This window comes from Hippopotamus amphibius, chromosome 6 (genome assembly GCF_030028045.1).
Source record: "Hippopotamus amphibius kiboko isolate mHipAmp2 chromosome 6, mHipAmp2.hap2, whole genome shotgun sequence".
Classification (NCBI taxonomy): domain Eukaryota; kingdom Metazoa; phylum Chordata; class Mammalia; order Artiodactyla; family Hippopotamidae; genus Hippopotamus; species Hippopotamus amphibius.
The window spans coordinates 105071272-105143360 of record NC_080191.1 but is presented as its reverse complement, the minus strand read 5'-3'; positions in this window follow the sequence as shown (position 1 = coordinate 105143360).

Sequence of the window (72089 nt, the reverse complement as noted above, 5' to 3'; positions counted from 1 at the left end):
TTCCTTCCTTCCTTCCTTCCTTCCTTCCTTCCTTTCTGCTTAAACAACAGAAATTTATTTTCTCTAAGTTCTAGAGGCTTGAAGGCCAAGATCAAGGTGTCAGTAGAGTTGGTTCCTTCTGAGGTCCCTCTCCTTGGCTGGTAAATGGTCTCGTCTCCCTGTGTTTTTATGAGGTCTTTCCTCTGTTTGTGTCTATGCCTTCATCTCTTCTGCAAAGGACACCTCTTTTGAACTGGATTACTTCTTTAAAAACACTTTGTCCAAACACAGTCACATTCTGATACACTGGGGGTTAGGACTTCAGCATATAAAATAACTTGTTCACGTCTTGGCTCCCTCATTAGGCTAGATTGTGACATCTGAGGGGCAGAAATGCTAGTTCTTTTTCCCATCTCCATCATTCAGCACAGCTTAGCTGCGTGGATGACTGAGAAGCACAGTGGAGATGCTGCCCATGCTCAGGAAGGTGTGGTCTGTGTGCCAAGACCCTCTCTCTCCAGAGAACCCAGAAGTTTCTCACAATCAACACTGCTGGGGAGCATGGTGAGAGAGCAAGCTTGACAGTTATACCTCTAGCTTCAGCTTTATTCTTTTAGTTTAAATTAAGGTCAAATTGGCATCTCACATTATATTAGTTTCAGGTGTACAACATAATATTTGATATTTGTATACACTACAAAGTGATCACCACAATAATTCTCTGACCATACATCACTATATCATTGAACCCCCTTCACACATTTTATCCATCCCCCCAAACCCTTCTTTTCTGGTAACCATCAATCTGTTCTCCATATCTGTGAGTTTGGTTTTGTTTCATTTGTTCATTTTTTATGTTTTTAAGATTCCACATATAAGTGAAATCATACAGTATTTGTCTTTCTCCGTCTGATTTATTGCACTTAGCATAATACCCTCAAGGTCCACCATGTTGTTGCAAATGGCAAGATTTCCTTCTTTTATAGGGCTCAGTAGTATTTCATTGTATACCAAAATATGACACATCTTTATCCATTCTACCATTGATGGACATTTTGTTTCCATATCTTGACTATTGTAAATAATTATGCAATGAACATAGGGGTGCTTATGTACTTTTGAATTAGGGTTTTCATTTTCTATAGATAAATACCCAGAGGTAGAATAGTTGAATCATGTGGTGGTTCTATTTTTAATTTTTTGAGGAAACTCCATACTGTTTTCCATAGTGGTTGCATGAATTTACATTCCCACCAACAGTTTGTGAAGATCCCCTTTTCTCTACATCTTCTCCAACATTTGTCTTTTTGATAATATTCATTCTGACAGGTATAAGGTGATATCATGGTTTTGATTTGCATTTCCGTGATAATTAGTGATATTGAACATCTTTTTATGTGCCTATTTGGCCATGTGTATATGTCTTCTTTGGAAAAATGTCTATCTAGATCCTCTGCCCATTTTTTAAAAATGTTTATTTATTTAGTTATTGGCAGTATTGGGTCTTCATTTCTGCACATGGGCTTTCTCTAGTTGTGGCTAGTGGGGGCTACTCTTCATTGTGGTATGCAGGCTTATCATTGCAGTGGCTTCTCTTGCACAGGCTCTAGGCATGTAGTTGCAGCACGTGGGCTCAATAGCTGTGGTTTGCAGGCTCTAGAGTGCAGGCTCAATGGTTGTGGCTCATGGGCTTTGTTGTTCTGTGGCATGTGGGATCTTCCTGGCCCAGGATCAAACCCGTGTCCCCTGCATTGGCAGGTGGATTCTTAACCACTGTGCTACTAGGGAAGCCCCCCCCCCACCAGCCCATTTTTTAATTTTGTTTTGTTTTGTTTTTTGTTTTTTGTTTTTTGTTTTGTTTTTTGCTTTTGAGTTGTTTGAATTCCTTATATGTTTTGGATATTAACCCCTAATCAGATATATGATTTACAAATATTTTCTTGCATTCAGTAAGTTGATTTTTCATTTTGTTAGTGGTTTCCTTTGCTGTGCAGAAGCTTTTTAGTTTGATATAGTCTCACTTGGTTATTTTTGCTTTTGTTGCCCTTTTCTTTGGATTCCAGTCCAAAAATTCAAAGGCAAAGACCAACAACAAGGAGACTACTGCCTATGTTTTCTTCTAGGAGTTTTATGATTTCAGGTCTTACATTCAAGTCTTTAATTCATTTTTAGTTAATTTTTGTGTATCATGTAAGATAGTAATCTAGTTTCATTCTTTTGCATGTGACTGTCCAGTTTTCCAAACACCATACATTTAAGACACTGTTCTTGGCTTCTTTGTGGCAAATTGATTGACTATATATATGGGTTTATTTCTGTGCTCTCTATTCTGTGCCATTGATCTGTGTATATATTTTTGTGTTCATACCATAATGTTTTGTTTACTATAGCTTTGAAGTATAGTTTGAAATAAGGGCATGTGATACCTGTAGCTTTATTCTTTCTCACAGTTGTTTTGGCTATTTGTGGTCTTTCATGGATCCATTTAAATTTTATAATTATTTTTCTAATTCTGTGGAAAATGCTATTGGAATTTTGATAAGGATTGCATTGAATCTGTAGATTTCTTTGGGTAGTATGACTATTTTAGCATTAATAATTCTTCCAATCCATGAACAGAAAATATCTTTTCATTTACATGTGTCTTCTTGAATTTCTTTCATCAATATCTTATAGTTTTCAGTGTATGGGTCTTTCACCTCCTTGGTTAAAATTAAATTTATTTCTAGTATTTTATTCTTTTGATGCAATTATAAATGGGATTGCTTTCCTAATTTTTTCTTTCTGACTGTTTGTTATTAGTGTATAGAAACACAACAGATTTCTGTATATTCATTTTGTATCCTGCAATTATACTGAGTTCATTTATTAGCATATATATATATTTGGTGGACCCTTTAGACTTTTCTACATATAGCAGCATGTGATCTGCAAATAGTGACAGTTTTTCTCCTTCCTTTCCAATTTGGGTATTTTTGTTTCTTTTTCTTGCCTAATCACTCTGGCTAGGACTTCCAATACTATATTGGATAAAAGTAGTGAGAATGGGCATCTCTGTCTTGTTCCTGATATTAGAAAGAAACATTTCAGCTTGTCATCATTGTGTATGATGCTAGCTGTGGGTTTGTTATATATGGCCTTTTTTACATTGAAGTATGTTCCCTCTATACCCACTTTGCTGAGTTATTTTTAATCATAAATAGATGTTGAATTTTATCAAATGTTTTTTCTACATTTATTAAGATGATCATAGATTTTTATCTTTCATTTTGTTAATGTGGGTATCACATTGATTGTTTTGTGGACCTTGCATCCTTGGAATAAATCCCACTTGGTCAATGTGTATGACCTTTTAATGCATTGTTGAATTTGGCTAGCTAATATTTTGTTGAGGATTTTTGCATCAATGTTCATCAGGGATACTTGCCTGTAATTTTCTTTTTCCGTGGTATCCCTGTCTGGTTTTGGTATCACAGTAATGCTGGCCTCATAAAATGAGTTTGAAAGTGGGAAAGAGGGAACTCCTCTTGAATTTTTTGAAATAATTTGAGAAGGATAGGTATTAAATCTTCTTTGAATATTTGGTAGAGTTCACCAGTGAAGCTGGCTGGTACAGGGCTTTTGTTTTGGGGGATGTCTGTTATTACTGATTCAATCTCCTCACTAGTAATCAGTCTACTCAGATTTTATATTTCTTCATGATTCATTGTTGGAGATTGTATGTCCCTAAGAATTTATCCATTTTTCTAGATTGTCCAATTTGTTGGCATATAATTATTCATTGTAGTCTCATAATCTTTTGTATTTCTGTGGTATCAGTTGTAACTTCTCTTTCATTTCTGCTTTTATTTATTTGAGCCCTCTCTCTTTCTTTCTTGGTGAGTCTACCTAGTCTTTCTAAAGGCCTATCCATTTTGCTTATTTTTTTCAAAGAATCATTTCTTAGTTTATTGATTTTTTTTTGTCTCTATTTAGTTATTTCCACTCTGATCTTTATTATTTCCTTCCTTCTACTAACTTTAGGCTTTGTTTGTTTTTGTTTCTCTAGTTCTTTTAGGTGTAAAGTTAGATTTCTTATTGGGGAGTTTTCTTGTTTCACGAGGTAGGCCTGAATTGCTATCCCTCTTAGAACTGGTTTTACAGTATCTCGTAGATTTTGGAATGTTGTATTTCCATTTTGGTTTGTCTCCAGGTATTTTTTGATTTCCCCTTTGATTTCTTCATTAGCATGTTGCTTAATCTTCACATATTTGTGATTTTCTGGTTTTCTTCTTGTAATTGAGGTGTCTCTGTGTGACAGTTGCAAAAATGGGAGCTCTAGATGAGTATATAAGCTCCTTTTTAAGGGGTACCAGTGAACTATGGCAAGACCAAGGGAGTGCACAAAGATGGTGTCTCCTGCCTATGTTCCCTAATAGCACCTCTGTAGCCTCTAGGTATGTGGCAAACCTGAAGCCTGTCCCTTAGATTGAAACCTCAGGACAAGAAAATGGGCCTTTCTCACAGGCAGACTGGGGGGGTGTTTCAATCTGCTGTTTGTGCAGTGCCCTAGGCTTGCTAGCCTGCCCAGAACTGTCTTTCTGATTGTTATAGTCCCATGGGGCCCAAGAAAACAAGCATCTGTGGCCACCAGGCCCAGGCAATTGAGGGTCATCCCTTGTGGGCTGTGCTCAGCTGCTGGCTTTAGCAAGACTGCAGGAGCACTGAGGGCAGGACACACTTTAGGGAAGCATGGGAGGAGCACTGGGGGGGCAGGGCACACCTGTGGCCTTAGCAAGGCTGGAAAAGAGTGCTGGGAGTGGGTGTGCCTATAACTATTGCGATGCAGAAGCAGATTGAGGGTGGGGCATGCCCATGGCTTTAGCAAGGAATAGTGTCGGGAGCAGAGCAAGCCTGCAGCTCTAGTGAGGCTGTGTCCACGCCTCTGTTTGCACAAGCAAGATATAGGAAGAATGCAGAAAAGGCACTCACCAGCACCTCCATCCCCAGGAAAATCTTAACTCATCCCTGTGCCCCCAGCAAATGCTTTAAAATTAGCAAATGAATCCCGTCCACATGTAGTCCAGGCACTTCTCCAACTGTCGCTTTTACGCTGGGTGTTGGGATGAGTGAGAATACTTGCAAGTCCCTCAAAAGGAGTACCTGGGATCCCCATAGCCCTTGGGTTCCCTGGACATAAACCCCTTTGGTTTCTAAAGCCAGAGGTTTCAGGGGCCTGTCTCTTCGGTGTAGGTCCTAAGGGTTGGAATGCCCAATGTGGGGAACAAATGCCTCGCTCCTCATGGAGTAGCATCAGACCCATGATGTCCCTCCCTACCGGGTGTCACTGTGCTGGGAGGGGGGTTTTTGGCAAGACCACATCTCTGCCTCTCCTGCACATCTTGATGTGGCCCTTTTATCCTGGAGGAGCTCTTCAGCTAGTTGTCAGTTCTTTCTTAGCAGTAATTATGCCATATGTAGATGTCGATTTGGTGTGTCCATGGGAGGAAGTAAATTCAGGATCTTCTTACACCACCGTCTTGGACCACCTCTGGTCCAAGAGGCATTCTTAAAGGATAGAGTGGGGGAAGAGGGTTGAAGAAGCAGCACAGGCTTTTGGTTAACTGCTTCTCATGCTAGAAATGATTTCTTGCAATCTTCTTCATCAACCTGGCAACAACAGTTATGAAGTGCAGATTAAAAAAAATACATGGCAAGCTGGCTGGTAGAAGATGCTAAAGATATACCATTAATGACATAAGGGCAAGTGAGTGTGTGTGTGTGTGTGTGTGTGTGTGTGTGTGTAATGTAATGTAATGGAGTTATCCTTCTCAGAAGTGTTTAATGAGAGAACAAAAAATCTAAGACATAAGGGATTTTCTCAGGTATCGAGCAGTTCAACCTACCAGCTGATGAAGAAACTACACATGATTTTTATGAAAGATGAAATTTTGCCATAAAATGTGAAAATGGGAACATTTTTTGATGCCATTAATAACTGAGTGAAATCATTCTGTGGAGCTGAATTTTATTTCCTGAGGGAGGAAGGGGAAATGTGGATTTCCAGAGCAGACTCATTGTTGCAGTCAGAAGTACAGCTGAATGAGGCAGCCCAAGATGACACTTCGAGTGAAAGGTTTTCTTCATTCCTTTCTAGTGTGCCCTTCACACACTCAGGGACTGTGACTCTGCAAGACAACCTAGCATGCATTTGAGCATAAAAGATGCACAGCATATCCAGATCCACTGTGGCATCAGTAGCTCCCAGTCATGGCTAAAGTCTTTTGCATAAAGGCTTCAAACTGACTGTCTACCAATCACCTTCCCTGTTATGTGGCTGCCCTTTATTTCCTAGCTGTTGAACCATAGCTAAATAAAATGAGACACTGCCTTCTACAGAGTTCTTGTTTACCTCTTCATTTTCGCATGAAAACAGAACTTCTTGCTCCAAACAATGCATTCTTTAAAATTCTGCTGAAAATTCCTCTCTTCTATAAACTCCATCTAGGTTCTTTTTTTTTAAATTAATTAATTAATTAGTTTGTTTATTTATTTATTTATCTATTTATTTATTTTATTGGCTGTGTTGGGTCTTTGTTCCTGCACATGGGCTTTCTCTAGTTGCGGCTAGTGGGGGCTACTCTTCATTGTGGTGTGTGGGTTTCTCATTGTGGTGGCCTCTCTTGTTGCAGAGCATGGGCTCTAGGTGTGTGGGCTTCAGTAGTTGTGGCACATGAGCTCAATAGTTGTGGCTCACAGGCTCTAGAGAGCAGGCTCAACAGTTGCAGCGCACAAGCTTAGTTGCTCTGTGGCATGTGGTATCTTCCCGGGGCAGGGATCAAACCCATGCCCCCTGCATTGGCAGGCAGATTCTTACCCACTGCACCACCTAGGAAGTCCTCCATCTAGGTTCTTTGCATGTATTGTACCATCCCTTCTGGATTCATTCATTTACAAAATGTTGTGGAGCACTTTCCACATACAAGGCAAAAAATAGGATTTGGGCCACAGAGACAGACAAGTTGCCTTCTCTAATCTTGAGAAGCAAACAACTCAGCTGGACAGAGGGACAATATACTGTGGTAAATGCACTGAACAGAGGAGTCCCCTGGGGGGTGGGGTGGCAGGGCGGGGGGAGCTGCCAGTGAAAAGCTAACATGGATATTTCCTGGAAGATATCATGTCTGGGATGAGTCTCATATGATCACTAGAAGTTTGCCAGTCTGGGCATCCAAGGCATGGAGGTCAGTGCCAAGGATGACAGGCACTTCACATTGTAGCTTCTTTGGTCACGTGTTCATGAGTCTTTCTCTCCTCCTTCAGACTGACTGTCCCTTCAGACCATAGGCAGACCATGGACATCCAAGGGAGGAGTTAAATGAGATAATGTACCTACCACAAAGTGGTAGAAGATGGCTTCTAGACTTCTTATTACCATTATTTAAACCTGGTTTACCATTTATTTTCCTGAAGGATCATTAAAGTGCTCTTTAAATGAATATTCAAATCTTGCTGTTTGCTACTTTACTCCTGTTGTCCCTCTGATAGCAAACGTGACCGAAGCTGAAATGAGGACTCTACGAAGAAGTGAGAGAGGGTCATGGAATAAAACCAGGGTCCCTAAACTTCCTGTTAGGAGCCCTCTGTCCGAGGTGCTGACAGTAACTTCCGGTGGGAAGCAGGCAGGGAAGAGGGCGCAGTGGGCACTGGAACAGCACAGCTGCTGCTTCATCACTTCCTCCCTAATACAGCATCTCTATAATCAAGCAGGAGGGGGAAGTTGGGGGTGGCTTTGGTAACTGGTTGGAACTCAGTAGGGCTTTGCAATCTCCTGAGAGATCGTGCTTTACTGAATTAAGAACTGAACAAAATCTCTTAACTTCTTTTCTAAGCATTATCAAAAGTAAAGATAGGCTTTGTTTTCTGATTAAAATGTGATTCCAGGGACACATGATATGATTTTTTAAGTAATATGCTCTCGAAGTCTTTATTTCCTTTTAAGCAACTGGATCATCACCAAAATTGCAACATTAACACGGGTGGTAAAATGTATGTATATCATTTTTCATATAAATCTCTGCCTCTCGATCAGTTTCCACATCGCCTGCACATTTATATCAGATCTCAGAAGCCCACTGAAAATTAGCAAGAGAAGAGGTGTGAAAATACAGAAATAGTACCCAATCCTTGCAGAATGTCTTATTTAGTAGAGTAGGGAAGCTGAGGAGAAGAAAGAATACTACTACTCTTTTTTCTGTGTAGCCCCATTACTTTTTCAAATTATTTCTCACCTTTCATTTAGTTGTGACCTCGCAGCTGTTTCTGACAGATTGAAAAACAGAGACAGGTAGCAGCCAATCAAGTGACACCCAAACCAGGCTCCGTAGCGCTGCCTCATCACAGGCGCAGTCCTTGCGATTCGCTGCCAAATCTTCCTGCTTTCTTCACAATGAACACAAGTCTCCCTTGGCATCTCAGAATAGCCGGCACATTCCTCACTCTGGCTTTGAGAACAGGAGCCCGGAAAATCTCCAGGCAGAAGTTCTGAATTCCATGGGCCCGCGGGGATATAGGGGGTGGTAAAGGGGACGGCGAGCAGGGTGAGGATGAGATGCAGAGATGGGAACCCAGGGGGGCGCACTGCTGAAGGACAGTGTCTGTTGGAGCCAACTTGCAGGTCCACGCGGGCCCATTGCACATGTCTCTTCCCAAATCCGCGGTCAGCATCCTCACCTTACTAGCTTGAAATCAACCATTTACACCCCGGAAACTAGCGAACACTACTACACAGCAGTGCTTTCACCCCCACCCCCACCCCTGGAGGGGGTTATTAAACGTTGACTAGCACACTCTTGCCTAAGAACATCAGATGTGATTTTTTTAAATTGAAATACAGTTGATTTATAATGTTGTGTTAGTTTCAGGTGTACAGCAAAGTGATTCAGTTATATATATCTATATATCTATATCTATTTCAGATTCTTTTCCCATTATAGGTTATTATAAGATACTGAGTATAGTTCTCTGTGCTATACAGTAGGACCTTATTGGTTATCTATTTATATATAGTAGTGTGTATCTGTTAATCCCAAATTTCTAATTTATCCCTCCCCCACTTCTTTCCCCTTTGGTAACCCTAACTTTGTTTTCTATGTTTGTGAGTCTATTTTTGTTTTGTAAATAAGTTCATTTGTATCATTGTTTTAGATTCCACAAATAAGTGACATCGTACGATATTTATCTTTCTCTTTCTGGCTTGCATCACTTAGTATGATAATCTCTAGGTCCGTCCATGTTGCTGCAAATAGCATTATTTCATTCTTTTTTAACATGCCATTATATTTATTTCACATCTTCTTTATCCACCCATCTGTCGGTGGACATTTAGGCTTCTCCCACGTCTTGGCTATTGTAAATAGTGCTATGAACATTGGGAAGCATGTATCTTTTTGAATTAGACTTTTCATCTTTTCCAGATATATGCCCAGGTGTGCAATTTCTGGATCATATGGTAACTCCATTTTTAATTTTTTGAGGAACCTCCATACTGTTCTCCATAGTGGCTACACCAATTTACACTCCCACCAACAGTGTAGGAGGGTTCCCTTTTCTCCATACCAAATTCAATTTTTATCAGTGGCAGATGAGTGAAATGAAACTCCTTGGCTCCTGTATCCAGCCCCAAGTTTAAGACCCCTGCTTCTTGGCACTGTGCCAGATTTTGATGCCTAGCTAGTTCCCTGCTTCTTTCTTTTTCTGTCTTCCTTCTCTCCCCTCCCTCACTCTCTGACTTCTGAGGAGGAGATCAATGAGGTGGACATACAAAATCATTACAAAGGAAGCAAGATAGAGGAGATGCTACAACTTGCCAACAGGTGTGTGAATAACTCCAGGCGCGGAGTTGCCTTCTCTCTGTTGAAACTCCTCAGCCCACCTCTCTTGTTAACACCTGTGAAATTGTTCAATAAAACAATCCCACAAGCCCCGTTCCGTCTCTCAAATGTGTAGTCTGTTATGTTTCTTGTCAACGAGGTAGCACATAATTCATTTCGAAGGCCATGTGAAATGTTCGTGAGTAACAAATGAAGATTTAGTTCAAACTCTCCTGATGGGGTCTTGGTGTGCTAAACAGGTTTATGGATCTCTTTCATGGGAATGCACTTTACAAACTTGCATTTGTGAGTTGTTTATTCAGTGAGTTTAGGCATCTATTATATTTTTGTCACTGTTGTAGACATGAATGGAAGGGAAGAAAGAAATTGCTGGGAAGAGCTATTTCAGATTTCTGCAAGTTGAAGTACTACGTTAAAAAATTGGAATAATATGTCCAGCACTAGACACTATGTTTGATCAAATCAAATAATCATAAGTATCACTGTTTCTTTTTCCTTTTCATAAAAGGATTTTCAGCCAACATTGGAAAATCTTGATAAATAAATCCTGTCCAAAAACAGGTTCTTAGACTGGGGTTCACAGATTCCAAGAGAGTCATGAGTAGAATGCAGGGTGGCTGTGAACTTGAACATGAAAATAATTATGACATTATCTTCACCCACTTCCAGCTGAAATTTAGCATATTCTTCAATTATGAAGATAGGCGATAACCTGTAGTACTATTAGCAGTACCTGTCTCTTCATCACCGAAAGAAATCACAGATATTTTCCTATCAAATTACAGTTGTTGCAGATATCTAAAAATGTTGTTTATACCCATCAATTCTTTAAAATTATAGTAATTATTAGATCTACTGCTAGATTTTTGTTTTTTAAAAGCACATATATTTTTACATTACACATTTGACTTTTACATATTTTGATAACTATAATTCCATATAATTGGTTTCCTTTGTAATCTCTATGCATCTTATTTTATGCATTTAAAAATATTAACCTGAGAAGGGATCCACAATCTTTACCAGATTGCCAAAGGGACAGGAAACATGGGAGCGAAAAAACTTAAGAAATCAGTCCTTCCTAAAATCAGTCCCATATTTCATTTTTTGTTCATTCAACAACCAACATTAAAGCACCTTTAATATGTCCTGGAATGTTCTAAGCACTAGGGCTATGAGAACAAACAAGACAAAATTCCTACTCACAAGAACCTTAAATTCTAGAGAGGCAACCTAAATTATTTTTCCAAATAGAGTAACTTCTTAGTCTCAAAGCAACAACATAAATTCATAAATAGCATGGATCCTTGCTACTCAGAGTCTGGTGTATGAAACAGCAACCTTGGCATCACCTGGGAATTTGTTAGAAACGCAGAATTTCAGGTCCCATCCCAGAATCTGCATTTTAATAACATCCCAGGGAATTATAAAGTTTGAGAAGAACTGGCTTAGCTTTTAGACCCCACACTACCATCCTTACTACTTCCTTCTTCCCATTTGGCCTGAACATCTGAAATAGTCATGAAAACCACAAGGCATCAGGAGGCCACTGAGAAAGTTAAGTCTAGATCAAGTTGATTTTTCCAAGGCTTGTGCAAGAAAGAGAGGGTGGCTCTTGAGAATTCTATTTCTAACCACACAGAAGAGGAAAAATTCAGGCTGGAAAAAAACATCATGACTGAAAATTTTCTCACATTTTCTCATGCTTAATTTGGCCATTCCTTTGTATGAAATAAAATAAGCTCCTCTTGTTTAGTGGTACCTCAATGGAGTGAAATTGGCTACACCGTTCTTTCACTCAAAGAACTATTCATAGATTTCTATTCTCAACCATGCTATTTATACTCTGCCTAAAAGTAGGTTTCACAGTTATTTAGAATCATGCAGCACCAACAGAGAACTTCTTTAATTTTGATCGAAGCGTGAAACACATTTGAATTTCCTAATATAATATCTGGGGAGAACCCCAACCTGTGAGGAATGAAAGGAGAAAAAAACGACATGTAAGAAAAGATATTAGAACCCATATCTAAAGTTTGCTTAAGAGCTGAAAATTGATTGAGTTCTATGTCTGGTGGAAGCTTCTGAAATTCTACGCAAATTGCAATAAAGTGGTTCGATAACTAATGTTACTAATGGTCCTGGGAGCAGTGTTCTCTGCTCGCTTCTGATTTTCTTCATCACAGATTTTTGGCATTCATTTTTATTTTTAAAAATATTGCATTAAAATATGATTCATCTTGATTAGTGAGTTTTGGGGCATCCCTTAAGTTGTGCACCCACGGTCCTAGTTCCAACCCTGCTGGACATATGTCAGAGGTGAGGAAATCATTAGAATAAATTTCAGAAATAAAAAGTGTTCATTTCCCCCAAGTCATTGTCTTTAATCTTTCAATATTATCAATCATATTAGAATAATTTTAAAAGTAATCATGATACTTGTGTCGTGTTGCATTCATACACCAAGTGTAATTAAGACCTGTTGTTTTCAGCACATGTTACAGTCAAGAAACTCTTCCATTTAATTAGTAAGTAAACTGAGGCTTGGATCATTAACTCATAGATTCGTGGTTTCTCTAAACTGCTCCGGAGTAAAATGTTTACCAAAAGATAACCTCACTGTAATGTAAGAAGCAGAATATTATGTTTGAACATCGTGTGAAATGTTATTGTCATCAAAGTTAATCACCAAGCAAGCTAGGGCTATTAAATGGCTGAGATGCATTGGAAAATTTGATCTTTACTTGGATTTAAATTAATGAAATTATACGGTATCAGAGATAGCCCCTCGCTAGGGCATTTAATGTTAACAACGTTCATAATAGTCTCAAAGGGCATTGTTAAGAGGAACTCTCTCAATTGCCAGATGAAAAATTGCATTGTACCAGTATTTTTGCAAACATAATGTAACATCAAATAGAAAGGGGTACATGATAGGAAGATAAAGCTAAACCCTATCATCCCATAAAACACAGCTAATCCCAAACATCTCTAATGGCACATGACTGAAGAAGAATAGTCTGGTGCCGTACCAAATAATTCCTTGACCACACGAAATAAGCAAAAAAACACTGTGACCAAACACTCTACTGGCTGTTGTAATCAGCTTCTTTTGAAGAGGCAGAGCCCAACTCAAGCTGGTTCAGGTTAAGGGAGGATTATTTTATGAATGAATAGGAAGCAGTGAGAAGGCTAGGATCCAAGAGAAATGTGACTAGTTCTAATTACCATGAGCTGTATGTGTGAAATACACATTGGATTTCAAAGAGTCAGTATAAAAAAAAGAATGTAAAGTATTTCATTGTTATATTGATGACATATTGATATAATATTTTAAATATATTGGCTTAAATAAAATATACTATTCAAATGAATTTCACCTATTTCTTCTAACTTTTCTTTTTTTATTCTTTTCTATTAAACATTGTAAAAGATTTCTTTTTTTATTGGGGTATAATTGCTTTACAATGTTGTGTTAGTTTCTGCTGTACAGCAAAGTGAATCAGTAATGTGTATACATATATCCCCCCATTTTTAGATTTCTTTCCCATTTAAGTCACCACAGAGTATTGAATAAAGTTGCAAATAAGTTCATCTGTACCATTTTTCTGGATTCCATATATAAGCGATGTTATACGATATTTGTTTTTCTCTTTCTGACTTACTTCTCTATAACAGTCTCTAGGTCTATCCATGTCTCTGGCATTATTTTGTTCCACTGTGTACATGTACCACATCTTCTTTATCCCTTTCTCTGCTGGTGGACATTTAGGTTGCTTCGATGTCCTGGCTATTGTAAATAGTGCTGCTATGAACATTGGCGTGCATGTGTCTTTTTGAATTATGGTTTTCTCCAGGTATATGCCCAGGAATGGGATTGCTGAATCATATGGTAGTTCTATTTTTAGTTTTTTTGAGGAACCTCCATACTTATTCTAACTTTTCTTACTGTGACTACTTGAAAATGTAAAATTATATACGGGGCTCCCATTTGTGCCTTGGGTTATATTTCTATGGGACAACACAGCTCTAGAGACACCAGTATTGAGATGTAGGTTTGAGAAAGGGATTGTACAAAACAAGAAGGCAGCAGGAGCTGAGAGCACAGGAGTTTCCTTTTGGAGGAGGATGAGCCTGACAAGATAAAATTTACTGCTGACTCACTGAAGAGTAAGAGAAACCAGGAAGGAAAGAGACCCTTTAGATACCGCAAGTCGAGACTGGAAGTCACCTCCTTTTTTTTCCTCCCTCAGTCTTCATCTCCCCTCCTCCCTGCATCTTCATCTCCATCTCCACCTCCATCTCCATCTCCACCTCCATCTCCATCTACATCTCCCTTCCTCCCTCAGTCTTCATCTCCCCTTCTCCCTCCACCTTCATCTCCATCTCCTTCTCCCTTCCTCCCATCCTCCCTCCTCTTGTGATCTTCTTTTCCTTCTCCTTTTTTTTTTCCTCCTTCCTTCTCCCTTTCCTATCTTTTTTCCTTTTTTAAGAAAACAAACCTTGATTATCCAGAATGGGTCAATTAAGAAAGCAAGCAATGATTAACCAATTATCGTATCATACTTTCCAGAAAAATCTACAAGTGAACAAACAATTTTCAAACTACACATTGATTAAGATAAAACCTGAAGAGGAATTCCTAATTGTCTCCTGGCAATGGCAATACCTTGCTTGCTCTGGAGTGCCTGTTGCCCGTGCCTTACCTAACTGTTACTGCCAATGAGCTCCACAGAGTTAGAGGTGATTCTTAAAGGTTTGTGGAAACCATCGTTTATGTCTATGTCAAACAGATTGCATTTGTAACATTTAATGCCCACAATAACAATCATAAAACACGCTGTTGTGTGCTCTCTGTGTAAACACTTTCTTCTGAAGATAGAGCCAGTGAAATGTTTTAGGAACTTTGACATTTATGGCTGTATTTATAATCTTTTCTGGATCATTTCCTCACAGAGTCACATGTTTGTATATTTTAAATTCTCTGGAGAAATAAAAATGTTTAAACATAATGTAATGATGTGATATGCATTTTATGAGCCCTTGCTCACCATCTAGGCATGAGAAAAGAGAATTGTATGGTGAATCCTAAGAAGGGTTTCTATAAATGTTGAATTTTCTAGAGATGTGCCACAAAGCTAAGGTGATTAGAAAGAGAAAGAGGAGGTATACTCAACTCCGACAGACTTTTTTTTCTTTTTTTTTTTTATTGCTGGAAACTAGACTACCCTAAAAGTTGGGGACTAGACATTTACCCAGTTGGGAATATGCATTGTGGAGAATTCTCTGGGCACAAACATGCACTTTCTGTACTTTCTAAGATGAAGACCCAGTAATTTTATTGCCACTCTCTACTCACACGTTATATGAATTTATCTACTGTTTATTTTTTGAAATTTCCTGAACAACAGCCCAAGGTATATCCATATGGCCATAGAAACAAACCCTTTTTTTTTAGCCAAAGCAATGCAGTTGAGTTTTACTAAACACTTAATTTGGTGTATACCAAGTATCTTACATGTGTTAATTTATTAAATAGCCATAACAAGTCTAAATAGCAAGTGACCAAGATGGTATTCAAACCCAGGGCATATCTCAGACCTAAAACTGTTCCTACTCCGATATGCTATCCTGGAAGGAGAGGACATAGAAATTTTTAAACATATCTTCAAATTTTTTGATACTCCTCCTAAAGAGAGTACCCCCCTAAAATCTGGACCAGCCTCAGAGGTTGGTTGACCAATAGAGGATGGCAGAGGAGACTCCTGGCTTCTGAGCTTAGGCCAAGGTTGAAGTCCATTCAGTGTCCACTCCATTAATTTGAGACGCTCGTCTCTGGGGTCCTGAAGTGCTATATGAGAAGCACAAGGCGGCCATGTTGTGAGGAAGCTCAGACTACGTTTTTTTTTTTTTCTTTTTCTTTTTTTTGGCTATGTTGGGTCTTCATTGTGGTGTGTGGGCTTCTCAATGTGGTGGCTTCTCTTGTTGCGGAGCACAGGCTCTACGTGTGCATGCTTCAGTAGTTGCAGCACTCAGGCTCAGTAGTTGTGGCACACGGACTTAGTTGCCCAGTGGCATGTGGGATCGTCCCGGACTAGGGCTCCAACCTGTGTCCCTTGCATTGGCAGGCAGATTCTTAACCACTGCACCACCAGGGAAGTCCCCTGGAGAGGTTCCTTACACAGCTAGAAGATAACATTTTAAGTTTAGCTGAGGGTTAGGGGTCTAATTTAATATGAAGCCTTATCTCTTATTGATGAATTTTTAAAAGACCAATTCTTATGCAGGCTCCATTTAAAAATTTTTATACACAAGTAATAGTTATGGATAATAGAATATGTTCTGACTTTGTTCTAAGGACTTTTATATGTATTGATGCACAAAATCTTCACATACTCATGAAGTAGATGTTGTAATTATCTCTAATTTTACATATAAAGAAACTGAGGCTGTTTGCCCAAGGTCAGCCAGCTATTAAATGGAAGAGACAGGATTTGAACTAGGGTCTTCTTGTTCCAGATTTTGTGTTTTTAACTACCTCTTTTACTGCCATGAACCAATTCTCAAATTAAAGAGATTACAATTTTTAAAAAAGATTAATAAGGGACTTCCCTGGTTGTCCAGTGGTTAGGACTCTGTACTTCCACTGAAGGGGGTGCGGGTTCAATCCCTGGTTGGGGAATTAAGATCCCACATGATGTGTGGCATGACCAAAAAATTAGAAAATAATAAAAATTAAAAAATAAAAAATGATTAATAAAAAGTACACATTTTCCCTCTCTGGTGATTCTTTACCACTTCTCCCATTGAGAGGTGGAGACTGCATCCCCTCCCCTTGAATTTGGGTGGATTTGTGAATGCTTCAACCAGTAGAGTACAGCAGAAGTGATGCTGGAAGCCTGCAAATCCTAGGTTATAAAAGGTCTTACACCTTCTACTTTGTTCATGGGAGTATTTGCTCTTGGAGCCCTAAGTCACCACGTAAGAAGTCCAGCTACCCTGAAGACACCATGCTGTGCAGGAGCCCCAGCCCATGCAGAAGTCACTGCAGTTGACAGTCCCAGATGAGCAGTCTTTGAGCCATCCTACCCTGGGCACAGACATGTGAGTGAGAAGTCTCCAGACATTCAGCCCCAGTCTTTCGAAATACCCTCAGCCCTTCGAGTCTGCCCAGCCGAGGCTTCAGATATCGTAGCTGAGACACAAGCTATCTCTGTTGTGTTCTGTTTAAATTCATGATCCTCAGAATCAGAGAGATTGATAAAAATGGCTTGTTTTAGGTCCCTGAATTTGAGTGGTTTGTTACACGGCAAAGGATAATTGAGATGCTTTCCTTCAACACAACTTCTGAACTTGACTCCTAGAAGTAAGCACTAAAAATGTTTGCTGTTACATTTTCAGTCCCTTTCTATACTTGTAAACATTGTTCATATTCAATTTTAAATATTAATAGTACTATTATATTTAAATTGTTCATATCCTTGCTTTTTTTCACACTGATTTTTTCAAGAGATTTTTAATTGAGAACCTATATGCCAAGCAAAGATGTTGATTCGAGACGAACAAAGTCCTAAAGCAGATGGAGTTTACGTTATGTAACAATGTTTTGCTTTATATATCCACATATACAAGTCTATATAATTCCTTTTCTCTTCCTACGTAGTATTCCTTTTTATCTGCCCACATAATGTAGTACTAGAAGTGATTCATATCACTGGATACATATGTTTCTAATATTTTGCTATTTTGAACAATGTGTAAGTGCACGTCTATATTTCCTCTTAATAGAAAGCCCAAGAAGTATAATTGGGGAGAATTGCATTTTTAATTCTAAGGCTGCCAAATTATCTCCACCAATTTACACTCCCAGCAGCAGCGTATGAAAATGCCTGTCCCCTGACCCTCACTGACATTCGAGTCGCTGTTCTGGGAGCAAAACTCTTATTTTAATTCACATTTTCCCCAATTGTTAATGAGGTTAAACATCTTTAGGAGCTAATTATAAGTCTTTTTCAGTGAATTGTTTATTCTTATCCTCTGCTCATTTTAAAAATCAGTTGTCTTCCTTAACTAAAGGTGTACCTACTTTGGTCTAATTATGAATCCTTTATCTATTAAATATAGAGCAAAAACAATTTGAGTCTAAACCTGCTTTTAAGCTTCATATTGCTTTTTATTATATGGAAGATTTTGATTTTTATGTGGGCAAATCTGTGCATCTGTTACTTCATGTCTTTTGGATTTTATATCTGGCTTATGAAGTCCTCCATGCCAAAGTTACATAAACATTATCTTTGGCCTCTATGTATAAAAATGTTTAACATCAGGTTTTTATTTTAATGTATATGGACTTTTCTCTTAGTGCCTGGGTGTGGTAGGCATCTAGGTTTCCTTTTCTTTTGGTGGACTGGTTGATTCTCAGTTCCCAACTAATATGTAGTTACTACAGAGTATAGTTTATTTTCTTGTTTGGCAGGGCAAATTACCCCTCTTGGTTCCTCTTCTTCAAAAATATCTTGGCTTTTCTTTTATTTTCTCTTCCAAAGTTTGGAAGTGTGGCTTATTGAGTTCGTTTCAAAAAAAAAATTCCTGTGGGATTTTTGATTAAGATTTAATTGAATTTATAGAGAAGTTACAGAGAACTGATATTTTTACAACCCAGAAACATGATCTCTTTGTCCTTTGTTCAAGTTTCCCATTAAGTCTTATAATATTTTTTCATCTATGTTTTGGTATATTTCTCTGTGTTTCATTCCCCAAAACTTAATTATTTTGTGACAATTGTGAGTGGGACAATTATCAAAGTTTATGTGGAATGTGGATGTGGAAAAGCCATAGATTTCTGCATTTGACCTTGAAGTCAATCTGTTTACTTACCAGCTGTCTCTTGATCCTCTTTGGGTGTCTGAGCAAAAAGTAATATCATCTACAAATAATAAATATTTTGTCTCTTTGTTCCCTCCTCAATTCATCATTCTTGTTTTTCTTGATCGATTCTTTAACTAAGACCTCCAGCGAAGTTTTGACAAGTCGAGGTGAGAGTAAGCACACTTTTCTGGCTCCTAAACGTTTTACTATCAAGTATGACACTTGCTGTATGTTTCTAGTAGAAAAGTTTAGCAAGATAAAAAAGCTCATTCTATTTCTATCTCAGCATTTGATGAAAAGCGGATCTGGAATTTTATCAAATGCTTTTTTCAAACATCTAATAAGATATTATGTAGATTTTCCCCTTTCATCTATTAACGTAGCAAAACAAAAGATGACATAAGGTTCATTCAGCCAACACGCATTTATTGAGCACCTATTATTTATATGCCAAGAACTACGATAAATGCCAGGAATATAAACAAGAACAAGACCTGCAAGTTTTCTGCCCTGAAGTTGAACAATCTGCATTCTTAGGACAAACCCTATTTGCTCTAGGTGTGTTACTCTTTCAATATGCTGCTGGACTTGATCTGACGTTGCTTTGCTTAGGATGTTCACGTCTACGTTCCTGAGTGGAACCAGATTCTGTTGCCCTGGGCCCCATTCAAAACTGACAGTTTTACAAGTTCTTGGTAAACAAACTGGAGCAAAGTATAGTGTTTCCACTTATTCAAGTCTTCTTTTAAACCCATCACAAAATTTGTAGTTTTCTTCCTGTGGGTCTTAAACATTTCTTATTAAATATATTCCTAGATAGTTTATTTCATTATGAGTGAGATGTTTAAATCAACTCCTCTAATTATTTATTGATTGTATATATAAAAATGATTGATTTTTGTATGTTTGGTGTATGATTGGTTGCTTAAGCAGAAATCTCTCAGTAAGGCTTTTTGTTTTCAACTGATTTATTTTTCCTGGTTTTGAGACTTTAGGATAGACCTTCATAATACAAGTAAATAATAATATTTTCTTCTTCCTCTTCAGTCACCAACCCTTTTCCCTCTCTGCCTGATCTTATTTCATGGGTTAGAAACTGCAGAATGATGTTGAGTAGTATTTACAATAAAGAACATCCTTGTATTTTTTTCTTCTTTTAAAGTCACTGTTCCTAGAGTTTTATTGTTAGATATCACATATTGAGATAAATAATCTGTACCAATTTGAGAAAGAAGATTTCATTTCTATTCTGGTCCTAGTTACCAGGTGCTTTTACTAAAAATGGATGTTGCATTTTTTGCAAAGTAGTTTTTGGCATATTTTGGGATAATCACTTTATTTTTCTTCTGTGACATATTGATATAAAAATTATATTAATTCATAATATTGAATTATCTTTGCATTCTTGAAAGAAAACCTGCTAGGGTTTGTTTTCATTATTTCATAAACAGCTGGGTAAATGTAGTATTGCATTTTAGATTTTGGCATCTAAATCTCAATATTTGTGAGGTGACTTTGTCATTTTCTCTTTTGTGTTAGTTTTATAAGTTTTCAGTGTTAGAGTTTTGCCAGTTCTTGACCTGGAATTTTTTTTTTCCCCACATATTTTAATGCCCTTGAAGAGTTAATAGGTCAGAAAATTATTTGTTCTTTAAAATTTGAAATAATTTTGCTTTAAATCCTCTGAATAGGTAGATATTTACTTTTGTTTTTCAGTTTCCTCTTAAGAATGTTTTCCTGCTTCTTCTGCAGTTAATATTCATGTTTGATAAGAATGAGAATGATTCATTATATCAAGATTTTCAAGTGTTTTCATGTCTGACACTTATCCCTAATTTTTTCCTTGTCTCTTATTTTGTGTTTGATTAAAATAGAGGTTTTGTGTATTTTATTCTTTTTGTTCTATTTATTATCTGCTTTTTTCTAAAGAACCACTAAGATTTATTTCTCTGTTCTATTCTTTTTTGTTTACTAAATTTTAATTTCTGCTTTCATCTGTAATAATTTTTTCTTTTTTTCCCCCTTAGTTGTGCTTTGTTTTGCTCTTAGCTTCTCAAGTTAATGGCTTAATTCATTTGTTTCTTTTATTATTTAAAAATAGTAAAATATGCTTTTTTTGCCCAATTATAGCTTTGACTAAATACCATAGATTTGAATACGCAGTGTGCTTATAATTATAATTTTTTAAGTATTTTTTAATTTTACTTTTAATCTCCTATTTGACCCAGAAGAATAGTTTCATCAAAAGCTTGGGAAATTTTTAAAAACCTATTCTTGTTCAACTATTAACTTTGTTTCATTTTGATCAAAGAATATGGCCTGCATGTATAGATCTGCTTTTTAGAAAATTCTGAGATTTTCTTTGGGATCAAATAGATATAAAACCTTAAGTGTTTCCAAATATTTAAAAAGAGACTATATCTACAATTTGAGGTTATTAAATTTCCGTGTGTATTTTCAAATTGACTCGATGATATTATCAGATACTCCATTCCTTTGTCTATTGCCTATTTTAACTCTTAAGAACAGCAAAGTGCTTCATTTTCTTACTGTGCAACTGTTACAGTCAATTCCTCTTTCTCATGCTAACAGTTTTTGTTTTATGTTTATTATATACTCTGTTGTTTGGCACATGGAAGTTAATTCTGGTACATTTCCATTTAGGATCTTCTTATTCACACTGGAAAAAAAGATTATCTATGAGACATTTAAATTTTTTTCCTTGATAATCTACTTCACTGTATATGATTATAATTCCAACTGTTAGTTGGGGAGAGTAGTTCTTTTACATTTTAATACAATCTTATACTTTCAATTTTCTTGTGTCTTTCTTAGGTATCTTTGGTAGACAAATATTGCTGATTATGACCTAATCTTTGCCATTTAATATGATTAAGTTGCTATATTTGTCATGAATTATATGTGTGTGTTTACTCAAATTGATTTACATTTTTTCTGGTTTCTTTGCTATTTCTTTTGATATTTATTTTTGACTCTATCATAAGAAGTTTTCTCTTTCCTCTCTTCTGATGTAAAAGTGTACATCCTACTTTTACTTCTACTCAAGATTACCTTTAAAACAATCAGCAACTCGATTTCTCTGTCCACGTCAAGGGGAAAGAATCAGTGTCTACCACTCTCCCTCCTTTGCACAATAAAGTCGGTAGCCTGCCATTTCTTCCTCACGGTCTCCTCCACTACCTGGGTATTTAGACCCAAATTCTTATTTGCTAAGTATTATTATTTACATGCAACATTTTCTCTTTCAAGGATTAAAGATGAAGTTTCCAATCTCTGCTGCAGCTACAGTCTATTTGCAACAATTTAGACCTGATCCCACATTAAAATATTTCATTACTTACTGTCAGTCCTTTAAATAAAGTACATCTTCCTTGTAACAGGATGCTTTTTCTTTAAGCTCTTTATTGGACTATAATTGCCTTACACTGTTGTGCCAGTTTTTGCTGTGCAACAAAGTGAATCAGCTCTGTTTGTACATATATCCCCACATCCCCTCCCTCCTGTGACTCTCTTCCACCCTCCCTATCCCAGCCCTCTAAGTCATCAACCATCATTGAGTTGATCTCCCTGTGTTATGCAGCAGCTTCCCACTAGCCATCTATTTTACATTTGGTAGTGTATATATGTCAATGCTACTCTCTTGCTTGGTCCCAGTTTCCCCTTCGTCCCCCCCACCCCCCCCCCCCTCCACCCCCAAGTCCTTTCTCTACATCTGTGCCTTTATTGTTGCCCTGTCACTGGGTTCATCAGTAACCTTTTTTTTTTTTTAATTCCATAAATATGAGTTAGCATTTGGTATTTGTTTTTCTCTTTCTGGCTTACTTCGCTTACTGGATGCTTTTAAAACTCGACTCATTTTATGACTGTCTGGAAAACTTTGATTTTTCTTTAATGAAGATAACTTGATTGATTTAGTTTTTGGCACTTGGTATCAGAGAATGCTTTTTTATTGACTTTACATGTGAATAATAACATGTCCAGATTTAGCATTCTTAGATCTTAGTAAATTGGGCCTCTGAAGATGTTGCTTTATTAACTTCTGGTCCTGATTATTTTCTTTTGTTTTTTTCCTGAAAAATTAAAATTTTAAACTTCCATAGACTGGTTTCTTTTTATTAATTTTGTCTACTATTCATCAAGCCCACTTGATGGATTTACTTATGTAAGTTCAGGAAGTTATTTTCTTTAACTTTAAATATATATATATATCTAAATAACATTGCTATTTTCCCATTTGTTTAGGTGTCTTCTTTGGCAGCAATAGTTTTCTTCAGGTTGGATTTCCACTCTGTGCCCTCTGAATCTATTATCTCTTTTCATAATTTTTAAAATCTCATTTTCATTTTATTTTAATTCTGGAAGAGTGCTTCAAATTTGTCCCTATATTACTGATTTCATTATAAGCATTGCCAATTAAGCACTTTATTGCTTCTAATGCATTTTCCATTTTGATATTTCATATTCACTTTTATAACATTTTTCCTTCTTTCATCTTGTTCTATATTCTAGTTTCTTAACCAGCTTCCTTCTCACCTCAATATATTTTCTTCTCTCATTTTTCATCTCCTGCTTCATGGGGTCCTTGAATGTTATTTAGATCACAAAGCATATGCTGTTTAAAATTTATTCCCATTTCCTGTAGTAAATCTTTTTCAAAAGTATGCTCTTCCTCTGCCTCTTGAGTGCTATATTTTCATTTCTTAAAGTTACAAAATTTTTCATATGCTTCATAATGAGGTTTTATTTTGCCTGTTTATTCATCCTTGAATGATGACTATTTTATCTGGCCTGTTATTTCTCTGCAAAACACTGAATAGATTTTTCTTAGATCCCATCATAGTTTACTCAGTTTTTGTTCGAATCCTCTTTTAGATCTTATGCTATATGACATTTTACCCATTCAGTGATTAACCATCCTGATGGGAGATTTACTCTGACACTATGTGAGCCGAGCTCATAACTTTCTCTGTGTAAGGCAAAGCCAGGAGCCAGATCGGAAAGGACCTGACCTTGTTCTTTTTGCTACCACAAAGTAGGCTGAAAAAGAACCTTTGACTTTGTGAAGAATCCTCCATCCCATAGCCCAACTTCTGGCCATGTGGTGCAGCCACAAGGGCCCGGCCCCAAGCAGTGGCTGCCCTCAGGTTCTTAGAACCTGCAAGGGAGAAGTTCCCTGCCAGTCCCAAGCCTGTCGTGCCTTCCAACAATAGACCCTATGTTTCAGGGTATTATTAAAATACCTTCAAGATCTCCTTCACCTTTTCCTCTCAAGGCTGTACCCCTTTCTCAATAAGTGAGTCCTCGGGTCTTTCATAGATAAGATCCCACTGGCAAAAACTTACTTGATATTTCTGTATGTGAAAAGGGTTCTTCTCTAGCTCCCAGCAGTGATGCAGGGGTCCTCAATTCTTGTGTTCCCTTTGCCACTTTAATTGGAATTTGTTCTTACATTGCCATCTTTACCTGGAAGTAAGTTGGGAATATCTACACAACAGGACGTGTCTCAGAGGCTGTGGCAATCTCGCAGCTGGGCTTAGATTTGGGTGCCAGTGCAGATCTATTTTCCACAGGACCAGCCATGGGCTTCCACGTGGCTTTCAGAAGTGTTTTGCTGCTAATCCCAGCCAGTCTCCTGGATTACGGCTAAACTCCAATGATTCTTTCTGCTGTTTCCAAGTTGGCCTTGGAAACATGTATCTCAGTGTCTATACATACATCTCAATGTCTACCTTGGTTCTCACTTTTTTTTTTTTAGCCCAATTATATATGAGTACCTATGAAGTGCCAGACACTTTACAGGTATGATTTCATTTAATCTACGCAAAGTGGTTTAACATAGATACTATTATAATCCCCAATTTACAGATGAAAGACTTGAAGCCTACAAAAGGATTTAAACAACTTAAGGTTACTCAGCTAGCGAATGTCAGAATCACTGCTTACTGGCCTGTCATCCCCTAAAGCCCATGTTTTTAACCAGTATTTCAAAAGCCTCTAAGCTGAAGATTCCCCACACCCCCAAAACAGATAGATTTCCCACCTTAACCATGAGTGTTAGCAACCATTTGGATTCCCTGCCATCGTGGGGTACCTTTTCACCATGGACCAACAGTCTACTTGATAAATCCATATCAAACTTATTCTTCCCTCCCATCTCAGAATGAAAGACATCTTTCCTCCAGAGCAGCTCCCTCCCTATGTGCCCAAGATTCCCTTCCCTTTCTTCTTCTTCTTCCATGACTCTCCCTCCTTACGCGTTCCCATCTCAGCATATAAACATGGCCGTGTCTCTCCCATCTCTTCTCAACATCACATGGACCTTCAACCACTACTCTTTATTTTTCTTTCCTTTATTGCCAAACTTCTCCTTCCATTGTCATGGAAAACTAGTTTGCACTAGCTTTTTCCATTTCTTTTTGGTTCCTTAATCCCCCCAATTTTTGCTTCTAACAACCCCACTAAAACACCCACCTAAGAAGACTGTGGCCTCCCAATTGTGAGAACACACTTTGGTCTTCCACTTTCACTTTCTGCTACATGTGGAAACATGGATGGCTTCCTTTATAAATTTATTTCCACCTTCTTTCCACGATTCCACTCTCCTGTTCTCCCCCTGCCTCCTTGGCCTTTATTTTTCCAGCTACTTTCTATTTTTCTCTTTTTCCTTATGCCTAAATGGTTGGGCAAAATGACCCAGCATTCCATCCTATACTCTCTTTTTTGAGTAGAGTTCCCTGTGCTGTACCGTAGCACCTTGTTATTTATCTATTTTATATACAGTAGTTTGTATCTGTTAATCCCAGACTCCTAATTTATCCCTCCCCCACCCCCTTTCCCCTTTAGTAGCCATAAGTTTGTTTCCTATGTCTGTGAGTCTGTTTCTGTCTTGTGAATAAGTTCATTAGTGTCACATTTTAGATTCCATATATAAGTGACATCATATGGTATTTGTCTTTCTCTGTCTGACTTACTTCACTTAGTATGATCATCTCTAGGTGCATCCATGTTGCTCAAATGGCATTATTTCATTCTTTTTTATGAGAGTAATATTCCATTGTGTGTGTGTGTGTATATATATATGTATATATGTATATATAGATACATATATATATACCACATCTTCTTTATCTATTCATCTGTCAATGGACACTTCCGTGTTCTGCCTATTGTAAGTAGTGCTGCTATGAACAGTGGGGTGCATGTATCTTTTCAAATTGGAGTTTTTTCCAGATATATGCCCAGGAGTGGGATTTCACCATGCTATTCTTTATTCCTGGAATTTGTCCTCCTTCCCTTGCAAACTTGTCTTTTTGGGAAATTCTCAGAAGTTCATCAAAACTCAACCCACACATCACATCCATTTTGAATTTTGATCTTGCCTCACAGAAACATTTCCTCTGTCACTTCTTCATGCTCCCACAGAACCTGATCCACACATCCCTACGCCAGCATTCAGCATGTGGCTTTATCTTGGGTTTGTTCACTTCTTGCTCTTCCATTCAAGACTGTAAGCTCCTTGAAGACCAAGACATTAGTTTTTAATGACCCACCTGACTCTCCGTGTTCATCATTACAGCCGGGGCAAGTATCCCAGGTATCCTGCTTAATTGTGCAGATCGGAGCCACGCCCTAGCTTCTCCCTCTGCCCAGCGCTGCTGTGAATAACCCATGATGTGCTATACCTGTGTCTAAGTGATGTCACAAGTAACTACTGCAGGAGGAGAAGAGAAACCCTGCTATCATGTAGGACTCAACCACTAACTCGTAAAACGGATGACTTCTTTCTCAAAATTGTAGACCTTCATATTAAGCATAAGACAGAACATAAGAATATATGGTGTCATTGGAAACAAAAGTACTGTAATAGGGGCACTTTTCAGGGCATAAATCATTGATTTTCCAATTTGTTTCCATCCATAAGTACGAGTGTGGACCAAACACCAACCATAAGAGTGTTGTCAGAAGATATTAATAAATGTTTATCTCATGCCATGAAGTATTTACATTTGATTGAATCTGGAGACCTCCATGAAGAACTGGCTGTGGGACTGAGTTTTCTCCAAATTCTAATTCTGCAATAGAGGGCTGACTCCATTTCCAAGGTGTTTGTCCTTATTGTTATATATTTGCCTTCTTGTTTATATCCACTGTATTTCTATTAGCCTCCTGGCTTACATGTGTCTGTCTGGGTTCTGGATTTTAATATTTAATCATTTCTATGACAAGCATTTGCTCACATGTTAACATCCCTGCAATGGGAGCGTGTCGTACAATTACTAACATCTGATAGTCCTTGCTTGTCTAGGACCATCCATGACTTCACTGCACTTGTCTCTGCAAATTTGCTTGTAATTTCTGGGGGCCTGACTGCCAGCCTTCAGCCCAGAGGGGAGTATTTGTGGCAGCTCCCACTAGAGTGATAGTAGGACCGGGCTGTCTCCACCCTGTGCCTTCCCACAATAATCTGAATTCTCTGTTTCTTTCACTGTTGTCAGGAAGCTTCTTTACCAGGCACTACGATGGCCTGCTCACCAGTACCTCAGTGTAAGAATAGATGTCTTTCCATGTGAGAGTTCATCCTCTGAGATGAGGCGTGAACACTTCTATACTTCATCAACGCTGTGAAAGTGTGACCTCCCCACATTTGAGCATTAGTAAGTGTGTTTGGAGGAAAAGAATGTTACTTCATGGTGGCCTCCCAGACAAACCACTTGGTAGCTTCTGTTCTCTGACAACTTCTGCCCATTCCTCTCAGAAATCCCATAGGTATAATGTCAGAGTTCATTTAGGAAAATAGATGTCATGCAGGATATTCAAATGGAGGTTATTTAATACAAGCAATTGGTTCCACCGGTATTGAAGACTGAAAGAGCAAAAAGAAGGCCTGAAAATCATCATAACTACAGGAAGCAGCTACAACGCTTAGGGTTGAGGAAACCAAAGGGGGAATTTGTGCTCACAGGACCTAGGATGGAGAGGAAGGGCCCCGTGTTACTAGTGTTCAGGGGTGGGGGTGTCACATGGTTGGTAATCGGGTCTCTGAGGAGGGTGCGGTACAGCTGGTGTTCTCATCACAAAGGGGTGCTGTAGTGGGCTGATGATGTAACCCCTTTATAAAGGGGTGCCACAAGGCTAGGTCTAGAAGTGTTTTTAAAACCTGAAGGTTGGAGCAGTAGCTGCCCTCTGCTGCTGGAGAGATAAGCCAGGAGCTGAAGACCAGAGGGAAGCTCTTCCTTCCACGTTCTCAGCTTCCAGTCTTTTGTCAGGGCCTCCCACTGACAAGAGGAACCTAATGGAAGTCTATCCCACAAGGGAATCTGGGAAATGTAGTTTTTAGACTCCTAGTGGAATATAGAGAAAAGGCGGATTTGGGTCTCAGAGACAAAAAGGAAACCAGTGGCACAGCGCTCCACAGCTGATTACTTTCGGAAACCATGGACTTTTCCCTTCTAGATGTGATGTTTCTACCAGTGCATAGACCTCAAGGAGGGGTGATATGAGGAAGACCATGTGTCCCCATGCTGCCCTCTCCTGATCCCCCCACAAAGCGCTGTAAGTACAAGACAATATGTGCAGGATGCACTTTACAGATGGGTTAAGAAGGAAACCATAAGGGAAAACACTTAAATTAGGATGCGTACTGTGATTATTCTGAATATAATGTAGGATTTCTCATCCTCAGCCCTATGGACATTGTTGGCTGGATAATCCTTTGCTAAGGGATGGTCCTGAGCACTGTGATGTGCTGAGCTACATCCCTGGCCTCTGCCCCCTAGACACCAGCAGTACTCGAGCCCCAAGTTGTGACAATGAAAAGTCTCCACACATTGCCAAATGGTCTCTAAGGGGTAAAATCACCCCTGATCGAGAACCATTGGCCTCAGGGTGAAGAACAGAAGCTTAAACTCTTCATGGGGGTTCCTGAGGGTAGTGCCCAATTTCTAGATTTGCTTTTCCACAGAGAGAGAGAGAACACCCTTCTAAGGTCTTCCCATTACAAGTCTTCACCCCCGTTCTGGAACACTTCCTACCTTTTCCACAGGCCTTTGTTCTATCGTGAGTAGGTGATACGCATCCTTCTTCTCATAAGAAAAGGGGGCAAATGTTAGAAGCCAGAGATTGTATTTCCCAGGGTTGTAATTATTTGGCCTAAAATAACCCCAAGATTATTCATCAGGCCATCCCAGTGTGCACTACGGCGTCTGCGCCTACCCCTCGCAAGGTCTCTTCAGCCATCTGTGGTGGCAATTTCTCTTCATCTTCCGTAATACTCAAGAGGATAATCTCCCTCACCAAACACAGATACCACCCAAGATAAAACTATAGTTCTCAGAAACAGGCCACACTGCTATTACAGGAGGGAAAAACCCCTTATATGCCATGTGACCGTCCTCTTGCCCCAACAGAAACAATGCTTCACTTTGTGGAGTGAAGCATTGTTTCAGTTGCTCTTTATTGAGTCTCTGCCTTCCAGATCATAGCTACAAGCTTGCTGGTATACAAGGGTCTCTTCAAGCAACAAAGCCACTTAGCCCCTTGGAGTCACATACAAACATGTGAAATGAAATCTTTTCTTTACAAGGTAAAAAATATTCTATTTTTGGTTCCTGTAGCCACTACAACCCTAAATGGAAAGTGATAAGAATAGAGATATGTTTTAACTTTATCCAGAGCTGGAAATTAGAGTGGGAGGATGGAAGATTGTTCTTTTAGTTACAGTGTCCAGTAGATTAATGGTTCTCTTATAGGGTAGGCTCCCAGATGTCTGTACAGACATTCCAGGGCAGCAGCTCACAGAGATACTCTTGCATAGCTACAAAGAGCAAAGGCTCATCTATAAGTATCATTGGTTTGGTTCACCCAGATGACAATCTGGGTGAGATTATCAATATAAGAGAAAGAATTCTTCATCAAAGAAAACTGACAGCTGACCTCCTTTCCCATTTTGGAAATGAAAAAAGTCCCATGTTTCACTTATAATTTGAACACTCCCCCATATTTTAACCAGCACATGTCTATTTCAGAGAGCAGTGTGGTAATGTCTAACAACATTAATAGACTGATAGAACTAACTGGTATTATTCTTAACAGCATGCTACCATGGGAAGGATGTTAGATTTGGAACTTGAGTTCTAGACAATCCTTTGCCATTAGGCCAGTGCATCTCTTTAATCTCTCTGGCTTCCATGGTCTCATATTAAGAAGGGGATGGATGAGATGAGCTCTAAGTTTACTTTCCACTTCCATAATTCTGTGAACCAAAACTTGCCTTCCGTAAAACAGGGATAAGATTTTTAAAAAATGCTTCCTCTAAGGCAGGGACAGCATTAGTCACTGTCATCATCCAAAGAGAGGTAGACTCACTGTGGTAAAACCGTATAAATCTTTGTCAGAGGCTTTGGTGCAAGAGTTACCCAAATCGACTTTCATTTCAGATAATGCTTTAACATGAATAGCCAGATAGTAAACAGAACCTGGACAATTCTCTCCTTTTTGGGCTCATTCATTCATAAAGAGACTTATACAGTACAATATTTTTCTTCCCATAAAGCTGTTTTTGTTGTGGTGGTAAAAATAAGAGAAGATGAGATGAGGCAGTAATCTAACACTTTAGTGGAATACACTTTCCTCCAAATCAGTGAGAAATCTTTATTACAAAGTATTCTCTTCTGGTATGAATAAAAGTTGATCAATATGTAAACACTGAGATTTCTTGCCATAAATTGTGGATTTTGCAAAAATAATTGGTATATGCCTAAGTAGTATTTGTTACTCTAGCTCATAATTACTCCATTTATTTCCCCATTCTCTCTTCATCAGTAGGATCATTTTTTTCCTCTTTTGAGGCCCCCAAATACAAAGAGTTATGGCAAGTTTGTGAAAACAGCTTTACATGAGGGAATGATTATATTTTTAATCATCAACAAAGAACTAAACAGATTTGAGACTAGAAGAGCCACTTACACATCCCTAATTCAGTATCTATTTGCCCATCAATTATTTCCTAACAGAGAGTGATCTTTAAAGTTCTGTCATCTTTTTGACTCTTCTTTGAACACCAGGAACTCTCCATCTTTATACTTATTCCAAATAAACCACAAAGTCAATTACAATCAAGCAATTCTATACCAACAATCAGATCTTAAAGGCTCAAAGCACTCATAAGGCTACTGTTCTTTGTATACATATACAAATAATACCGAGTTGTAACTACTTTTAGTAAGGTTCCAAAACAATAGGGATTACCTTCCAAATCAAAGCATGAGACATCCATATAAGACATGGAAAAGAAGTGTTTAACCAAATTTGCAGTTATTAGTTGATCATCCACCTTTATCCCATTAAAAAGTTAGAGAAAATAAGGGAAACAAAATCAGACAAAAAGATAACATTTTGGAGAGAGCAGTACTTATACTATAAATCCCACCCTGCCCTCAAAGTGGAGGCTGTGAGGGGCAGGGGGCAGGGATTTAGGGAAACTGCTTGGAGAGCTCAGTGTGTATCCTTTGAGCCTGGATGCCATCGTGGCTTTGTGTTTCCCTCACTCCTGAGAAGTCTAATATATGAAATTCTAGTTGGTGGTAGAAGAAAGAAAGATGAGTATGTGGGGCTCATCCCGTGTGGTCAGTTTTTTGTCGTGTTTTTTGTTTGTTTGTTTGTCACTTATGATTGGTGAGTTTTCTATGAACCAGGAACAGGCTCCTTTGCAAAGACAGAGAGCTGAGATAGGGGTCCTTTTAAATACTGGTCAGGAAGATTCTGCCAAAGGCACAAAAAGATTTCAGCAGAAAAAAGTTGAAAGTATACACGTGGGATGCCAAGAAGCCCCAGAGGCAGTTAGGGATGCATTTACCCATGTCAAGGGGGCTGGAGGCGGGAGTTCCCTAACAATGGAGGTGGTGTCTTCCTATGGTACGAGCTACCCCAAGAAACAGAGCCTGAGACATGGGCTTGCATGCAGGTAGCTTAGTCTGGAAAGTGGATGAAAAGAGGAGAGGGGAACGGGCAAGAAAGAACAAGGAAGGCAGAAAGCCTGCACAGGTGTGTGTCATTAAGCTGAAATGTGGGCAAGTCAAGCTCACCATGACCTCCCACGTTAGAAGGTACTGCAGAATTGTCCACACGAGTGATGTCTACTAAGGGGACATCTGAGAAAGGTTTCATTGTTCTTAAAGATGGACCCAGGGAAGGGCTGAGCACTCTTCTCCTCTTCTAGCCTTTGACGTCGTTGCCTATCATGGAGGCAATCATCTTGTGCCACATGAAGTGTAGCTGATATGCTGAGGATGAAGGTGTGAAAAGAGGGAGGGGGGATAGGTCCTTGATGACGTGATTGAGCCATTGAATTATCCAGCCTGGAACTTCCATGCCTCTCAATTTCTTACTCATTGAGAGAATATGTTTTCCTTGTTGTTCAGGTCATTTGCGGCTGGGTCTTCAGTCCCACGCAGCTGAGAGCACTCTGACTGTTACAGCCTCTAACAACACCCTCCCTCACTCAACAGTTTCAACTTCTCCCAAAGCCTCGCTGCCAAGTGAAGGCATTTAAGGAAAACAATCTTTTATTAACTTTAATGGGAAAAATTCTAATGCATTCCATCCCAACTCAAGGTATCTGAGTAACATCCCAGACTGAAAAAAATCTATCAATTGAACAATAAAAACAAGTTTATATGAGTAATAAATGAGATGACAATAAATATGGCTTGTCACAACATGGAAGATAATGAAAGTTCATTGCACTCATCAAAGGTGATGATTGGTAGTGATGGTTGGAAAAAAAAGATGAAACAGTGCTGCAGGTAGAGTCTTTCCAGGGACAGAGATTCTGAAACAGAGGTTAGTATGCCAAAATTTTAAGGAGAGAACTCAGGATCAATACACTGTGGAAGGAAAGGAAAGAAAGTAAGATTGGCAGAGTTGTTCTAGCAAGTTTTTCAGACAACTCCACCGGGAGCTCTGGAATTGGGATGGACATTCCAACGTTGTCCTGAATTGCTAGGGAGGGGCCCAGATATTACACCCCCCACATTCACCAGTCATTGGGGTGAGCCTGTGCCTGCGAATGTAGCGATATCTTGGTCAAGGTAATTCTCTTAACTTTAGGGCAACACCCAGAGTGGATTGTGAGTTGAGCCCAAACACTGGGTTATAATCCTGCAGGACTGAAGGTCGACCTAGGCTATGCCTCACAGCGCTCGCTACAGAGCAGAGCCTGTTTTGGAAGGTGGTAGAAAGTCAGGAGACTGATTTTCATGCACACCTTCAGCATCAGAATCACGTGGCCTTGTCTGAAGGCTATTTCTTTTGAAAACGGGAACCCAAAAGGGTAAAGTTGAGCCTTGAAACACATTGAAAAAGCATCGTAGAAAATGCACATCTTTTTCCCTTTCATCTGGTTTGCATACATAAAACTTGGGGGTTCATCCAAATACGGCATGAAATTAAAATTTGTTCCACATCCTATTCTCTGGCTAGATACTTGTGTTGAGTAAATTAGTATATCTTTGCCTGAAACAATAATGTCAAAACATCACTTCTCATAACATGTCTATCTAGTGGGCTTGGGTGGCGGGGGGATTAAAAGTTGTTATATTAAAAAAAGGAGTTGTTTGATAAATAGTACCACGTTTCAAGTGTTGTTGTGGTGAAAATTCATTAACTGGACAATTGTTATGTGCATTAAGTCTGCATAGAATGTATCCTAACCACACATCCACAAAATACTTCTTCCAATTTTAAGATTATTAAATTTTCTTAATTTTTAATAGCTGTCCGTCAATCATCTTTGACTTCCGTGCTGATGAGGCTGAAAGTACAGAGTAGAACATGCCCTTGGAAATGGTCACTTTAGTTGACCATTTAGAAAGTTGTCCTTCCGTGGGATTTTTAGGCAGCAAAGATATCATCACCGATAACATAATTAGATTTAATCTGTGACAAATCATCTTTAGGTTATGCTATCTTGATAGTGAACACTGTAAATCCCCAAATAAACCAAAAGGAAGACCATGCAAAGCCAACAAAAGGATAGACATTTTTTTTTAAATGTCACCCATCTAGGACCTAGAGATTATCATACTCAGTGAAGTAAGTCAGACAGAGAAAGACAAATATCATATGATATCGCTTATATGTGGAATCTGAAAAAAGGATACAAAGGAACTTATTTACAGAGCAGAAATAGACTCACAGACACAGAAGACAAACTTCTGGTTACCAAAAGGGAAAGGGAGGGGGAGGGATCAATTAGGAGTTTGAGATTAACAGATATACACTACTATATATAAAATAGATAAACAACACGGTCCCACTGTATAGCACAGGGAACTATATTTTTAAAATGTCACCCATCTAACCACAAACGTCTGTCTTCTGGTACCATACACTCAAGCTCTGCGTGTCCCACTGTACCCGGAATGCTTCCCAGAAGCAGAGCCTGATGGTGAGCCCCTCCCCCTGACCTAGGTCAAATGGTCACCTTCCTGTGGAAAAGGGCTGGCTGGGCCAAGAATAGGAAGACGAGCGTTTACACACCAAGACTATAAAGAGAGAATGTTGGAAAGGAAGAGTTTAAATAACAGCCCTGTATCCAAAAGGTCCTGTGGCCCCTTTCACAAGATTTAGGCCAGCTGGTTATGGAAGCAACCTCCAGCAACTAACTGGTATTGCAGTGCTTCTGAGCTGTGACCTGTAAAAGTCAAATAAAGTGACATAAAGAAATCCCCATCCTGGTCCTCAGGTTGTCTGGCGAGCTGTTTCTAAACTGTATGTACGTCAACAGCTCTTCTTCGGTGGTGGTTTAATGTCGCTCCACCTTGGCTTGCAATTACCCTGAATGAAATCGCAACAAATCTTCGTAATGCCAATCTCATCTTTCCACCTCATTGACAGCTCAGGAAACGCATCTGAAATTCATAGTAGCCTCATAGCCTATGGCAAGAGAAATCCATGCTGCTAAAATTTTATTTTAGAATTCAAGCTGGTTTTTCTCAGTTTCGGATGCTCCGTTTTTTTAATCTTGTGCTGCCTACCACACTGTATCAAAATAACCAGCCAATATTGTTCAACTGTCAGGGGCCTCAGCTGCCTCTGAATTTTATCAGTACAAATAAATACTGGAACATGTTAAAAAAATCATCCTGATGGATAGAAGCTCACATTAATAGAATTAAAAGCCGAGGGAGGGAAATGTCTATAAACTTGGACTTGACCGCTCCCCCTCCACCTCTCCTGTAATGACTTTTAAAAAAAAAAGGTTGAATAGATATTCAGACTGATTTAATGTTTAGGCTGAGAGGGATGCTAGGCTGGGTCCCAAATTTGTGCAATGTTCAAAGGGAGAGAGATTTGAAAATCCCAGCAAAAAGAGATATTTCCGAATTAATGGCATTGCCCGAATGCCTTGGCTCCCTGCACCCCACCAGGAAGGTTTATTATTTTCTGGTAAAATGTTGCTCGGATGGGGAGTGGTAGTCAGCGATGCGTCAGAGCTGCTCTTTGAACACATTAAAAAGCTGAATGCACAACAAAGAACAGATGTTCCAGCATGCCTTATTTATGCGCCCATCAGCAATCTTCCAGTGACCGCAAAACACAGCCTTTCTCCCCCCTCCTCCCCTTCACGATATTATTTCCTGATAAGCTCACCATCTCGATCAATTTATTTCTCTGTGACCCCCGCTGAACTCCCAGGTAATCATCTATGTGTGTGTGCACAAATGTGCCTGCGTGTGTGCCTGTGTTATATGCGTCTGCCTCCATCGGAGCTGAATTCTATTGAACTGTGGAACAGGTGTGGATTCTGCAATTAGATCACATTTCAGAGAGAGAGACACGGAGAGTTATAATGGCGATGACTGCTTCGCAGTCGAATGCAGCACCATAGCGACCGGCAACAATGAAGGAGAAGAGGTATTAGTATTAGGGGTGATGATTTTTAGTTTATGGGATCATCGGATTGCATGTGGCCAGAAGGCGTGTGAACGTGTGCTTGGGGCTCAGCAGCTGTAAGGCAAACTTGTTTTACTGGCACTTAACTGAAATGCCTCACTCACCCACCCTGTCGGCTTACAATTGGAATGGAAGTAGCGATTAGGAAGTGAGATATAATGCAGATTAAATGTTATGATGGACCAAGATTCTGTTGGGTTATTAAAACCCATTTGCTTTCACTGGCTTTAAAGGCATAGCACCTTTTTGAAACCTCCAGCTTTAGCTATCTGAGCTTTAAAAGGTGGCAGGTAGAGAAGTAAGGGGAAGGGTTACGTGAAGAAAAATAATTTAGAATCTAAAGAAAAGCAAGAATATGTCCTCTTCCGACACAAGATAGCTGCATCTTTTTTTCAGTAAGTGAATCTACTCTGTGACCTCAATTGGAGCTTTGGAAAAACATGATACATTAATACAGAAAATACTCACCCCCACAAATTGATTTAATAAGCTGCAAATAAATAGGGCAAGCAATTCTCACAATAATATTTGGTCAGTTTTGGAACTTCCGATGCTAAGTGGTATTTCCTTAGCATATTTCCTGTATTTTCTATGAAGTGGGAAATATTTGGTACCAGATTCGGTGGTGTAAAATCAGCCCTTGGGAGAGTTCCAGCTGTTCCCTGAGGCATCTCAGAACAGTGCTGTGGGCTGGCTGGCAGCAGCAGCTGTCCCTGGAAGAATAAAGGAAGCCAGACAACAGAGGGGAGGGCTCTGCACAAAGTGAAGCCACGGGTATCTTGAGGACTCATCAGGAATCTGGGCTCAGAAGAAAGAGGTGTGGGTGGCTTGATAAGATACAGATTCCCCCATCCCATGGGCCTGGGAGCTTAGCATGAGGACCATTGCTTTTTCCCCAGTAGTCTTGAACCCTGGATGTCCAAGGTCAGGGATCAGCATCACAGGATACTGGATCACAGCCAACATATCACCAAGGGCAGAATTCTTTTTCTGGCACCAAAATGAGCTCTTTGGATGAAATGCCTGAAGGATGGGAAATGGTTCTATTGTCCACAATGCCTCCTCATCTTGATAAATCTGTTAACAGCACAGGAATTTTCTATTTTGTATAGGTGGCCTAAGACTCCTGGCAGAAAAACCACATTTTCTGGCTAAGAAACAATAAAGCAAGAGTGACAGCGGACATAAATACCAGTGGGTTTCTGTTACTATTGAAGTCATTCGTTCTCCAGCCACCAGATTTTATCCAACATTTGTAATTTCTCTCTCAACTCGGCAAAATAGTTCTCATATTATTATTATATTATCAATCACCTGAATTTATCCTCCTGTTGGGTCATGATGTTGCGTCAATCACTTCTCTCTGGTCTAGGTTTCTGTGAAATGAGGGGCGAAATTGGAGGTGTAGTTTACAAATGTTTACAATAGAACCCCTTTTACGAACAAACTATTAGCTAAAAATTGGAGCTGCTACATTCAAAAGTGGGATTCGGGCTCCCACTCAGCTCTCACTCTTCTTTATGCAGCTCGCGCTGCCTTGACTAAATTCCAAGATTGCTCAGAAACAGGTATAAAATGTCTAAATGAGATGTTGAACACACCTTCCAAGAGAAAGTGATTGAATGTCTGGGTCCTCCCCAAAGTGGCCCCAGCTGGGGGCTGAGTGGGTTGGTGTCTCAGAGGTGCTGTGCTGGCATCTCACATGGCAATACCAGAGATGGTGCTACAAGTTCTTACAAGCACCAGGTCACGGTCTCAGCTCTGAGGGGATTTTACGTGCTGTGAGGTCAGGCACCCAATTTGACAGTCCCTTTTCACTGTATTGTTTGAGGTGTCTGACTGGTCCCATTGTCCGGAACACACAGGTTTTTTTTCATTTCTTTCCCTCCAACTGGTCGTGGGGCAGAAGTTTTCAATGAGATCTGACCTTTTCATTTGTCTCCATCACTCATCATCACTCATTTCAACAACCATGTTGAGAGCCTAAAGATCAGGTGGGGTTTTTGTATAATGTTCATTTTATAATTTTTCTCAGTCAAGCTCCAGACAGCTTCTCCAGTTCTATTCTAGGTCTTGCCCCATCACCATATTGGGTGTTTACCTTTAGCTATTTGAATATACCTCCTTATATTTTCTTTTGTTTGGTAAAACTTTGAATATACCTTCTTATGCTTTCCTTTGTTTTGCAAGCGACCTTTCACAAAATCCAGAATGATACATAGACACACCTTTCTCATCTTGGCCCTGTAACGGTGTCTTTCTTCACTGAAACCATGGCAGAGAACTGGCAGTATTACTTATTGTTATTGATATGATGAGGACTCCTTTGCAGATGTTACAGTGTCAATGTTTTGCAGCAAGTTCTCATTGTCGCTTTAACGTGCACTGATACACCTTGCCGTTTAGTCATCTGAGAGAACGCTGACAAGAGGCATGGGAGCCCTGTGTTGGCAGAATATAGGATACTGCCTGCAGGCTGTGAAAATGAAGAAGTCAGACCACAGAATTCTGACTGAAGGCTTGACATCACGGGACCAAGTGATCCAAACAAGATGTGAACCATAGCCTCTGAAACAGAAGAATTCATTAGCTCTCTAGTATTTGGTGTAGCAACAAATCGGTAATGGAATTAGCTTGGAATCATATATTCTTTGCCCAGGAAAGAAAATTCCATTCGTAAAGTAAGTGCTTTTTTTGAAAAGCAAAGAAATATTTTTTTTAAGTTTGTTTCTTCTAAATTTTACTAAGCTTACCCACCTTTCCAAAAAACCAAAAACATAATGATAAAATATAACATTCAAATTCTGTTTCCAATGCCAACTTAATGGATAACAAAGTAAATGGCTGGTTATAGGCAAACATCTTCCAAATGGATCCAAACTGGAATTTCTGAATGTTGCTTTTACCACTAGACATCACTTCCCCAAGCCTGGGGGAGAGGCTCAGCTTCACACTTTGCATTAGGTCAAATACAATAAATCCCAATCTAAATATGCAGTATTGATTAAATACAAGGTATCAATTAAATATAAGGTATCAATAACATGTAATTAAACTCTGACTCCAGATTCTTAAATTTGAGTAAGCCATTTCATGCATACACGTGGAGATGAAATCAACAAACCAAGTGGCTAAGGCATTTGGTCAAAGGGTAAATTTTTTCTCTGGCCTGTAGCCTGTTTAATAAATTATATCAGTGACCCTCACAGCAGAATGCTGACCACACGGGTCACAAGCGCTGACAGCCATCACTCCAACCCTCCAACCCTCGTTTCCAATCACTGACAATGTAGTTGCTAAGGAGCTATTTTTCTCTTAAAATATATGTAGAGGAAAAGATGGGAAATTTCTATATTAATGACATGATAATGACATTGTGAAAAGAAAATGGTGATGACACATTCACTGTGGGAATAATATGCCCTCAGGCTAACAAAAGCAGCTTACCTGTTTAACTTATTAGAATATTTTATAAACATATTTGAAATGAGCAGCTCAGTTCATCCTGAAATAAAACAATGCTACATTTTCTGTTATGCACATGAAGAGAGAAGTTGCTAATTGCTCGCCAACAACCCACCTAAGAAACTGATGGAAATACATCTACAATAAAATCGGAATGATATCATTTCCCGTACCTGCATGATACTCATTCTGTTGAGTCATCCCCAAAGACTTTTTAAAAGAAAATAGAGTTCTGATTCTGTTTGCCATTAATTTGCTACAGAGTTGGGCAACCACTTGGTTCCTCAGCTCTGTTCCATGAAAAAGAGTCAAGACCAATTATTTGAGCAGAGTGTAACGTGGATAGGTGTGAGTTAAAGAACTTTGGAATTGCGGAGATAAAGGGTTTTCTCTCATGGAATGCCATTATTATTAATATTATTGCCATCCTCATTATTTATGCTCTCAGCACACGTATTGTGAAAATGTGTTATTCGCGTAACTGCTATGCCCTCACCATGTCATTTGCAAAATCACCATGTTCTTCTCACAGAAATGTCACTGAAATGTCATTTTTACAATAGCTGCATTATGAATCTGCTATAACTTGAATTGCTTTACAATGAAAATGCAATTTCTTAGCAATTAAAATTATTCCACCCACCCCAGTCAAATAATAGAAAATCGCCTCCCTGTCCAATGTTGCTTATAGTGCAGTACAAAAAGCTGCAAACTGAACAGTGTGTGGCTTCTCCCATAGCCAGGAAGATCTATGCCTTAGCCATACCAGTGGTTGCATTATAGCACATGTGATAATCCACTAAACCTGGTCCGGACTAGTGTAGCACATTACTAAAACTCTTATAAGATTGGAAAATTGCACTCACTCAGTCATTCTTTTTAGGTTCACCCAGGACGATAACCACATCTAAACTTGCAGGTATGATAACACTAGATCAAGATATGTAATGAACTAACATCAGTTTTCACTTTGGGGAAGAAATTCTTTGCATAAATTCAACTCATTTTCATTAGGTCTACTTAAATTCCCTTCTTGTATTAATTGAAAGTTTCCTTCTTAATAACTGCCTCTCAGAACCCATTGACTTGACATGCATTAGTAACATCATTAATAAGAATGTGGCAATATACAAAGCATAAGTTATCAGAAGGCTGTCCATAGGGTAAAATTATTAATGGATATAGGGTCATGTTTAGAGAGATTTTTTAAAGGCTCATCTACTAATTCACTTGTTTTCAAATGAGTTCTTATATGGAAACCCAAGATGTAAAAGGTTAAAATGTAGGTCAATGAAGATTGTTCAAGGTGAGCATCTGGATCCTGAACCCTAGAAATAAGAAAAAAATATGTATTTACAAATGTACATAACCAGACTGAAAAATAAAGAACAGGAGGGGCTACAGGATAAGTATAAGTGTAAATAGACAAGAAAATATATATGGGGCAGCATGGCATTTTGGCTTCTCCCTCTGACCTTCACTGAGTTAAGCAGTAGGTGGGTTTGGTGTTTACCTCCAGGCTAAAGAAGAAGGTGTGGGTGTTTGGGCCAAAGAGACAGGACAATGCTTCAAACAGCTGAAGAGTCAGGAGAAGTGGGGAAGCTTCCACACAGGAAACACAAGTTATACTTGTAACCTATCTGGAAGCACATCCAACCCACACCCAAAGACCGCAGAAAATTTGCCTATATGTCAAAGTTGGAATCTTCCCAGAAGCAAAGAGGTATTTTCAAACATGAATATGAGCAGGCAATCAAAAATTCACAAACGTTTAGTGAAATCCAACATCATAGAAGAGATGAATGAATGGAAGAACTAACTCTTGAGGAAATAAAGCTAATAAAGGGAGCAAAAATTAAAAAGGCCTTAAAATAAACATGTTGAATATCCCTTCAGAGATTCCCAAAGATATTACAAACATGAAAAATAAACAACTCTAAAAACCAAAAGCATTAATATAAAAATTACATGCTTAGTATATGAACTGAATAGCAGAATCAATTCAGATGAAGGGCAAATGAGTGAGCAATGAAATTAGAACTACATAAAGAATTGAGACTTCAGATTTAAAAAGCTCACTGAATGCCAAACAGAATAAATGACAATAATTTTTAGGAATACCTTGAAGCAGAGAGGAAAATTTTAGAACACAAGAGTAAAGCTTCTAGAGGGGATATGGGAAGATAAATATGAAAACAAAAATCAGATTGGAATCTGAGTTCTTAATGGCAAAAACAGATGCTGGAAGAGGATATAGGATTAAAATTATGAGATAATTTGTTTTGTACTTAAGTCCTATATCTAGAAAAACTAGCATTCAGTAATTATATCATCCACAGACCACTTCAGAAAAAAAATGTATTATAGCAAAATGAAAAATGAGCCCGAAAAAGAAAAAGATGCCAGACTAAGAAATAGTAATGAACATTACCATTAAGCTCCTACTTAATTTAAAAGCATTAAACATCCTACTTATATTAAAAGCTATTTTGATTTACATGGAAAAGAAAATTATTAACGATCTAGAACTAACGTCCAAAATGATCTCAACATGGGAGTTACTGTGGTGAAGAATCTGACTCCATTTTTGATATTTCGCTGCTAACAAACTGACCACATTCCCCTTTCCCTCTGCCCCCATCTGAACAAGCTGATAAGAAAGCTCAGATTACAGCTCGCTTGGTACTGGCAGGAATTCAAACCACACAAGCCCCTGCCATGTACAAGAACCCTCCTTCAAGCTCCAACTCCTAACCAAAATAAACACTGAACCTGTCTCCTCTCCCTGCTTTCTTAAGCCATGTTTGGACCAAATTGAGGATCCACCCTGCCCTCCCCAGAAAGCCTTATTTTGTACTAAACCATTTCATAGCATCTTGATGGGTGTGTGGTGCCATCAGCCTTGATATTCAAATTTCATTTGGGGTGGGAAATTCATACTACCTCTACAAAGTGACCAAGATAAGTGTGGAGAGAGAGATAAGAATAAATAAGGTGAGGGAAAATATATAAGTACTAGTTAACTCTAAAGATTGATTTTTACAATCAATGTGACAATATTAATGTTAAAGGAAATGCACAGTCATTAAAAGGGATAAAGATGATATGTATTTTGATGTATGTATAATATACCAAAACCCACTTGATATTCAAGTGACAACAAAATCTCTCATGTTAGAAAGCTCAATCATAACTATATTTTGAGCAACAAAGTGCAGCTGGTGGAAGGACATTGTCCAGAAAATAAATTCAGGGAGAGGTGTTAATGTAAGAGGCAGTAATTTCTCTGGGGATATCTGCCAATCTTTCATGGCCCATCACCTGAGACTTAAGGGCCCAAACACAAGACAGGCAGAAGACAAAGTCTGTGAGGTTATATCAGAGAGTACCTCTTATAGTCCAGACTCCTGAATGTTGAACTAGGAAAAACCTATCCCATAGTAGGGGGCAGGGGGAATGTTGCCAGTCTTAGCTTTGAATTTTTGCTAAATCAAAAAAGAAAAATGTTTACCTTGAGAACTGTCAGCTACAAGACTATACTTATGCATGTTTAGGCCATTTCCAGAAACTTTAAGCTGGAAATGTATCTTAAAGTTGTCTCCAGGGACTTCCCTTGTGGCTCAGTGGTTGAGAATCTGCCTGCCAATGCAGGGGACATGGGTTCAATCCCTGGTCCTGGAAGATCCCACATGCCTCGGAGCAACTAAGCCCACATGCACCACAACTACTGAGCCTGTGCTCTAGAGCCCTCAAGCCACAACTATTGAGCCCATGTTCTGCAACTACTGAGGCCCATGCACCTAGAACACATGCTCCACAACAAGAGAAGCCACCACAATGAAAAGCCTGCACACCGCAATGAAGAGTAGCCTGTGCACAGCAACGAGGACCCAATGCAGCCAAAAAAATAAAAATAAATAAATATTTTTTAAAAAAGTTGTATCTGATAAGTAATGTCTACAGGTTCCAAGTATAAGTAAACACAAATACTCCATGAGAAATATTTAACACCTAGAGGTCAAAAAAATCCCACATTCTAAGAAATGTAAATTGATATACAAAAATTACTTGACATATGGGGAGGCAGAAACACATTGAGTAGATACCAAATATGGCATAATCAGACACCCAAAGAGCATAGAAATTGTGGTTATCATATATACAATATAAAAGAAGTTTGTTTTATACATTTAAAGAAATATGTAAAAGGTAATAAAAGTATAACATAATAACAATTCCTAAAAAATAGTCAAGCAGATATTTTTTAAAAATCAAATAACTTTGAAGTTAAAAACATAATTGAAATTAGAAACTCAGGGAAACAGTTAAACAGTGGGTTAATACAGCTGAGAAGAGAATTAATTAATTGGAGGGCAGTTAAAAAGCTATTGTCCAGTAGATAGTTTCCTCCACAAGATGGCAGGCAGCAGTATCAAGCAGTATCAGCAGTACTTCATTCTGTGGAAACGAAAACCACAGCCACAGAAAGACAGAGAAAATGACAAAGCAGAGAACTTTGTACCAGATGAAGGGACAAGATAAAAGGCCAGAAAAACAATGAAACAAAGTGGAGATAGGCACCCTTCCAGAAAAAGAATTCAGAATAATGATGGTGAAGATGATCCAGGACTTTGAAAAAAGCCTGGATGCAGAAATCTAAAAGATGCAAGAAAAGTTTACCAAAGTCCTAGAAGAATTAAAATAAGCAACACAATAGCTGAAATGAAAAATACACTAGAAGGAACCAATAGCAGATTAATGGAGGCAGAAGGGCGAATAAGTGACCTGGAAGACAGAATGGTGATAATCACTGATACAGAAAAGAATAAAGAAAAAAGAATGAAAAGAAATGAAGACAGCCTAAGAGACATCTGGGACAATGTTAAACACACCAACATTCGCATTATAGGGGTCCCAGAAGGAGAAGAGAGAGGGAAAGGACCCGAGAAAATATTGGAAGAGATTATAGTTGAAAACTTCCCTAACATGGGAAAGGAAATAGCCACCTGAGTCCAGGAAGCACTGAGAGTCCCAGGCAGGATAAACTCAAGGAGAAACATGCCAAGACACATAGTAGTCAAATTGACAAAAATTAAAGACAGAAAAATTATTAAAAGCAACAAGGGAAAAATGACAAATAACATGCAAGGGAACTCCCATAAGGTTAACAGCTGATTTCTTAGCAGAAACTCTGCAAGTCAGAAGGGAGTGGCACAATATATTTAAAGTGATGAAAGGGAAGAAGCTACAACCAAGAATACTCTACCCAGCAAGGATCTCATTCAGATTCAACAGAGAAATCAAAAGCTTTACAGACAAGCAACAGCTAAGAGAATTCAGCACCACCAAACAAGCCCTACAACAAATGCTAAAGGAACTTCTCTAAGCCGGAAACATAAGAGAAGAAAAGGATCTACAAAAACAACAACAAAACAATTAAGAAAATGGTAATAGGAAGATACATCTCGATAATTACCTTGAATATAAACAGACTAAATGTGCCAACCAAAAGACACAGACTGGCTAAATGGATACAAAAAGCTATTGTCCAGAATGTTGCAGAGACAAAGTGGACAACACAGTAAGAGAGTATTATGATATCTAACTAGAGTTAATATTGAAAACAGGGTGAGCCACTCTTCTAAGGAATAATCGCTCAGCATTTTCTAGAATGGATGAAAGATCCCAGAATCAGATTTGGAAAGCCCAAAGACACTCAAAAGAATAAATAAAAAGAAATCTAGATCCATCTATTTTGAAAGTACAAAGCACTAATGATAAAGAGAAGGTAATAAAAGCAGCCAAATGGATTTTAAAGGAGCACCATAATTAGAATGACAGATGACTTCTCAACAATAACAATGGCAGTCCAAGGACAGTAGAAAAATATCTTCAAAGTACTGGGTGTAAATCACCTGTTAACTCAAAATTGTATACCTAGTTAAATTGACCTTCAAAAGTAACAGTAAAATAAAGATATTTCAGACATTGAAAAAGTACAAATCTTGTGTACAATTTAATGAATTTTTGTAATTATAATTTAAACCCTTAGCAAGATATAGAACATTACCATTCCCCTAGAAAATCCTGTCACTTCCCAGTCAATCTGCACTCCCTCAATGCCACTCCAGGATAACCATGTTCTATGCCTGTTTCCACTGTAGACTAGTTTTTCCAGTTCTAGAATTTCATATAAAAGGAATCCTACTCTTTTGCACTTTTTATGTGCTCTTGTGTAAGGCTCCTTTCAACAAAGTTTTTTGAGATTCATTCATGATATTCATTCTCTTTTTATTGTCAAGTGTTGTTGAGTAATATTCCATTCTATGAGTATTCTATTCCTTATGCATTTTCCTGCTGGTGGGTACCTGGGCTGTTTCAATTTTGTATATCATGAGTGAACTGATATAAACATTCATATATATGTCTTTTTGTGGATGCTTACTCCTTATTCCTTGTATGTAAAAAAATGATTCTGTGCTTTGCTACAAATCAAGGTTCAACAAAATTCAATAAATCAATATTCTCTGGGTAACACAAAATATAAACCAATAAAGAATTTCAAAGCACATATATTTGTACATTTAAATGCACTTCTAAATAATTCATGGATTAAATGACAAAATACAGTGGCAATTAGAAAAAACTAAATGATTTTAAAATTGAATATTTAATGTGAGATGCAGCTACAATGGCATTTAGAGCAAAATTTATAGGCTTAAATGCATGTATTCTAAGGAAGAAAGGCTGAAAGACAAAGCATCCAATCTAAGACATAACAAAAGATAATTAATTAAAGAAAGTAAAAGGAAGGAAAATGTAACAATAAGCACAAAAATTAATGAAATGGAAGGTAAAGTTATACTAGAGAGAAACAGCACATACAAAATTGGTGTTTGGGGAAGATGAAGGAAATTGACAGACTTCTAGCAAGATCAATTAAGAAAAAGGAAGGGAAAGCACAAATAATTATTGTTAGCAGAAATAAATGATTATAACCACTGTGGAGATTAAATTTTTAATTAAAAAAATAAAGAAATTTTCTAAAAATAAATGTAAATTTTAAATGAATTGAATAAATTGCATATATACACACACATAAAACATCAAAACTGACCTAAATATTCTTTCTGGAGACATGTTTTGTCTCAGAACTTTTCTGCCCAAGTCACAAGTTTATTAGGTATTTTCTGCTCTTCAAGTTATTGCAGAGGTAAGATGGAAAATGAGAATCCAGAAATTCCAGGAGTTGAAGGGTTGAAAGTTGCAGCTGTTACTCATCTCCAGATGGCAAATCTTTTTCAAATTTGCACAGAGTCACAGGGCTAAGATTGTGGCCATTAAAATATAGACTAGGAGAAAAGACCAAATAAAAAATCTTGGCTGTCATATCTTCTTAAATCCTCTGATTGGATTAAGATGTCTCCTTGTAAACACTCTTCAATTAGGCAGAATGGTTCATGGACTAAGACTACGGAAAGAATCCTGATAAGCTCAAAGGACCCATAATGATGTTTAGAGTGGGGTCTTACAAAGAAAATAGTGTACATCATTTTGCACAGGGAAAGGCATAATTTTTAAAAGTGAGAGAATTTTGTTTCCAAAAATGCCAAGAGCCTGGATTAAAAGAGACTGTGACTATTCAATACAGCTGGGCTGCACACATTTCATTTGGCAGGAAGTAGATTGAGAAAGCCCTCTACAGATATGACTGAGGAAAGTTATGAAACAGGGAAATGACCCAAAGAGTACTTAAGAGCCAAGGAGGACAGTGGACTGGGGAACTGTTCCCAGGCACCATGACTAGCATCTAATCAAGAAATTCCTGGGAATTCCCTGGTGGTCCAGTGGTTAGGACTCAGCACTTTCACTGCCAGGGCCCATGTTCAATCACTGGTTGGTGAAAGAAAGAAAGAGAGAGAGAGAGAGAAAGGGAAAGAAAGAAGGAAAAGAAAGAGAAAGAAAGAAAGAGAGAGAGAAAGAAAGAAAGAGAGAAAGAAAGAAAGAAGAAAGAAAAGAAAGAAAGAGAAAGAAAGAAAGAAGGGAAAGAAAGAAAGAAAGGGAAAGAAAGAAAGAACGACAGACTTCCTACCTTCAGAGTAGGGGACCTCACCACATTTTCCCAGAGGAATTTCAGAATTGCTATACACTAGTAACAAAGGTGAAATTTCCATTCCTCCTCTTTTCAATGGAAGTGCTTATTTAGGTTCAGCTAACTCTGCTTTACTATTAGAGATGGCGCAGGGTGGGGAAGGGGGTGTCATATATAAGATGCCTTTTTTGTACTTAGGTCCTAGAAGCAAAATAAATTGAATCCAGTCAAGATCCTAGATCTTAATGCCATAACCAAATGAGATTTGGGGGCGTGTCTTGGTGAATAGGTGAGTGTATTTTACTTGTAGAAGAACGAAAGTTTTTATGATCAAGAGGGATGACTACGGGAGGCTGTTATTTATTAACGATCACTCATTCCCATTTTGTCATTGTCAAGCTTCTCTAAGGGACCAAGTGTAACATCTCACCTCACTGACTTTGAGCTTGTCCATGTGACTTGCCAATGAATAATGAGAAAATGTGATGTTTGACACATTCAGTTTGGCTCACACCTCTTATGTTTCTACCTTCAGTCATGAAAACAGTGTATGCCACATATGAGTTGCATTTTTAGCCTGGGTTCTAGAATGAAAAGGCACATAGAGTAGAGGCCAACTGAGCCCACCAAAGATAATCAGAATTACAATATAACATGTAAGATGAGAAAAAATAAGTGATGTTGCAAACCATTGAGATAATGGAGTTATTTTTAGCAATAGCTGAATAAAATACTCTTCAATTTATGAGACTAGTATGAACTTATTAACTTAACTTATATTAGTCAATATTAACTTATTAACTAGTATGAACTTATTAACTTATTATTAACTTATTAACTATTATTAACTTATTAACAAGAAAGAAAAAATTAAAAAACCAAGAAAATATATAGGTCATCTCACTCATAAACATATATTAAAAATTCTAAACAAAATATTATGAGACTGAATCTAGCATTGCATAAAGAGATATCACCTGATGACTGAGTTTATTCTAAGGATGCACGGTTGGTGCAACAATAGAAAATGTATTAGTATAACTTACTACATTAAAAGAATACAGGAAAAATCATACAATCACCATAGATGTAAAAAAAGACATTTAATAAAATTTAACCTTTATTTATAATAATAATTTTTAAAAATCTCTCAGGAAAGAGGACTATCCTTAATCTGATAACAGTTTTCTATGATAAACCTACAGCAGACATCCACTCAATAGTAAAATATTAAGCCATTTTCTTTTGATATCAGAAAAAAATGATTTATTGGATTTTCTGATAGACGACACAAATTTTTTAAATAAAAAGAATAAAGATTACAAATCAAGAAACAAAATATCTGTTTCATAGGTGATATGACAAACAGCCATTTGAAAAAAATGAAAAATACTGTGTTCCTTTCCAATCCATATCTATTTTTTGGAAAAATTTTTTTCATTTTTCTCATTTGGCTGTTTGTCATATCACCTATGAAATAGATATTTTGTTTCTTGAGGGCATGGGGTTGGGTGGGGGGTGAAGGGGAAGCTGGGATGAAGTGAGAGAGTAGCATAGACATACACATACTACGAAATGTAAAATAGATAGCTAGTGGGAAGTTGCTGTATAATAAAGGGAGATAAATTCAGTGATGGGTGATGCCTTAGAGGGCCAGGATAGGGAGGGTGGGAGGGAGTCGTTGGAGGGAGGGGACTTCGGAATATATGTATAAATACAGCTGATTCACTTTGGTGTACCTCAAAAACTGGTACAAGTGCGTAAAGCAATTACATTCCAATAAAGAGCTTTTAAAAAAAAAGTAAGATTTCTTCAAATAATATATTATATTTTAAAAGAATATTAAGCAAGGTTGACAAACATAAGATTAACAAACAGAAACCAATTGCAGTTTACATACCAGTAGCAAACAGAAATATATAATTTAAAAGAGATACAATTTAGAATATCGATGAAAATATCAGATACTAAGAAAGATCTAACACAACATGTAGGGCCTTTATGTGAGCAATTTTTTAATTTGAAAGCCATAGCAGAGATCAAACAAATGGAAGAACCAATTATATTCACCGATAAGAAGACAATATTTTTAAAATGACAATTCTCCCCAAAGTAATCTCTAGATAAAGTGGAGTTCCATTTGGAATTCAAAGAGGATTTTTGTGGAACTTGGCAAGTAATTCTAAAATTTATAAAGAATGGCAAATGGCCAAGAATAATCAGAACACTACTAAAGAAACAAGCCCTACTAGATATCAAGACTTTTTACTTCATTAACTGTTACTATTACTACCATGAAGACAGGTAGTGTTGGTGAAGGGATAGACAGAGAATTGAACAGAATAATACAAAGCCCAGGCAATAAATCTTTCTACAATAAAATTAGGAATTTCTGTTTATTAAAAAAAAATAATAGAATATTTAAAGGCAACTCACAAACTCAGTGAAATATTGCAGCACAAAAAAAGCCGATAAAGAATTCAATTCCAAAACATACAACGTTTTTATATGAACATGCTTTTACAGAAAAAAAATGATGTCTTTCTCATAAATATGCAAAAACTGATCAGTATCCTTAATATTGGTCAGGAAAATCCAATTTAAAATCTCAGTGAGCTACCATTTCACACCCAACAGATTAGTAATAATAACAGTAATAATAATAATAATAAAGTCTCACAATACCAAATTTGAGCTGCAACATGAAGCAAGGCTATATCTTGTACACTACTGGTTGGATTATTAAATAGCGCAGCTACTTTGGAAACCTACTTGGAATTACCTCTAATGCCGAAGAGGCTCTTTTTCTATGACCCAGTGAATGTACACCTAGGTATATACACCAGAGAAACTTACTCACGTGCCCCAGGTGACTTGTTTATAATAGCGAACAATTAGAAACCATCTAACTGTCCATCATCAGCAGAATGGCATAAGTAAGTTGTTGCTTATTCATAGCATGGTTTAGTACATGTGGTGGAGATGAATGGACTTCACCTATGCATACCAATGTGAATGAGTCTCAAAATTCAATGCTGAACAACAAAATCAAGTACTAGACAAATCTGTCCTGCATGGGTCTATTTATATAAATGTAAAATTGGCAAATTAAAAACCACGTCACTCAGGAAGGCATATCTGTACACACAGTAATATGTTAAAGAAAAATGGGAGCGTGATTAACAGAAAACTCAGGATGGTGGTTACTTTTGGAGCGGAGGAAGGGAGAGGCCTGCATATACGGGCACAGAGGAGGGTCAAAGGTACAGGGATGGTTCACGTTCTTATGCTTGGTCAGCGCAAGACTGGCTCATTTTATTATTTTCTATTACTATTCTTTACATTGTACTTATCTATTTTACATGTATATATTATATGTATGCTGAATCTCACAAATTTTGAAAAAGCAAAAAGAATATGATTAGCTTATAGAGATCACAATATACATTCCAATCAGACATGAGCAGAGCCAACTCATAATGTGATATAAGAGATATTTGTGGTTTTGGAATAATAATAATAAAAAAAACCCAGCAGTAACATTTTCCATGGATTTTAAAAATGCTTATCAGAGCCTGTGGAGAGCTGTGGGTGTGTTATGTTTCTCAAAGTAAAAGTACTATTGCACTGTTTAAGATTCTTTTGGTTGTCAAAGATAGAAACCTACATATCTTAAGCAAAAGAGTGAAATGTATTGAGAGGTTCAGGAGACCCTGAGAAGGGTAGGGGTCCAACCAGCCTCAGAGATCAGGCTTCCACCAAAGAATCAAAGAGTTATGTTGACTTTTTTGCTTAAGATAGTTAGGTTTTTTTTGGTTTCTAGCACATAAAACAGAAAGAATCCTAAATGATATAATCAGTAATTTTACTTCGAGCAAAAGACTTTTGCTGTCTTTTGTCTCTGTTTAACTCTACGTGCCAGCTTTCCTTTTTTATATCAGTGTTCTCTGCAAGGTAAGAAACATGGATGACTACTCTAGGATTTCATATTTCCAAGCTTCGCCACAGAGAGGAATGAAACACTTTCCCTGGAAACTAAGCTTAAAAATCTCAGAGAAGGGCTCAATGGGCCCAGCCTAAGTAAGATATCCATCCCTGAATTAATCAACTGAAAGATGGGTGGTGGGGCACAGGATGTCAGATGCTCACACAAGTCAAGCTCCACTGATTGAATGAGGGAAGGTTCCTTCTCACCCCTCAGTGCGTAGCTTAAATATCACCTTCTCAGAAACGCCTCTCCTAACTGCACTAAAGTGGGTGCCCGACTCTTATTCTCTCTCATATCACCCCGTCTGTTTCTTTTGTGACACTCACCACAATACGCAACTATTGTTTTAAATAACATTAGTAATTTTTACTGCTTCATCAAAGATAGTCTTTTTTGCTGGGTTGTTGTTTTTTTTTTTTTTTTTGAAGTATAATTGATTTACAATGTTGTGTTAGTTTCAGGTTTATAGCAAAGTGATTCAGTTATACACACGCGCACACACACACACACACACACACACATTCTTTTTCAGATTCTTTTCCCTTATATGTTATTATGAAATATTGAATATAGTTCCCTGTGCAATACAATAGGTCCTAGTTAATTATCTATTCTGTGTATAGTAGTGTGTATATATTAATCCCAAACTCCTAATTTATCCCTCCCTCACCCCCTACCACTTCCCCTCTGGTAACCATAAGTTTGTAATCTATGTCTGTGGATCTATTTCCATTTTGTAAATAAATTCATTTGTATCTTTTCTTTTCAGATTCCAGTATCATATGATATTGGTCTTTCTCTGTCTGGCTTACTTCACTTAGTATGATAACCTCTAGGTCCATCCATGTTGCTGCAAATGGCATTAGTTCATTCTTTTCTACGGCTGGGTAGTATTCCATTGTGTGTGTGTGTGTGTGTGTGTGTGTACCACATCTTTTTTATCCATTCATCTGTCAGTGGACATTTAGGTTGCTTCCATGTCTTGGCTATTGTAAATAGTGCTGCAGTGAACATTGGGGTAGGTGAACATTGGGGTGGGTGTAACTTTTTGAATTATGGTTTTCCCCAGGAGTGGGATTGCAGGATCATGTGGTAACTCTATTTTTGTTTTTAAAGGAAGCTCCATACTGTTCTCCATAGAGGCTGCAACAATTTAAATTCCCACCAACAGTGTAGAAGGGTTCCCTCTTCTCCATACCCTCTCCAGCATTTATTATTTGTAGACTTCTTGATGATGGACATTCTGACCAGTGTGAGATGATACCTCATTGTAACAACTATTTTATTTCTATTCATTGGTTTATTTGATGTAGTAGGCAGAATAATGGCCCCCAAATATATCGATGCCCTAATCCTCAGAACCTGTGTCTGAATTAACTTGCATGACAAAAAAGAACGTTGCAGATGTGATTACTGCACCTTGAAATGGGGAGATTATCCTGGTGGGTCCAATGTAAACAGGTTAAGCCTTAAAACCAAAGGACCCTTCCCAGCTGTGGTCAAGGAGAGCTATGATGACAAATGAAGGGTCAAAGGAATGTGACGTGGGTAGGGTTTGCTCTGACATTGCTGGCTTTGAGGACAGAGAAAGGGGGCCATAAGTCAAGAAATAGAGGTGGCCTGTGGAAGTTGCAAATCGTAAGGCTCCCCTAGAGCCTCAGGAAAGAAACTTTTAATCCAGTGAGACCCATGTCAGACTTCTGCCCTGCAGAATTGTTAAGATAATAAACTTGTACAGTTTTAAGCCATTAAATTTGTGGTAATTAATTACAATAGCAGTAGGAAACTAATATCCCTGGTTATCATATTTTACTAGAATGTAATCTTCAAGAGAGAAGGAATTTGTCTGTCTTTTTCATTGAATCTCCAGTTTATAGCACAGCACCTCACATAAATTCATTGAATGAGAAAGTAGATGAATGAATAAATGAATGAAGTAGGAAGTCTGTGATTCACCTCCGAAAGTTCCTCTTGCAGTCTTCATTTGAAGTGTTTGTCTTCCCTCTATGGGAGTCACAAATGTGGAGCATCAAGTAGAAAATGTAGCCGATGATCTCTAGTTTCTCTCCATGGGTCAGAAGGGAAAACATAGGCTGAAAAAAATGTGAAAAATGAGCCCTCGTCTGCAAAGAGAGAAGAATTATGCCAAGCCAAGAGAACAATCAAAGATGCTAGCAAATCATAGATCTGGGACAGCACTTACTCTCTATTTGAGCTTTCAGATGGGATGTGTTTGCAGTCAGCTGATATTTCCTATTCAATTTCCAGAAAGGTCCCACTGTCACCGGCGTGGTAAAATACTGGGTCGTCCACATCAGCTCCAAAACGCTCTCCCTTCCAGTGCAGTTAGATTTTATGATTTACACCCATTAATGGGAACCAGTAACTTTTCCAGAAGACAAATGATGGTCTCTTCTGAGGAATGTATCCTTTTCCAGGCAATTTGTTTTTGAAGAGAAAGTTCATATTACTCATCAGATAATTCACGCTGTCTCTATGGGTTCAGCAATAGAATACCTTTAATACTCAGAACCAACGTGTTAAAACTGGCAGCTTTTTTCACCGGGAATAATCAAGTTAAGAGTCGTGCCAGAAAATGAGCAAGGCACTGGAAGGAAAGGGTAAAAGCAATGTCATCTGAGCCGAGCTCAGCATCATTGAAATACTATGAAATATAGGCAGCAAAACAAGTTGTTGGGGGGATAAAAGAATGGTCCTGGACTACTTTCACACAGGAATTTCACTCCTACCCCATACCCCTATCTAAAGCATATGTGTGTATATGTATATGTATATATCAACAGTAGCGAACATGTAATTTCTTATGCAAAATGTGGACGTATGGAATAGCTTTGCATAGTGATCCAGCCAACCAGTGCAGCTTTGGGCAGAGAAAATGCCTTACTCCTGCTCCAGGATCACCCTCTGGGAATGAACCATTACTCCCATCTGCACCTTACTCTTGATCTTTTTCCTCTCTGACTCCCCACCAAATATTCTCAAATCTTCGAATCTCCATGTTTCTTCATGGTAACTTTGGAGGAAACGATTTTGGACAGAATTAAGTGGGTGCAGGTGGTACCATAGTACATACTAGCTCCCAGCATAACATCTGCTTCAGATTCTTCAAAGCTTCTTATTTTTACAACAGTCCTCTTTGTTTTTTCTCTCTCTTTTTTTTTTTTGGTAGTTCTGTGGGGTTGTTTTTTTCTTCCATTTCAAGTCCCTGGAAGAAAGAGGGAATGGGGGTGGAGGACTGCGGAATTTCCATATGCTTCACCAGATGAGAGCATACAGTTACGTCTGTTGTATATGATGCTGAAGTGCTCACACTTTCTGGACCGGGACTGTCCAACTGAGCTTCCTGCAATGATGGAAATGTTCTGTATCCGCACTAGGTCTGTCCACTGACTTCACGTGTCTGTTGAATGCTTCAGATGTGGCTGGCCTAATGACTACCTGAATTTTTAATTTTGATTCATTTCCACTAATTTAAATTTAGCCATCTGTGGATAGCAGTTGCCCTGCGAGGCAGCACAGTTCTAAAGGCTTGATGAGCATTAGGATTCCAGCGCACTTTTTTCTATACTTTGCATCATCCTCAATGTATTTAAGATAAAGTCCTTTCATGTTAAAGTTTGCATCTCAAAACATTGTTCTCCTAAGTACAATCATTCTTTCTCCCTCTCTCTCTCTCTCTCTCTCTCGTTTTGCTTCCTCTATAACTCTTTTTTTTTCCCACAGCCATATCTAATCACACACACACACACACACACAGAGAACACTGGATGCTATGAAGAAAGAGGTGACGATCATCCTCACGTATATTAATTCTGAAAAAAAAATATTAGAGAAAAAAAGGGGGGAAATGTGTGATGGCTCATTGCCTAACATTTCCAAATGTAAACATAAGGGAAAGTTTATAAACACAGTGCAATGTCTTTATGCAGAGCCATGAGTTGCCACTCATTACAGAGTATTTACACTATGACAACACTTGGTCCAAAGTGCACTGTGTGATGAAGTGTTACCATTAACCAGGAGAGAAAAAGCAAACACAATTGGAGATTTTTGAAAGGTTTATACCTTTAAGAGCTTTGGCGTTTCGTGAAAATTTTTTTTTCCCCTCAAGGGATGTTTTTCTTCTAAGCCACTGTTGGTCAAGGGAATGTTTAATAAATTACTTGCTTTTATTCTTAAGTGGTAGGCTGGACTGTGTAACTAATAAAGCCTATTGTTTGACAATCCTGCACACCATCTTTCTATCACAGAAATAAAGATGGGGACATGCCATTCTGAATCCAACCAGATCCCAAACCTCCTCTCAGAAGTTAAGGTTTGGTTTCTAAATTTGGTATCCATAGTTTCTCATGTGTGCCCACTAGCAAGAAGAACAATTTCATTGCAACAAAATCTTTCTTAGATGGACATGAAAGCTCGCATGGTGTTTCAGCAGCCCCTTCCTACTGAATGCTGTCTACACTGGCAAATATCCACATGAAGGCACAACCTACAAGGAAGGATGGCAGGTTTCACCTTGATCGTTCAAAGTTGGGCCATAATCTCAGTAGCCTTGTTGGTAATATTCTGATTCCCCTGGGAAACAGATCTGAAATAGGGTTTGGTTTATCTGAGAGGCGCAGGTACACTGGTGTCCCGGTAGTCAGGTGATACACTGAAGGAGAGATGGCCAACGGGAGTGCATTATTAAGCCAGTTACTATGGTGAGTGACTGAAACTTAATCCCAGCAATTAGATGGGATACAGTGTAAAATATCAGTTAAGGGTCAGGGAATTAGGTACTTGTACCCCCATAGCTGTTAATCATTGATTAAGGAATACCTCCGAGGGTAATTAATTCCCAGATACATCACTAGGGTAAAGTGGGTTATTTCCACCCAAGGGTGGTCCACTGACAAAGGTGCAAGTATGTTCTGTTAGAAGTCAGGCTGGCATGCACAGGTAGGGTGAGAGTTCCTGGAGGCTTATAGCCAGAACATTGACAGAATCTGCTACATAAATATTACATGTGATGGAATCCTTCTTAGAGTAAAGAATGTTAATTTTATAGAGTTCCCTTTTGTTTTTCCAAATATTGCATTTTCTAGCTGCAGAGGGGGGCTGTCTAGAATTTGGTGAATTCTTCTACTTTAGCTCAAGATTCAATAAACTTCAATAATGACCTTCCCACATTTCTAAGATGAAGGAAGACTAATCTTCTATTTTGTTCAGAACCCACTCTGTATCCTTGATTGTTTGAGCCGTGGGACTTCTCATTTGCTAAAATTTTCCTTCATATGGAATAATCTGCTTTTTTACAATGATTCCAGGTTTGGATCCATAAATGGATGTGTCCTGTATACAAAAGGCACAGAACTCCATGAAACTCCAATTGTGGGTCTCCCAGGTTTCTGAAATACATCAGCATGAGGGGCATGAAGCTTTCATCTACGTGTATATGTTGGTTTCATGTACTTAAAACCTGATATGATTAAACAGTAAAACCCCACATGGCTTCACTAAGGCACATGCAAATTGGTCATAGAGTCCATTTGTCATAGATCACGCTCAACAGAGGGGTTTCTCTCCGAAAAGAAAGTTAGGACTTTGTATAGTATCTGAGGCACACGTCATGAATCAGACCATCCAAGCCCTCCCCACGAGGATGATATAGATTTGGTGGAGAGTTGCCTGTGATGGTGAAGTATGGAAGGAGAGGGGATGGGGACTAGCCTGAACTCAGGGGAGTGACCATGAAGACCTTCGCAGAAACACAGAGCAGAAGAGACAGGTGTAACCGGGAGTCAGGAAGCAGAACCAAGATGGAGGACCACAAGACAAATCCAGGCATCCAGCTGGGTGGAGGCAGGGTCAGGAAAGGAAGAGCCAGAGTGAGGATCTTACTGAAGAACCCAAAAGGCAGAGAGGGCTGGAAGAAGGGGAAAGAACTAGAAGGGGTGTGATCTGAGGAAAACGGCACAGAATGGTTCAGGGTCTGATCTGGGAATGCCAGCACCCATCTGGTGCTTGTGTGGCCTTGGTACCTCCTTCCAGCCAAAAACATTTCTTTGTAGAGCTCTGCTGAGAAAAAGAACACACGGACACAAATATAAACAGCACCCCAAATGCCGAGGCTCATCCAACTCTGTATCCTTCGTAACTGGCATAGAAGGCTTAATATATGTTTGTCATTCTGCTCCATTGGTTAGTAATTTCTAAATATTTATTGACAAAAAAAGCACATATTTATTGTAGAAAGTTTGAAACCTGCAGGGAAAAAAATCAAGGAAGAAAATTAAAGTCTCCAACAATCTACCTTCTCAGAAATGTTTACATGTGTTCAATAGTTTTAACAAAAGATTGGTATAATATTGTCGTATAGTGTAGTGTAGTGTAATATAATATAATGTAATGTAATATAATGTAGTATAATGTAATGTAATGTAAATAATATAATATAATCAATAGAATTAACATAATATAATGTAGTTGATAGAATTATTAAAAATTAATATAATTAATATATAATATCAATATAAAATTGTTTATAACTTTTTAACTTAATACTTCAGAGTATAATTACTTCCCATTGCACTTTGTCCATTTGTGAGAAATACTTCTAGGCACATAGTATGTTTGGAGGTAATAATGTCACCACCAGCACCACATCATACACAAAACATACGAGAGAGCAAAATGTTGGTTCGTGTCACTCCCTAATGTGACAGGTTGCCGTGTAGTTCACAGGAGTGTCCCAGCAGGAAACAGATTGACGTTCAGATGCAGACTCTTTGAGGAGAGCTTGATAAAGGGTGTAGGGACGCTGCCAGGACCCAGGAGGCGGTGACAACGGGGCTACCACCAGCCCTAGACCCGAGGAGCAGAGGAGAGGGAGCAGTGATCAGAACATGGAGGGAGGGCCATGCACAGGTGGCCACCTCGGCAGAAACTGTGGTCCGGTCTGGGGGATGGTCGACCTGAGATAACCCTGCTGGGAGGGAGAGGGGAAGAGAAATGCACCAACCCTAGATGGCTCTTCCTTTCACGTTCTGCCCATGTCCCCTCCCCATGCTGAACCCACCCAGAAATCAGCTATCAAGAAAGCCTTTAGATATGGTCCAAAGAGGTCCACTTTCTGTGGCTGGAGAGGGGGTGCTCTCAAGCACTAGTGCCCAAGAAGGGTCACTTCTCTGGTCTCTACATTCTGTCTATCTATCTTTCATTCACTCATTTAGTTTTCCACTTATTCATCAAAGATATGCAAACATCATATTAATACTAACAAAAAAATGGGGGGAGGGGAGTAGCAGGTAACCTAAAATACCCAGCGATAGGGTATTGTTAAATGTTGGTACAGCAAAGCATGAAGTTCTAATAATAATGTAATATTATTCAAATAATGATGTCAATTTTTGTCTTCATTTGAGTATGCTGGCCTAGCCACGTTTGGAAGGAATTTAGATTGTAAAGAATTGAACCATGGGTCTAAAGGTGGAAAACATTTTATTCAAACAAGTGTGGGTAATTTTCTAAGTGTCTGTGCCAATTCCTTTCTATCTTTTTTGTTGAAAAAAAGAAAATTCTCTGCAGTTTGGTTCAGAGTTATGGTTTCATTTTGATTTCCTTCTTTTCTTCCTGGCAGTTAGTATACAAATTTGATATGAGAAAAGAATGTTTGAATACAGATATGAGAAACATATCAGACAAAGACTGGAGCCATTACAGAATAAAGATAAAACCCAACTTGACCTGCTTTATTGACACTGTTGCCTAGTTATTTTCTTCCTCCTACTTTATGGTATTTTATCAAGTTTTCTTTATAGTCAACAGCTGACAAAAGGTGTCAAGTTATTAGCCAAATCTTAATACAACAGCAGAGTGTACACAGTACATGCAACACAACATCTCTGCAGTTACACAAATGAGAATAATTTGGGCCCCACTTAACCAGGTCACTTTTCGGGAAAAATGAAAGGTAGCTCCCTGTGGTCTAGGCCACAGTGACCTTCGTAAGTCCCAAAGCCCAAATGGTTTCCAACCTGCATCAACCAGCCATGTTACTTTTCCAACTAGAAACATTTTCTGAAAAGGCCACCAAGATTAAACGCTTTATCCAGATCCTGAGACTTTTCAATTGTCATTTCGTGTTGCAAAAAGATAGATTAAAGTCTAAAGATTCTGCTGGATTAAATAACTCACATTGCCCTATGACAAAATATGTGAGTTAGCATGTTTGGCTTGACATAAATGCCCATCTTCTATTCTAGCACATTTTATTTAGGATCATATAAATGAGAAGAGATAATTTCAGTAAAAATAAACATGATATTCACCACTGCTAACAATCTCAGAAAAACTGGCATTCGCTTTTAACGGCATTTGTTCAATGCTCCTTCAACTGACAGAGGGTTTTACTCTCCCCAGAGGAGAGAGAAGTGGAATCTTCCGCAGGAAATGGTGTGTTTATTGCAGGTAGGTGCCTCTATTTTCTCGTTCTAGTGAAATGCTGTGACATGTTTCCTTCTGCCAGCGAAAATTGATATGATGTGTACAAAATCCAAGTAACTGTGACTGTAAATTACCCCTCCTTCCGTATTAAGGTGTTATTTGTGGGTTTTTCAAAAAGTGAGTTGACAGAGTTATTTTTAAGAAACTCATTCTCTTACAAGGCAAGGAATCATTATAAGTATTTAAACAACGAATTGATACTTCTCAACGGGATCCCTTAACCAATCCAAGCATCTCTCTTAGTTTGGGACAAGCTTTCTGGTGATTGAACATCATGGATCCTGAGAAAGCACTTACAGCCTTCTGTTTATGTAGCATCAGAGCCACCTGAAAACTTTGTCCCCTGTGTTACTACCCTATGTGCACCTTCTAAAGCGTTCAGTAAATTGTCGAAAAGCGCCTTTTTTTAAAAAATTTTTCTGTGGCACACACTTTGTCCATAGAGGTGGGGGGATGGGGGAACACATGTTTAGGACTGTGGCCATTTTAAACTAAGGGGACGCCAAATCACAAACAAGGATGCAGCTGATCTGCTTTGCAATGTTGTCACACATGCCTAACAAAATATTGTGCTACCGACACAATCGTTGTATTCTGCACTGGTAATTAACCTTGTCGAGTTATTTTAAATAAGCCTCATGCATATGTCATAAAGCAAATGACAAATTAAATGTTCAGATATGATTACGAAAGCTATTTTCCTTTTGGATTTAATTTTGTTCCAGGCGAAGCTTCTGTTAAGTAGCATTTTGTGGATGTGCAATGCAGGAAAGAACTTGAAAGACTCCACATAGCCTTTCTGGTTTTGTTTTTGTTTTTGTTTTCTTTGTTTTGGGGTGAGGCCCAGAGGAGTGATCTAATTGTCACACAGCCATTTTGTGAATCAATAATAGATTCTCCTGACCTTGAGGTTAATCCTTGTTGCTCTGGTCTTTGTCTTGGTGGATTAAGCATATAGCCCAACGTGAGGAGAGGAAATGTTTGACCTTATGGATTAAAACCAAGCCTATATATTGTCTCTGAAAAATGTCCAAGATTCACTCCTATTTCTTCTTCGCTTTACCATTTACTTCCACATCAACCAAACCTTGTCTAGGAAACTTCTCGACTTTCCAAACTCATTCAACCTCAAAATTCCTTTTATCTGAACTAAGGCAATTTGAAGTCCATGTACTTCAATGCTATTCCTTGCGCTACCTCAATATTGTTCTTCACCCCACTAGGCTGAGATAATTAAAAAAAAAAATAATTTCCCTTTGTCAAAGGGCACATGAAGATGTATTCCAGACAGGCAAAATATGAGACATGTAGTGTTTCCAATCAACGGGCGGAATATCATTTTCACATAGATGTGTAGGGAACAGCTAAATGAAAGCAAACCAGAAAAACAGAGATTTTGTTTTCATGAAGCTTGCTACCTATCGATTTTTAGGACCTAGAACGATATTTATCAGGGTTGACATATTTATCCACATCCTTTTCCCTTTGACTCTAGTATGAAGTAGAAACTTTATAATTATGGATTTGTGGTAAAGGTGATTTAATACCACCCAAATATTCATCTAACTACTGTCTTTAACTATCATTTTCACCTCATGTTCTAAAATTCAGGGACTCAGTCCCAAACTATAAATCATTAATGATCAAATTAATCTATCCATTCTTTGCTCCTCCAGATCCTAAAATGCCATTTGAAGTGGAAAAAACAAATGATTATAACAAGTGTGTATTTGACATATTACTATATGATTATAACATAAAGGAAACTGTGAGATAAGTAAGAAGAACAGATTTGAAGGGATTTTTACAATGGTTGAGCATTTCTAACTCTCCTACTTTCATAGCTTCAACTTTGGACTTTAGCGCTTGGTAAAGATGTAGCCAGAAGCTGGCTACCCCAGTTTTACTCAGCTGGTTGTAGGTGTATTTAAAAGTCTAACAAATGGACCATAAAATAAATATTCACTTTTTCTCCTGACTGCAATTGACCACCTCTAAGCCATATATGTACATGCCAGCATTGGTGGATAGATGCACAAATAAGCAGATGAATGGAAGGAAACCACTCAGTGGAAGTAGAGAGACAAATTCTATTTCTCTTCTTTTCTGTTCCTGAAGTGGAGCAGAGGTTCACCACTCCCCTAACTGTACTTTGCCAATCCAAGCGCATTTGCTTTTATACTCACAGACACACATGCACACAAATCCACAAATTCCCTCAAATTAGAGCACTGTAAGGAAGAAGCTCTTTTATTTGGCAGTTCCTCCTTTTCTGTGATTTCTATCATTGATATCTGTGTGACCAGGAGGAGTGTGAAGGTGACAACATTGTAAGCAATTGCTGTCACTGCTCATCCCATATGCCCTCCCCATTCATGTTTTCACCCAAAGGCTGCTGACTGAAAACACCTGTGACTCTGCCAGGAGGCTCTTTTTTGGTCAGGGAGCCAAGTCAGCCCATCTTCAGGTCAAACCTGAAGTGCCAGAGAGTTAGCAGCCTTAGACATAGCCCTCAGCCAATCACAGATAAGGATTTAGAGGATAACTACTCCAGCTTCCTCACCCCTCAGCTGAGATGACTCTGCAGTATGTTCTGTGCCATCTCCCTTGGTTCCCCAGGAAGACTGAGTTCCAGCTGATCACCAGTGGTGAACTTACTTAATAACCCATCCTTATTGGCTTCCTTCTCTTCCCTGTTTTACTTTTGTACAACCCTACTGATGTTTACTGTGATCAGCTTCCAAATAAACTACTCGCACTTGAATCATTACCTCAGAACTGGCTTTTGGAAGAATCCAGATCAAAACAAGTGTAGTGGTTGAAAGTATACACCCTGTAGTAATCTTGACCTCATTTCCCACTCTGGAAGCACTTTTCAGGCTGTGGTTCAGGCAGGAGAGATCCAGGCAGGGAACAGAAGTCTCACTTAGCTGAGCCAACAAAGATCAGAAAAGTGCTACTGAGGCAAGTGGATTATGTAGGACAAAGTAACAGAGAGGAATAATTACACAGAGAAGCAGCTGTAGGACTTGCATAGAGGTTCAAGGGAGCTTTCTGTCAAATACTAAGTTGCACATACACACAGGGTGGAACTCCAAAACACTGGGCAAACAACAGCTATTGAGAAAAGAGAAATTACTAGAAGATTCTGGAGATCACACAGGGCTGGGAATCGTTTTGAATTCAACCAATGAGGGTGGGGAGATTCAAATGAACACCCTAGGAATTCAGTAAAGATCCTAGAAAGATCACACATTGGGAATAGAATTAGCCTAACCTTAGAGGAAAGCCTACTCAAACTTCTCCCTCACAAAATTTTAGAACAAGTCTTGAATTGATCAAGATGGTCTGCAAGTAAATTAACTGCCTTCCAGAAAAAACTCAAGACTCTTTGAAGAAAGATTACAATATCTAGATACTCAAGGATGTTGGACTGACAATGTCCAGCATACCAGCAAAAATCACTAGCCATGTGAAGTAACAAGAACATTTGACTCATCAGAAGAAGAAAAATTGGCCAATATAAAGACTAAAATGAAAAAAGTAATGAAATTAGTAGAGGACTTTCAAATAGCCAGTATAAATATGTTCAAGAACTTAAAGGAAAATATAAACACAATGAGGAAACAAGTGAAGAAAACTCAATAGAGAGTGTAAACTATAAAAACAACCAGAGAGGGATGACTAATGTTTCCAAAGAAACCATATATTTCTTGTCCACAATAATATAGGTAAGAGATAGTAAAATAATAATTCTAAACTGCTGAGGGAAAATAACCATCAACCTAGAATTCTGTACCCAGATATAGTATGGTTATATTTTGAGAGCAAAATAAGTACATTTCCAGACAAGAAATGATGAGAAAGTTAATATCATAAAAATGTCAATTAAAGACCTCAGACCCTCACTATAAGCACAACTGAAGTATATATTGGGTGGGCCAAAAAGTTTATTAACATCCAGAAGATGTTAAGGAAAAACCCAAATGAGCTTTTTGGTCAACCCAATACTTCAACAAGAAAATAAATTGAACTCAGAAGAAGCAGTGGAATATAGGAAGTAATGGAGAGAAAATAAATTAAATAATTAAATGTGGGTAAATATAAGTAAGCATTGGCTGTAAGAACAACAATAAAGTAAAAAATAATTATAACAATAACAATAATAATAATAGTTTAAGAGCAGAGCTAGAGGACAAAAAAAACACTAGAGGATAATATTTTGAAAGGAGAGAATGAGACAACTTGCTACTACTAACAATAGAAGTTAACAATATTATAAGAGCTTTACATATTAACCTTCAAAACTAATGAGGTAAGTACTATTATCGTCTCCTTTCTACAGGTGAGTGAACTCACCTAACAGTAAAGACAGCTCTTGGTTCAGCTCATTCAAAGACGTTGCCACTACCTTTCTAGTAGCAACACCTTTCTGTTTGGCTTTGCTGTTACCCAACTCATTCGTTTTATCTTTCCTGGTAGACTTGAAGCTATTTAGGAGAACAGGACAATCTTTTTGCAGTTCTGTAACTCCTGTCTGCCAGACCCTGTTCCCCATTGTCTAGCAAGGATCTTCACCCACAATAGTGTTTAAAAGTGTATTTTGAATGTATTATTGTTTTGCTTTGTTGGAACAAATTTGCTATGATTTCCCAAGGAAAGGTAAATACAGGAATGGGTTTGGCTATAAACCTATTAAACCTGAACCTAAATAAACCTATTTTGGCAGACAGAACACATGTGGAAAGTAAATAATCTTTACTTGCATTAGCCACTATATCATGTTAGACCTCTTAACCACTGTAATGATTTACTGGAAAACTCACACACAATGTAAAGCAGGCATGGCTCCTGCCCTCTGGAAATTTACATTTCAGAAACAACATGGTGAATAAAAGATGACCACGTACTACTCTGGCTGACGATGATGATGTATTTTTTAAGCTAATACTTACAAACACTAACTCCTTTGATCCTTGAAACAACCCTATGAGTTAGGGATTATTCTCTCTTACATTTACAGATGAGGAGAGCAAAGAACAAAGCAATTAAGAAGTAACTTGCTCAAAGTCACAAAAACAGTAATTGTTGGAGGTGGGATTTTGACCCTGGCATTCTAGCACCAGAAACTGCACTCTTAAACTATACCAGCACTAACAGGACTATATGTTTATATTGATATCAAATCAGTAATTTAACATTTAACCCATGCAAGACTCCTGCCCCCTTACCACCACAAACAGCTGCAAGTGTCACTGGCAGCCTTCTTCCAAGGAGAGTTACAGGCATTTTCCAGAGAAGAAATATATTATGGGCCATTTTGTGGTTTGCATTATTGTTATTGATGCAATTATTCCCATTAGAGGTAGAATATATTTCCCTCAAGGATGACTGAGCCCAGCCGAAATCAGCCAAACCCTAGCTGACCCATAGACACTGGAACAAATTATTCTAAGCAACTGAGCTAGAGTGGCTTGTTACACAGCATTATTATAGCAGTAGCTAACTGATACAGGCTGACACCAGGGGTTGTATCTCTTACTTTAGCATCAGTGACTATTGCCTTCTTCCCTTCAAACAATAGAAATGCCTGGGGCAAGTGGGTGTTGGGCCCAAATTAGAAGAATAAATGTCAAAATCAGAAAAGATACATTTGGGAGTTTTCATGTTCTGCCATGTTGGCATTTTACTCACATATTAAAAGTCCTTGAAATATCGCTTGTTGGCTGTGCTGTCACGATCCGTTCTATAGACATTTTGATGCACTTTATTACAAACTTTAAAATCATATTAGCAGCTGTTATTTTATATCACAATGGATTAATAAGATGCATTTTCACAAATAAGACACATTTTAGATAGTTTTGAAAAAATTTCAGTGTGAAAATCTTGTGCCAGGATTCCACATTTTAAATGACACATTTCCAAATAGCCTAAAGTGAAAATGCTCAAGTAATATGCCTACTTGTACTGTGCTTGAAACTATCAGCCCCTCAATAACCCAGGAAACACGTAACCTTCCTACATGTGTTTTTTCTATTATAGTATATGAAATTCAGGGAAAATGTATCTCTCGGTTCTTGTTTCAGGGTAATTCACTAAGTCGCACTGAAAAAATAATGAAAGCAAAATATAGATCTTTTCAGGTTTCCACCGCAATACTTGAATAATATACATGAGAATTATCACAAAAGCATTGATTCCCCTTCAAATATTAGAATAATGGAATGTTCTAATGCCTTTTCATGTGGAATAATTAGGAAAGATAAGGATTTTTTTTTTCTTGGAGGCCATCCCACTTCCTATGGTGTTGCTAAGGAATAAGGAATTTTCCTTCCAACTGATCTTAAAAGAGAGATCTAAGATCTATATCGCCTGTTTATGGATTACAGCTAACTTTACAGTCGTGCGTAAACTGTACATTTGAGTGCAGTAAGACACGTCCCCTGTCTCACAATAAAAATATTATGGAACATTATATTTCCATATAGTAATGGTACTCTTATATTACTAGTAGAAAGCTACAGTACTCATTTAATTGACTAACATAAAAGTCTCTCAAGTAAGATCAATACTTTATTTTCTCAACAGTTTTCATAAACGAAGATTGAATTCAACCTATATCCCTCAGCCCCCAAGACAGATAAGGGTCAGGTTTGCTGACCACCTCGTACGTACTCTGTGGCAGAGACACGAAATCTTCAGAGCAGCTTCAGAGTGCGAGCAGTGGATCTCAACCTGGCTGCACCTTAGAATCATCAGGGTTTGAAGCTTTTAAAAGACATCAGTGCCCAAGCTCCTCCTGACATCAATTCAACCAGAATCTCTGGGGATGGGTTTGGGGTATTGTTATATTTTTAAAACTCCCCAGGTGACTCAAATGTGCCACCAGCTTTTTCATCCATTGCTTCAGGCTCTAAAGTTTAGGGATTCAGGACACAAGCGGAGATCTGGGTAGATGGGCTCCCTTGGGGCCTGCCCTGCGTTCCTGTCCTGGTTGCTAAGGGCAGAAATCCTCTGCTCAGTACCACATTAAGCAGGGTTTTTTGTTGCTGGTGGTGGTGCTGGTGGTGGTATTTTTTTCTTTGTGCGCTGTGGATCTTTATTGCCATTGCTTCACTGCTTTTGAGTGCTGATCTCCCATTGACACCAGTCGGGGTGCTGCTCCTGGAAAGAGTTTGGAATGCACAGTTGAGAGCTCCTTGGTGCTACTGGAGACGGAATTTTGCCCTGAGCTTGTTACACACACCAGGGTTTAGGATTCTTTCTTTCTCCCTTCACTTTGTTTGTTCAGATCTTGTATTTCACATGTATGCCTTGATTGTGAATTTTGACTTTGGAGTTGCTTCTTTACTTTCTCTGAACCTGGCAGGTGTTGTCCTGTTCTCCTCGGTTCTCAGTGAAGTCTGCCCTGGGGTGCTGTTTCCTCTGAGTCAGCAGGTAGGAAGATGGAGATAGGTATGGTTTCACTCCTGACCAGAGTCAGATCTGGTTAATCCTTTAGGCCTCACAGTCCCACCCAGTGTAATAAATGTACCCAATGAGGGAAACTCTTAAGTTCTTTTGATAAAGAGATTTTATAAATCTGGGTAGGATCCTCAGAGTCTAGTGACATTGGGCACAGGACCGTCTTGCAGTCTACAGGGAAAACAATGTTTCATGACCTTTATAATAGGCGAGGAGGAAGCAGGGGCTTCCAGGCAGGGACCCCCATGCAAGTCCACTCCACGAGAGTCACAATTCTGCCTTCTCCCAGCCTAACAACAGTGACACTTCCCTATCCACCAAGGTGGCCACGTTGGCGGTGGGGTTCTCTCCCCAGAAGCACCACCAGAATTCTATCACGTTAGAATGAAAAATATGAAAACATATGGCTGACAATATTAAGTGCAAATCGGGCAATGTTTGAGTGGGGAGGGGCACCCAATCCAGCTGCACTAATGGCTTTGAGTGTGAAAGATCCTGCAGTCCCTCCACTGGTCTGTAAAATACATGATGGCATTACATTACGTAACATGGCACCACTCCAATCATTCCTCAGGAAAAAGAAAGAGACTTTTTTCCCGATGGAGACTATTTCATTGTCATCACCCCCACTTACCTTGGATAACTATTCTTCAAGTCCTCTAATCCAGAAAAGCCCAGGAATTTGTGATAGTTCTCATTATGATAAGCCCAAATTGCTGATCTTTTTGCCTTAGAGGAAAATGGACATTTTCATCTATAGTCATACTGCCCAGTGGATACTTTGCTCCAAACTCTTGTCATCAAACCTGATGGCAGAGCTCTCACTGGTGTGGCATCCAGTCCAGTAGCTGGATCCCATAACACCTGCCAGGAAACTGCACTGTGTTGAATGATTTCTTTTTCTTTCATCAATCATTTGAAGGGTGGGAGGCTGTTTACAAATAAGATATTTAAAGAAATGGGTAAGGTGGAATTCAAAACTTATTATCTTCAGAAAGGAATCATATGTCAACAATACCTAGTGTATTTCCTCCAAAGAAACCTTGGAAGGATGTAATCAGCATAAAAAAATTAATGCAAAACCCTCCATATTTCATTCTTTTTCTGCCTGCAACTAACAAGGGAGCAGACTGTGAACAATTTATTTGGGCTGGTAAATGGGGACTTAGACACCAGGTTGGTCAAGAATATTTCTGATAATAATAATAATTAAAAAAGGAGCCAAATTGCTGTTTTCTTATTTGCTATTCTTTAGCTCAGTGGTCTTTGAAATAGAGAAAGATCTTTGAAAAATCATGGATTTTTGCTATGAATTATTTAACAAAACAAAGCAAAAAGACAGGTCCATTTCCTTTCGTAAATCTGACTGCTCTCACAGCAAAAATGATCAAGCATTGCTGGAAACCCAAAATGAGACATTTTCAAATTCACATTTACATTTGGCTATGAGATTTCCTTACTGTCTCATTAGTTTTTGAAAGTGGAAAGGCTGCAATAAAAAGCGTGGAGAAAGGACCTACTTAAAGGAAATGTGTGGGGAATTTACCTCCAGGGTTACATTTTTAAAAGGGTTCCAAAACAAGTATACAAATGGGCGTGAATAAGCAACTTCACGTCCGCCAACATTCTCGTGCGAGAGAAACAGACAGGCATGCACCTCGTCAGCCAGCTCCTCATTCAGGACACAGAGCTTTGCCCAAACAGGGAGTAAGAGGTTGTGAAGCGGGAGAATTCAGAGTAAGGAGTTCACTGGGAGGTGTGTAAGCTTGGCAGAGCCATCGAAGTAAGCGGTGAGTGATGAAATCACAAGTACATTCATATTAAAGTAAATCAGATCCATTGCTTAGCTGATGAGAAAATGAATGCAATAATGAGTCTGTAAGAGGCCCCCCAAATATGGATCCAAACATTGGCTTAATCGGTGGCTTTCTTATAAACATGGCCAATGGGTTTAAAAGACACAGGACAAAAGCAAGGGAAAGAGGGAGGCGAAAAAATGAATGTGAAGAAAGAAAAAATCAATATACATAATACATAAGTAAGAATACAAAATATATAGATGAAAGGTGAATATTTGAGTAACAGAATAAAGAGGCTAACTGGAGCAGTTCCTCATTTATGAACAGGCTAAGCGCCTGGACTAAGTCTCCAAGTCTTACCCTTCCCACCCCTTGAGTTGCTTACATCAGGACCCCTCAAACATTTCCACTGGCAAAGGAGAATGGATGCCCTCCCTGGAGGCTGTGGTGGCACAGCCTAAAGCAATCCTAGAAATCCATTGTGTTATCTTTAAAATAAATGCACATTTTATATTCTAATCCCAATTTTAGCCATACTCATCCATACCAATTTCCCTCAACTCTAGATAGGGTGATGTCCCTCATTAATGACACAGCTTTGCACAGCCCTAAGTACACACTGTAACCCGAACACACCTAGTCCAGTTTGGAAAAGCGGTGACAGGGGCAAAGGAAATGAATTCTCAGCTACTAATAATAGTCTTGACCTGCTCAGAGTCACCTACTTCTTCAAGGAACAAAGAGCTTTGGGCTTCTATGAACATTTTGTCCATTACAGGTTCTGGGGCACAGGAAGCATGACCCTGATGTGTTAAAGCAGGTTGGTGCACGAGAAGGAAGTACTATGAGAGTAGACATAGCCATGATGGGAGTGAAATACGGACAGATTACATTAACAGGTTGCATGGCAGATCTGACGCTTTCTTCCAGTCACCATTCCCAGCACCGCTCATTCTCATCCAAGGCTTACCAGACTCTAGCCCACGTCAGAATTGCTGGAAGATCTCAGCAGAACACAGATTCCTGGGTCCCATCGCCAGGGCTTCTGAGTCAGTGGGTGTGGCATGAAATCTGATATCATGCATTTGTAACACATCCCCAGGGAATGCTGCCCTCCTGTGCGCCACACTTGGAGAATCACTGATCTAAGCCTTTCTTCATTCACTGCCTCAGGGAGGAGCTGCACCGTGGAAATTTGAGGAACAATTCTGAGATCTGAATTTTAAACCCTAGACTTTGCGGGAAATAAAGGGACACTTGGCATGGAGAAAGATTTGGAAAAATATCTGAAGAACTGGAACAAATCTTCCTTCCCTGTGGGAGCTGATTAGAGCTTAGATGCTGGTGAGGCGCCTGCGACATGAGCCTGGATACTGACACCTCCACTACTGAGTCTGGGGTTGGAGATGCGGAAAAAAATGACAGTTGATGGGATGTGAAAACGTAGGGGACCTGTGCCCCAGTCCCCAAGAAGAGCCCTGGGAAGGTGGGAAGACAAAGAAGATACGGGTTCATGGTACATCTGAGCCAGGAGTTGGACAACTTTTTCTTAAAAGTACAGATAGTAAATATCTTAGCCTTTGTGGGCGAAATGGACTCCATCACAGCTACTCGATTCTGCCATCAGCACAAAAGTAGCCACAGACAGCATGTAAGTGAACAAATGTAGCTATGTTCCAATAAAACTTTATTTACATAAACGGCAGCAGGCCGGATCTGGGCTATGGGCTGTAGTTTTCCTGCCACCTCTGGTCTAAGATGACAGAGAGTCAGAGAGCCTGCAAGGGCTCCCTGCATCCCAGTGTGTTCCAGGAGACCCAGAATTACACCATGTACTGGAGAGCAGTGTGGAAGATGGAAAGGACCTTGGACAGCTTCTCCGAGATTCCAAAATTCAGCATGGCACCCTAAGTGGCCACGATGACCCTTGGCTCCTGCAGGACCTTGCCAAGGTGGAGGGATGCTAGGTCCCTCTTCCCCACAGTGTTGCAGCATCAGGTAAGCCCCTAGAACAGTTTTGACCCTCAGCAAAGGAGAGAAGAGAAGGGTGACCCCAAATATATTCTCTTTCCCTACCCTTGCAGAATGGAAGCACAAGGATTAGAAACTGACTTTCCTTGTTAAGCCAGGTTTATGTCTTATTCCCATGTTTGCAGTAATGGACTATTTTTCTTTGTTAATTTGAGATTTTTTTCTTTGAAATCTGGTGCACAGTTAACACTTATAGCATGTATTCGGAGCAGTCAGACTAGTCCCACCAACCCTCTCTGGATGGACTTTAGAATGAGCTAAGAAGGTAGTTGTGTAGGGAGAATACAGCCTCCCAGCTGCTGGAGGTCTGGGAGGAGGAAGAGAAAAGGAATTTTTTAAAAAGCCTCTGTTACAGGCAGTGGTGAGACCAGGAGGACAAAAGACCTCGTGGGTCAAGCATTTGAAGGGAATTTGAATACTTCAGGTTAATATCAAGGTCAGTGTCTATGACCATTCTAGGAAAACCTGCACCATGGGTTAATTAAAAAATCTAAATGTAGCAACATTCCCCAGCCATGACTCACTTTTAATAATTTTCGAGTAAAAGATGAATAGAGTAGTAAATCAATGTCATTCAAATAACACAATTCATCAAGAATAATAAACAAATAGAATAACTTGATGTTCACCCATTTCTAAGAGAAATGCCCATAATTTACACAGACATCACGGTACATAGTTTATACTTCAATTACCATCTATGGATAGAAATTGAAATTTGGATGCTTCATCCAGACACTAGTGTCTTAGGTTCAATTAAGGGAGGTCTTATCATTCCAGATGCATTGAGAGTCCTGCTGTACGTTGAATGGGTTCACAAGATATACATGCTTCACCTCTAATCCAGTGGGTTTGGAAGTTTAAGCAGCACTTGGATACTGGATCCCTAGAATCTTAGCAAACCAGGAAACAGAGACTCTGAGGTAGCGTGAAAAGCCCCTTTGGTGGGTCTGTAGAATTTCAAGGGCACTGTTGATAACACTGCACCTATGAAGGTAGCAAAACACTTCATTTCCAAGGGCAAGAACAGCTCATGAAGATCGCTT